This window comes from Mytilus edulis, chromosome 7 (genome assembly GCF_963676685.1).
Source record: "Mytilus edulis chromosome 7, xbMytEdul2.2, whole genome shotgun sequence".
In the NCBI taxonomy this organism is placed as follows: Eukaryota; Metazoa; Mollusca; class Bivalvia; order Mytilida; family Mytilidae; genus Mytilus; species Mytilus edulis.
In genome coordinates, this window is record NC_092350.1 from 85036015 (window position 1) to 85108103 (window position 72089).

The 72089-nt window shown below is 33.0% G+C and overlaps 1 protein-coding gene and 1 long non-coding RNA gene across 2 annotated transcripts; both read right to left on the bottom strand.

Moving 5' to 3' along the window:
• Positions 1–9876: 9876 nt before the first annotated feature.
• LOC139483465 (uncharacterized) lies at positions 9877–59615 on the bottom strand. Its single transcript, XM_071267486.1, has 17 exons — positions 59529–59615; positions 57881–57979; positions 57150–57251; positions 56161–56262; positions 40461–40550; positions 39010–39085; positions 34075–34317; positions 33199–33684; positions 30615–30721; positions 20097–20550; positions 18773–19545; positions 16465–16495; positions 15093–15364; positions 13828–13855; positions 12393–12719; positions 11317–11616; positions 9877–10213 (listed from the first exon to the last, which is right to left on the bottom strand). Exons 1-17 carry the CDS (start codon positions 59613–59615, stop codon positions 9879–9881), a joined length of 3912 nt encoding a protein of 1303 aa, XP_071123587.1. The 3' UTR covers positions 9877–9878.
• Positions 24248–25424, bottom strand: LOC139482421 (uncharacterized). Its single transcript, XR_011654858.1, has 2 exons — positions 25091–25424; positions 24248–24651 (listed from the first exon to the last, which is right to left on the bottom strand). It is a non-coding gene; the product is annotated as an uncharacterized lncRNA (long non-coding RNA).
• Positions 59616–72089: the final 12474 nt, after the last annotated feature.

A 72089-nucleotide genomic window follows, 5' to 3' on the forward strand; every position in this document is an offset into this window, starting at 1 on the left:
TTGCCTGGTGTCAGTGGGACAGACATCATAATAAATCGGACGATTATATTATTTGACGTCTGGTGTCATTGAAACAGACAGCATAATCAATTGGTGGATTTTATTGCATATTGTATGGTGTCATTGAGACACACATGTCCACCAATCGATGGATTGTATTACATTTTGTCTGGTGTCATTGAGACAGTCTTGGTAATCAATTGGGGGATTATATAAAACATATTGTCTGGTGTCTTTGAGACAAACAGCATAATCAATCAGAGGATTATAGTATGTGTTACCTCGTGTCATTAAGACATATATCATAATAAATCGGAGAACTATGTTATATGTTGTCTGGCGTTATTGAAACATACAGCATAATCAATCACAGGATTTTTTATAGGATATGTTGTGTCAGTAGGAGACGTCATTGAGACAGACATCAAGATCAATCGGTTTATTTTATTACATGTTGGTTGGTGCAATGTATCAAATGATGTAAATAAAGGCAACAGTAGTATACCGCTGTTCAAAACTCATAAATCCATGGACAAAAAACAAAATCGGGGTAACAAACTAAAACCGAGGGAAACGCATTAAATATAAGAGGAGAACAACGACATAACAACGAAACGTAACACACACAGAAACGGACCAAGCATCAGACAAAACACCACGAGAATAATAAATATAACATGAAAACCAAATACATGAATTTGGGATAGACAAGTACCGTGCCACGTCTTATCTCAATATCTCAAAAAAAAGAGAAAACACAAACGACTCAACGTTAAAATGCAACACACACAGAAACGAACAATAATATAACAATGGCCATCTTCCTGACTTGGTACATGACACTTTTAAAGGGGAATAAAAGTGGTGGGTTGAACCTGGTTTTGTGGCATGCCAAACCTCGCACTTTAATGGCAAAGTTAATTATAACATTGAAATGACAACATAATATTACAGGACTACAATACAAATTAATAGGAGAACATATTAGACAAAGAAAAACATGATTAATAGATAACAAAAAGCATCAGTTTAAAATTCAATACGCCAAAAACGCGCCTTGTCCACACAAGACTTACAAGTGACGCCCAGATATAAAAGATCGAAAGTGAAAAAAGTACAAAGTTGTACAGCACTGAAGATCAAAAGTTTAAAAGGTTTCGCCAAATACGGCATTGTTTTTATGCCCGGGATAAGAACATTCTTATTATATAGAACAATTCATGCTACTGCAAACAGTAAATTTTATCAAATGAATATGAAAGAGATATACATAAAGAAACTGAAGTATTAACTAACTACAGAAAACTAAACCCGAATACATAACGCCCAGATATAAAAGATCGAAAGTGAAAAAGTTACAAAGTTGTACAGCACTGAAGATCAAAAGTTGAAAAGGTTTTGCCAAATACGGCATTGTTTTTATGCCCGGGATAAGAACATCCTTATTATATGGAACAATTCATGCTATTGCAAACAGTAAATTTTAACAAATGAATATGAAAGAGATATACATAATAAACTGAAGTATTAACTAATTACAGAAAACTAAACCCGAATACATAATGCTATTAATGTAAAGCACAGAATAGACACACCCGAATCAGTCCAGGCGTCAACGTAATTAAAAAATTTGACGTCACATACGATGGCGAAAAGGCACAAACGTTATGCCACATTTGAATTTATGAAATTTAGAAACAGCATGACGTCACATATGGAAAACTATCAAATTGAGATAGAATTAGGATTGATTTAAGATTATATTAGAACTAAATACTGATAATTCATTTAAACAAAATGCATATTGCAATACTTATTAATAGCAATTAACTGTAATATATATATGTCCAGTTTGTTATGAATCCAACTTCAAACGTAAATAATCGTACAAAATTTAATATATTTAATAAAGGCGGTGATTAATTTTTCTATCCGTAACACCTAAATATAATAAAAAAACGTCAACACATTTGACAAAATCCGATGAGAATTACAAATATAACATTAAACATGTAAACTAAATACATGAATTTGGGATAAACAAGTACAGAAACACGTCTTATAGTAATGCGAATTCACATCAAGCAAAAAAGTCACAATCGGGAATAAGTCACGTTTGGTAATTAAAAGATTAGACGACATAATGACAAACCACAATCTACCATGTGATAAAAATGTCCTTAGCTAGTTTGGTTAAAGAGACATCATATGGATCCACCAATTCGTGATGGTGTCCATAAAATTTACGGAGTGTCAATTTTAATCTGTCCTGCTCATAATTTTGTTGGAGCAGTTTCTGCGTAAGGAGCACACTCCTGTATATGAAGTCCGTATAGTGTGAACAAGCACGTGAATAACGTATCAATTGTGATATGTAACCACCATACGAAGGGGCAGAGGGTATGTTACTGCTTAGAAATGGGAAATTGATAATTGGGAAGTTGAAATCGTCCCGTTTATCATAGATTTTCGTGTGAAGTCGTCCATCTACGTCAATATTGAGGAAAAGATCAAGGTATGAAGCAGTCCTTCTAGTATCAGTAGTATCCTTAATTTCAAGTTCACTGGGATATATGAGATGTAAGTATTGGCTGAAGTATGGGTTGTTCAATGATAAAACATCATCAATATATCGGAAAGTAAAATTAAAGAATTTCGCAAGGTGCTTTTTCTTTTTGTCTTTTAGAAGGTTCTGAATAAATTCTGCTTCATACGAATACAAAAACAAATCAGCCAGCAGGGGTGCACAATTAGTACCCATTGGAATACCGACTGTCTGTTGAAATATAAATCCTCCAAACTCAACAAATATATTGTCGATCAAAAAGTCCAGCATTTTAATAATATCATCTTCAGTATATTTTCTGGAAGATTCTTCACAAAATATGAATTATTGTATCCCAAAACAAGAAATTTGTATCTACGATTCCCATTTTTATAGAAAAAGCTCTGTTTTATGAGATGGTGAAGTCAATCTTTCAACTGAGCATGGGGAATAGTAGTATATAGCGTAGAAAAATCAAAAGTTTTTATGTTGCTGCAAAATTGCAAAGATTGTGATCGAAGGTTAAGCAGTAGATCTTTCGAATTTTTGAGAATCCACATCTGGTTAACACCACTGGTAGAATATATCTCCTCACAATATTTTTGAAGCCCATCTTTAACTGTAGAAAGAATAGTAGTCAATACTTTAGAAAGATGTTTAGTCGAACATTTTGAAGACCCAGCTATGTATCGTTCTTTATATGGAGTTTTGTGTAATTTAGGTATCCAGTATAATGAGGGCAAGTTTTCTTCGTTTTCTTTGATGTTGATACCAAAAGAAAGAAGGACAGATTTATGATTTTGTAAAATTTCATCCTTGGTAAATGATGTTAAAGAATATGTAGGATTACCAGTAGTTTTATCAATTCCAAGCTCTGTAGTGAGACATTGCAAATACTGTTTTTTACATATGAAGACAATATTATTGGAGGCTTTATCTGCCGGAACAACGACATATTTGTCATGCAAAGAGGATAAAGCATCCACAACCTCCGGATTCTTGAAAGGGTTAGAAACTCTAGTACTCATATTACATCTTAGTTTTTGTATGCGCCTCTGAATGCATGATCGAATAGCTTTGATCCATTCAGACAGAGTGTCAAGGTCGGGTTCGTCTGGTTCGCGCTTTATCCATTTTCTTGCATAGTCCTCAACTGCATCCATCAGTAACTTGAAATTCTTTTTCCAGTTGATGGGCTGGGGGATTCTATACTTTGGTCCCTTGGCTAGCAACTCTCTTAGTTGTTCATTGGTAACAATACCAAGGTCACCAGTAATAATATGACCAGCTGGACTATAATTGTATTGAGAAGATGCACATGAGCAATCCGGAGGCTTGGATTTTGTATCTTTGAGGTTAAAAGCCTCTAAAACTCTCTTGTGGTTGAAAATCTTTGATGCAATAGACTTGGTGTAAGTATAAGAAATAATAGGTGTAGCTTTATTTTTGAAGTAATCAGGTATAGTTTTTTGTACAGATTTTTGATGGAAAATATTGCCAATATGGTAAACTCTGAAACCTTCTAAACAATTTATATTTTATAATGTACATGTCAGTCTGGTATGCTTTTTTTTTTACCTTAACCTCATTTTTACGGTTCATTGCTCAACGTTAATTGTTTGTTTTTCTTATACTATTTGCAATAGGTCAACTTTATTTGGTATATAGAATGGTTGTAATGTGTATATGTCTGTCTTGAAATTATCATCTGACTATGACCTAATGTTCAGGATTCATTGGTCAATCTTATGTTTTCATGGTTGAGTGTGTCTCTTAGATACTATATGCAAAAGGTCAACAATATATTAAATATGTAATGATTTTAAGATGTAAATGTCTGTCTAGCAGCGTTTATTTGACCTTGGCCTTCGATTTGCAATATGTCAACTATATTTAGAGTAAAGTTGGTGAATGGAATGATTGGAAATTTCCAGTTGGGTTATCTGATCTTGTCCTTATTTTCATAGATCATGTTAAATTGATGTGATAGTTGAAGTAAGGCTATGTATTCAGGACTATCAACAAAATGTCAATGGTTACTAAAGAAGTCGAGACATTTCAGCATTTTTCATGCATTTATGTATCTTAAATATATATCAAATCAAAACATATCGAATATTTCCGTCAACAAATGTTTTAAACAACAAGGTAATTTTATATTTTTGTGAAATTCCTACTGAAATTAGCAAGAAGGGTTATTGTTATTTCTTTGTTCATGTTGTACAACAGTTCCTCATAAAATATCATTTTCGGGATTAAATGAAATTGAAAGATATGATTTAAGTATCGCAGTTGCTGTAAGTATATTTGCAGATGTGACTGACTAAAATTAAATATATTCTTTATATCTGTACTACCACTACACAAGTGTGGTTTGGTAGTTATATTATGCATGTATGTCAAAATAATGCATCCGTATTGTATTGGTGGTTCCGTTATAAAAAAAAACACGTTTAATAATTTCTTTGGTCCGAAAGCGCTTTCTGGATTAACCTTCATCAGGAACGCTCAAAGCCAAACATTTGAAATTCGAAGATGTATAAGTACCGAAACCGTTGAAGAGCTACATGTCAAAAATAGCTAAAATAAATAGCCAAATTCATCTAAAGCCAACTTTGCCTGAAAAAGTTGAAACCTAAGTGTCTTTATAAGAACAAAACTGTCAAAAAATCTTGTTTTATGAAATGGCAATATTTTCTTTATACAAACCGTTGACGTCATCGTCGGCCCAAAGCAATAACAGAACACCCAAAACATTGAATAATTAGACACGTTATTAAAAGACAATTTACAATTTATAATGGAAAATTCACAACGAAAAAATATCGGCGATTCACATTATCCGATGCCAATTGTTTTGGCAACTGTTGATCAAAGATACGGAAAGAGTTTGGCTGGTCCGTTGACACACTTGCTCTATGAATTCGTGAAGATTTACGTACACAACAGAAGCTGTATCGACGCTTGTCGTTCTTTCTCATTACTATGTTGAAGCAATCGTTCCGAAAGAAGCACACCGGTGTCCCTCTTTTACTGTAACCAATCATGTAAGATACGTTAACGCATTCGGATAATATAGATTTGTTTTTAACGTTGTTAATATATCTCTGTCAATAGCAAGAATACGTTTAACAATGACAATGTAAACAAGCACGAATGGATCCAATCAATTAAAGACCAAACAGCCTATTGTTTATGTACACCAACTAACGCAACTTGGTAGTGACATAAAAGTTCTATGACGTTGTTTCTACATGTAGCAATGAAAAAAAACGTCAAACTATAACGTCCTGCTTCGCGTTTTTTCATGGATTCCAATATGGTTTACGTCTACCAAGAAAAGATGTATTAAGCGCCGCGCTGATATCTTGAGGAAATTTGACACGAACGGACACAAACGAAACTACTATATATCATTGTATATTTAACCTTCGTTCTAATAAAAATAATAAAATATAAATTTTTGATCTCGAATTTTTGCATTAACTCCGATCTGCATCTCGTTTTTTTTTATCTTTCACATGCGTAGATTTTGTCTTATATTTGTGCCAATCGGCATTTCAATTTTTTATCTTTCACTTGCGTAGATTTTGTCTTTCGTTTTCGCCGATTGTGTACAGGTTTATTAGATAGACGAAAGTTATGTTAATGCCACATTTATGAACCAAAAACTTTAATTTATATATTATACTTTAAATATAATATTAATTTCCTTCTATCTTAAATATTCAGAAATAATGAATTCACAAACTGAATGCAATAATTTCTTTACGTTCGTCTTAATCGGCAAAAATAATAGTACCAAGAAATCCGCCCATGCTTTTGTGTATCCGTCTGTCAACAGTAGCGAATGAGTACGTTGCGGTAAACTTTTGAAATTGACGCGAAAAAAAAACCACACATGCATCTAGTCTGATATAGTCAAATTCTCTGTTAACCAAGGCCATCTTTTTTTTTTGCTAATGAGGAACAGAGAACAAAATCAGATTTTCATAACAAAAGCGGACTGGAATGCATTTAATCTCTTGTATTACTGGATAATAAAGTAGGTGAATATAGTTGTTATTCTTGGAAATTTAAATGTGGGTTTCAAACGTCCAATTTGTGATTATTTTTCAAATAAGGCGCCAGCAAGAAAAGTTGGTACTATGACGTCAGATGCAATGCTCTATAGAAAGACAACTCTTTTCTTCAAAAACGAACCAAAAAAAAACCCATGAAAATTGCTCATTACTTTTTTAAAAGGTCGGTGACATACACCTTTTTTGGCTTTATTTTAAAGAGTACACATGGCACCTTCCTTCTTGACATTTTAATGAAGAAATCATTTGATATTTTTTTTTTAATTCTGGAAACGTTTTTCATTTTTGGCTGGAATGAAATAAATCATTTTTTTAAAGATCAAAGCAACATGAGTCTTAAACCCTTGGATCTGTATTTGATGGATACAAATCTATTGTTTAACGTGAAACAAGAATTATGCTTGTAAGTTTGATATTAATAATGATTTTTTTTAGAGTTTAGATAGCAAGCAAATATTATGTTAATATTCGGGAAAACACGAAACTGAGGTTGCTATAGTGACAAAACTAATTCGGTGACCCCCAATTTTGTTCATCATATTTTGTTCCTCAAATCATGAAATATCTTTAATCAAAATTTGAAGGAAAAATCACTGGTAGAAATGAATAGGCTATTTGGTCTTTAACATATGTTAACATTTATATAGATATTAATTGAAAATCATCTGTATAAGTATGTGAATAGAACGCAGAAAATCACGACATTTTCGATACACTTTGCTAAAATTTGAATTCCTAGATATTGAATTCATTGATATACATGATATGAAAGCAAGCAAGTGGATGGGGTGTGGAACTGTGATTTTTAATAATGAAGGTAGGCCAAAGAAAGCCAATCTTTGGAGAAATACTTGTAAATGTCTATGCATGTGTCATGTTTGTAACTCCAACAGGGGAGACCTGTTATTTCTTGAAGCCGGGATATATCGTTACGTTGTCTTGTATGATCATTATTAAAAGTGAATTCATCAAAACCCCAGATCAATTCGATGATTGAAATCATACTGAAAAACATGATATATGTGAGTTACACACTTGCTAATGTTATTCCATGTGGGACATGTTTGTCAATTGTGTAATAGCTAAAGTACCACTTTTCAACCACCTCTGAAAAAACCTTTCTAAAATTGCAATTTAACCTTACATATAAAAGAGAGGTATTAAACCAAAGTTTATTTCATATCACTGTTCGAAACAACACTTCGACCTTTCTGCATTTGGTAGGCTTTATTTTGTGCTACATTGTACCCAGTCTGTGCAGATTATTGTTTATTTTTTTGTCGTCTTTGTTTTGCCCTGGCTCCGAGTTTATGAATGTGAATATGCCCTTTGTATCTTTTAGCTCTGTTTTTCTCGAAATCGATCATTTGCAAAGACACTTTTTGTTTGTCACTTTTGGCATTTTTGTTTTTATGGTGAACACAACAAATGACATATTGTTGACTGTTGTTCCCCCTATTTTTGACATTTTGATGTATTATGTTTGTTTGTTTTGTTCACACATTTTTATCAATATAATGGAATATTATACTACTGTCATACACATGATAGGTTTAGCTGGCTATAAATACAGGCTTAATATTTAATTCTACACAAGGCCATTCCTGTACCAAGTAAGTACATGAATATATGAAAATTAATGACAAGTAATAATATATGACAATTGTTTTTATTCTACATAAGGCCATTTCTGTACAATGTAAGTACATGAATATATGACAATTGTTTTTTATTCTACATAAGGCCATTCCTGTACAATGTAAGTACATGAATATATGACAATTGTTTTTTATTCTACATAAGGCCATTCCTGTACAATGTAAGTACATGAATATATGACAATTGTTGTTTATTCTACATAAGGCCATTCCTGTACAATGTAAGTACATGAATATATGACAATTGTTTTTTATTCTACATAAGGCCATTCCTGTACAATGTAAGTACATGAATATATGACAATTGTTGTTTATTCTACATAAGGCCATTTCTGTACAATGTAAGTACATGAATATATGACAATTGTTTTTTATTCTACATAAGGCCATTCCTGTACAATGTAAGTACATGAATATATGACAATTGTTTTTTATTCTACATAAGGCCATTCCTGTACAATGTAAGTACATGACTATATGACAATTGTTTTGATTCGGTTGATGTGTTTGACCTTTGAGTTCTGCCATTTGTTAAGAAAATCTCCGAATAAACTTTTTCTTTGAGTTTGGTGTTTTTGTTATTTTACATTTTCTTCTTTACTTTAGATGTACGAATACAATGCTTTTAGATAGGTTGGCCTGTTAGGTTCAAACTGTCGATGTTTTGTTTTTTGTTTGTTTTGTTTGGGGGGGGGGGGTCAATCGATCAAAACAAGAACATTTCTTAATTTATTTTTGTTCCATAAGAACTCGTCAAAAGTTTATACATATATAAACAAGAAAAAGACACTACTTAAACACACAAACAGTGATAAAATAACAACATCAAAAACACAATGTAAATCTTAATTTTATAAGAGATGAATAAACATGATCAAGTCACAAAATATGCTAAGGACTTTTATATACACATCTAAGATGATTGAATACAAGGAGAAATATATTATATGTGAAATTAATATTATGGGATTCATATAATTGTCGCAAAACCTTTTCGGACAAGATTATACAATATATAGACATTAACATGTTCATATTGAACCAATAGAAATATCTTATAAATGAACGAACGAATGAGTTCAGAAAAAATACAAACTGTACCAATTTTGATATTGGTGATGAAATGAACAGTTTTTTTTTTAAATAATTCAATTTCAATTTACAAACTCGACTTCTCTTTAATAAAACAAGATGTTCAAAACAGAAAAAAACAACTCATAAAACATTCCATTTGGCTAGAGATCAATAAATGTTTTTTGACGTTTAATTGCTTCTGTAACACTTTTAAATATTTGTGAACATAATATAAAACATTTACCACTGATCTGTTAGGATTAAAAATCCTGTTTCTGATGAATGAAAGATAAGAACATTACACAGATCAGATGCATTATGTCAGAAACACTAGTTGTGGAAAACCATGTTATATAGCAACAACTACATTTACATAATTAGAGCATATTGTTGCATTTTTGTTAAAAACTCTATTTATGAAGAGATATTTGTATTTACAAATGTACATTTAAAAGAAGTTGTTTGATAAACACCATGTACAACAAAAAAATCAAAAACAGTATGTATTCTTAAATTATTTTATTTATAGCATGTATGAAGAGTTGACATATCTCTACTTGTAACTGCTGTGTTTTCTATTTCATCTGCAAGATCTGCATACACGGAGTCTTTTCCTAAAGCTGTGAGAAATTCAATATATCCCTGTTCATGTTTACGAAACAATAATGTCATTAACGTTCTGTTCTTTTCCTGTGTGGTTTTACCAGTTTCAATCTTTTCCCCTTCATCAATTGACACCACCTCTCTTGATATTAGATGATCTACTATGTTCTTATGATGTATACTAGTGATAATCTTGAGGTAATTCTTCTGTAGACGAACTTTATACAACGGAATATTCCAGTCTGATAAACCTACAAAATATAAAAAGCTTTGTTTCTCAAAAGTGACTTAAAATATAAACAATAATCAGGCTTGGTGAATACTAGGACTATTTTACTACGGGGACTGGAAACTGATCGGTCTGTTGAGATTTTATTGTCCCAATAGCGGATTAGTGATTTTTTGTTTTGATTATGAGATGATCGTGTCACGTGGTTGATTAGATTCGTACATGTAAACAATTGATTTCAGCACATGAACATGTTAGCATGTGTATACCGTTACAATATTATATCAGCTGAAGCTGTGGATTTAAATTAAAAAAAATATATAATTATAGGAACAAACAATTTAAACCATATGAATTATTTAATTATTTTAATATATTTACTAGAAAGAAATGATTTTATATGGGGATGAACTAATAGTAGTAATGCAGATTTAAAAGTAGGAATTTCAAGTTAAGATCTTCAATATTTTAACATAATCATCAAAGTTCTTTTGAAAGTTAACTACTTTCTATCTTATTAAAAAAATATATAATATTAGTCAATTAGTGTAGTTGAAAACAAATATGGTCAAAATGGCGGCGCTTTACTTGATCGCTAAGGAAACAAAGTATGGAAGGTTGATATATCTTAATTAATCTTAATAAAAAACAAATACAATGTAGTGAGCAATTGAAATCTATCTCGACAATTTCAGTTCAAAATTAAACCCTATAATTACAGTAACCCGGGTCTCTTAAAATTTTCCAATAGCCTCATTGTTTTCTTATTTTCGTTGTTACACATACATGTCTTAAAAATACATCTAGCTTCACTTCTCTTTGATAAGAAATACTAAAAAACATGTTCATGTGTTTTTTCTGTTCATTATTTTTTCAAAATGTGTAGTACATGGGGATATCGATCTCGATTATTTATTTTATGGGGATTACACTGATGTTGATACTGGCGATTGTTCTGACCATGATGTGCCATTGACCTTATCAAAGATAGCTAACACAGTATGCTGTCCCGTTCATTCTCAAGTGACTTAAAATACCTCAAAGTAAGTTATAAAGTATGAACATTTATTGTTTTACCAATGAAGTAACCCTACCCTAAGCATGCAGAAATTATCAAGATTATACCTTCATTCTCAACGGGAACTAATGCTGCATTTTGGCTAATTTCTTGTGAATCGCATTTCAAATCATTTGCAAGCTCTTCATATCCATAGGTATTTAATCCATCAACAAGTACACCATACGCAGGTTCTCTCCTTTTAATCACAATATCAAGCAACGCTTTGTTCTGATCATCTTGTCCAGCATGTTGTTCAATACGGTGTCTGTCATCTATTGATAACACCAAATTGGCCATCATATGGTCTAAAATCTGGGTGATTTGTATGTCATGTATGATTTTGTTCTTGTTTTCTCTGATTCTATCTATAAATGAATATATCGGTTTATTAACAACAAAACAATAGTGGATCATCAAGTAAAGCAATGCTTACAATTATCCTACATTATTTTAATGCATCAACTGTTGTTGCCCGAAAAACAGGATTATTTATAAGAAAAAACGTCATTAAATGTATACAAATTTTAAATTCATTTCAGTGTCTTTCGAAATTTAAAGTAAGGTGTCTGCTCTGTGGTCGGTTTGTTGTCTTTTTCGCACATTCCTTATTTCCATTCTCATTAGTATTGCATGAGAGGAAAAACAAAACAAATGTCAGTATATTATATTGATGTCAAGCAGTTCAGAAAGAATCATCATGCAAAATATTCAGTATGGAATGGACGGATGACAAAAACACCCCTTCCAGTTCGTGTATCTTTCTGTTTTTTCTGCAGCAAGTGTTTTCCGAGCTGTCATCACTTGGCGTTTTTTAGCAAGTATTAGTTAAATAGTGAACAAGGTCTGGTTAAGCGTTTAAATAATATGTCAGACAAAAGCGGTAGAGGAGAGATGTGTGCTTAACCATATGATGAAGTACAATAGACACACTTTGTTTTATATATTTCCCTGATTGTATGTAATTTCATTCAACAAACATAACGTCAGTGGCATTGTATAATAAAACTATGTTAGCACTGATTATATATATTTCTGTTATGAATCTATGATATACATATTTCCTGTACTGAATACCTGGTTTAAATAATACCGCATGTAGTGGGTTTTTTTTCATTAACTCAGACCGTTCATAAAGTATTACCTGTAACAATTTCTACTGCTTTAAGTGTATTGGGATCAACCTCCTTTACAACCTCCTTTAAACACCTTACTCCTTTACCAATATTTACAAAAGCTTGCTCAAGTACCCGTATTGTAGGCTTCACTGTTCTGTCTTTCCTCCATGTAAACAACACTTCCTTATTCTGTGCTGTCAAATCACAATCATATTTCTCTTTGATACTCTCTATCTCTTCTACAGACAGTCCAAGTTCTATTCCTAGTTGAAATACTATCTTGCCAATCAGTGGTGTTAATCTATCTAAAATCTCATCTGATGGAATACAATCTAAAATATCGTCAGGAATACCTATGTAAAATAAAAAAAATAAGATAATCTACAGTGAATTTTCCAAAACTTAATCAAAGACTTGATAGTTAGTGCTACCCTGATTGTTTTTTGTACAGCAATGCAATATCAATATTAAAGTTAAATGTGTGTTATGTTGTGAGAACTTGATATAGTCATGATAGTGTTTTGGTCTTGCAGTCATGTTTGATGGTGGAGCAATTATGCTGCAAACATCAAGGAATACTCACTAGAAGTTTTGTTGAAATTGGTTCAATAGTTTGTCTTGTAGAAGTTTGTTTTAAAAATCGACGAAAACAGGATAGTGTATCAATAAACTGTTGACAGAGATAATCTTTCGCATAGTTTACGTCGCTTAATATTGCAATTATCAACATTTCCACTGAACTATCAAATTACAAAAAAATGCGAAAAATACATTGTTTCCCTAGTCAATGTCAACTGGTTTTTGATGATGAGAATTCAACAATTCTTAAACACGGATCCATGAACTGCACACCCTAGTCGCATATCTTAGATGATTTGTCAGATTGAACATACTTTTGACCCTTATATCATAGACTAGATATGGAAGTCATTTCAGATCAACTTAGGGAACTTCCACGTGTCTGATACATCTGAACCTTAACATTTTAAAAACAAAAATGTCTGTGTTCCCATTGTTTGGTGTCGACTAGATGCAGCTGATGTTTGAAAAGAAGAAGAAAATATATATTGCTGATTTCAGATGACAGACGTGAAAATGACACAAACTGCTAACAATTGCTCTCATCGGTTATAGGAAGGTATAAGAATATGAGAGGAGGACTACAAAATATGAGCATTTAATTATTGCACTAATATTACCTCTCTGATATGACTAAAACACAATAACGAAACAAATGACCAATGAACCACGGAAACGAGGTCAACTCAAACCAACCAGACTGGCATCAATTTATTACAGATATTCCATACACAACTGCTTAAAGTAGTTTAGAAACGGACCTAATCATGTTAACCTTGATCACTGATTCGTGAAATACAGTCGAAGGGGATATGTAGGTAAGCGAAACAGAAAGTATTAATATATTGTCATATACAGACCTCAATATATTACACTACTTACTAGATTTAACTTGTTTTATCCGCCTTACCTGCAAATATAATAATATCAAAGTAGAGGTTTTTAAGAGTTTGTGTTGCCAACCTGTATCTACTGTAGTTTTTAGAAATCAGGTAAAATAAGGTTATACTCATAATGTATAGTATTACATATTATAGATTATAAGATGTTAGATTTTATTAGATATTTAAGATTATAACCAAACAAAAAACGTAAAATGTACTTAAGAGTACTTATCCACGGACAGCAACCCAACAACGGCTTATTTGAAAATTTCAGGGTAGATAAATATAATCCTGATGAACATGTCTACCCGATGTCAGATGTGTTGTAAAGGTTTTTTAGTTTTAAAGATATAAACCAAACACTGCATTTCGCCTCAGTGTTCTATATACTTGGTGTTTAATTATCTACCAACTTTGTTATGATATATCAAGAACTAGGTAGATTGCCTCTCATTTTCGCAAGAAAATGTAAGATTTTCAAATACTGGTTTAAATTGCTAAATACTTCAAACTGTATACTGAAAAATTGTTATAACTACTTATATAGTGAATTAGAGAGATGTCCAAATAATAAGTGCAACTGGTTGTATTTTATGAAGAATGAACTTTTTCTTATTGGTTTAGGTGATGTATGGTATAGCCAAAACCTGTGACCTGCCTGATGTATGTTTTGCTGTCATAAAGCAATGTTTGTACGATTGTCTAAAACAAGAACTTGATGTTCAGTTGCATATTTCTTCAATATGTTGTAATAACAAAAACATGTTTGATAATTTTTGTCTGCAATTTTATTAAGCAAACCAACTCCAAATGTTTTTAAAAAATGTATAACAAAAATAAGATTAAGTAGCCAAAACGTATCTATATATCTTTGTTGAGTTATGTGTACTATTGTGTGTCTGTTTGTCTTTCTAATTTTATTTTCGATTTATGAGTTTGACTGTCCCTCTGGTATCTGTCGACCTTCTTTTGAGACCATCCATTATTATTTGTGATGTAGACACTAAATATGTACATCATGTATATATAAGGTTTTGGTATTTTCAAATGCATTTTTTTATGTCAAGGTCAGATGAATACTGCAAGACTGAAATGTAAACCTTAAACCATACGATATGCAAAATTTAGTTTTATGTTAAGAGATGAATACAATTGTACAAGTCCATATGACTTACAACTGACCATACGGTATGTCAAAAAGTTATATATACGATATAAAAAAGATAAATACAATTGCATCAGTCCATTGCAGTAATTACTTACCACACATAGTTTATGTGTTGTTATTTCCATTTCCCTCAATCCATTGTCTAAGTCTCCAAAACTGATTTCATTATTCTCTTTTAAATGCATAAGTGTCATAAATTTGACAATCTGTATGTTTCCTTGGTAATTGTCTTCCATGTCATTCCATACCATTTCTTCCATTTCAAGATGGAGAGCCAAATCGTGTAGCATGCGTGTCTCACAATTAACAGACAGCCGGAACAATTCTTTGTCACTTGGAATCTGAGATAATGCATCTTCACTCAAACCTAAGATTAAATCAAAAACACATATGCTTTGTAAAGAATAACTTTAATACACTGAGATCAGTTGAAATAACTATTCAACATTGATAGTTATTGGGTACGCAATATTAGCACCAAATGCAGGAACCTAATCATAATTACTTCGAACGTATGTTCACAAAATACACAAACAAGTGCTATCTCAAATATAGCACATACTTTAATCTATTGACATCCATCATAGACAATTTACTAATAAGACATATAGGATACATTGTAGTAATTTAAAGCAATTAATCTAAACTAAACTTGCAAAAAAGAGGGACGTAAGATACTAGAGGGACAGTCAAACTCATAGATTGAAAATGAAGTGACCAACTCTATGGCTAAAATAAAAAAGACAAACAGACAAATATTAGTACAAAAGAGTAAACTTAAATAACTAAAGACTAAGCAACATGAACTTCACCAAATCATATACTTTAAATGTAAGGTTCCAGTACATGTATTTTAAGTATTTGTTAACTCAAAAGGTAAAAATGTATTGCTTTTCCACTCACTCACCCGATGTTCAAATATTGTGTAATCGTTATCAGCACGAAAGCACACCAGTAGCAAGGTTTATGACAAGAAATATGAAGTACATGTATTTAAAGTAGCTGTTAACTCAAAAGGTAAAAATGTATTGCTTTTCCACTGATGTTCAAATATTGTGTAATCGTTATCAGCACGAAATCACACCAATAGCAAGGTATATGACATGAAATATGAAGTACATGTATTTAAAGTAGCTGTTAACTCAAAAGGTAAAAATGTATTGCTTGTCCACTGATGTTCAAATATTTGTAATCGTTATCAGCACGAAAGCACACCAATAGCAAGGTTTATGACATCAAATATGAAGTACATGTATTTTACTTAGTTGTTAACTCAAAAGGTAAAAATGTATTGCTTTTCCACTGATGTTCAAATATTGTGTAATCGTTATCAGCACGAAAGCACACCAGTAGCAAGGTTTATGACATCAAATATGAAATTGGATATTTTCATACTAGTAAGTTAAATGTTAAATGTTAAACCTTGTCAATAACCTGCTATTGCAGAGAGATAATTGATACATTTACCTGGACAATTAGCATCACACTGCTTTTGTTCCTGCAAAATAGAAAATAACTTTACAAGTATTTGTATAACTCCTGTAAGCAACCTACTTGCTCATCGGTCCACAAAAACACATTTGATTTTGTAAAATGTGTGAAACTAATGACACAAACACATATAATAGAAACAAGTGAAACTGCGAGCTACTGCTCACTGATGATACTCCGCCGCAAGTGGATAATATTAATAGTGTAAAAATATGCAAGTGTTCGGTAAACAGGAAGTTGTCGAGTGATGAATCTGAAAACGCATCACAATGTATAGCTGACTTATATAAATCCTGAAACCAAATTTCAGAAATCCTTATTGTAGTTCCTGAGAAAAATGTGACGAAAATTTTCAACTTGGCTATCATGTGTAAAATCATACAAGTGTTCGGTAAACAGGAAGTTGTCAAGTGATCAATCTGAAAACGCATCACACGGTATAGCTGACTTAGATAAACCCTGAAACCAAATTTCAGAAATCCAAATGTATTGTAGTATCTGAGAAAAATTCGACGAAAAATATTCATGGGACAGACGGACTGACTGACGGACTGACGGAAGGACAGACAGAGGTAAAACAGTATACTCCCCTTTTTTAAAGCGGGGTATACATATACAATAATTGGCAAATGCTTATAGTTACTACAAGCAAAGTCAAGTAAATATTATCAATATCAATCTGCTCATCTACCTTACACAAAAAGGTTAAACAAAGAGGTGTCATATCAACATTATCATCCTTTGTCCCTCTGTCTGATACATTTTATGTTTAGTTACTATCATACCAACATCAGCAAGTTGGTACAGATATAAATTTGTCTCTGAATGTATGAACATTTTTAGGCCAACTAAAATTAATTAGTAGATTTTCATCCAAATTTTTGAAAAAAATGGGGCGGGTGGGAAGATTTTATTTTTTAAATTTTATTTCATATGAAACTCTTGTCACAAGTTCTGCATACCGCGGGGTATGTGCTAGTGGAAAACAAGCTTGTATAATGTATATACATGCTGTATAAGGAATCCGATACTATTTTTTAAACTCTTAAATAAAGATCCATGATTGGTAACCACTGTTACATGTATACATGTAATTGCCGCTTTAGAAACCTATTTATAGTATACATCAAAGAGAAGAGAAATGCTCTCTTCAGTTGGACTAGACCTACACCAAATTTATTTTGATTTCTAAGCAATGGTTTGTACTCCACATAAAATCAATAAAATGTATTGGTAAAATTGTATGCAACCCAAGTATTATGAGTACAAAATAAAATGTAAACTCAGTGTGGAAAGTAATTATGATGTAAAACATGAACTTAACCAAAAATTAGCTGTTGTTTAATGACTATATTGATGGTATTGGGACAGTTACAGAGGGTGTTTGCTGTTTATCAACAAAAACAATAGCCATGGGTAAATATAAGTGAATTAAAATGCGTGTTTGTCGACTTTTTTTTCTCAATATACGGTCATAAATCAAACGAATTCGTGCTTGTGTCAATTTCTTTAATCCAGTCATGTTTCTTGTACCAATTTGTTCTACGATTCTTGCGCTTTGGATATCATTCACAGTCCAAATTTCCTGACACAAAGTTATCGTAAATAACTAAATATTAAAGGAAGAAAAAACACGGTTTTCGATTCACTTGTGACTACCGCAATTTGTGTTAAATGACAAGGCGTTTTACTCGTTACTCGAATATTTCATGCCCTTCTCGTTATCAATCTCTATTATCGGTAGATGATGTTGTCATCATAGAGCAGCAGAATATGTCGACTCAATCATTTGAGTCGTTAGTTTACTCGAAGAAACACAAAAACGAAATTTGAAACCGGAAGTGTTGAATGAAACGAAATTATCGATGGTTCCCGGTAACGGACATGAACAAAATCCGGAAATCGTATTTTTGTTTAATAAAAAAAATCGGGGCGGGACAATTTCAGAGGGGCGGGCGGGGATATAAATTTAGCAATTAATTTTAATTGGCCTTACATAACAACTTCAAAGAGCTTGGTATGAGCATATAGTTTGCTATTTGTTGAAGGCCTTTGGTGCTGAATTTTACGTCATTTGGTTTATGATGAAGAATTTTCACGTTGAAAATCATATACCATATCTTATTTTTTTATATAGAGTTGAAAAATTAAATGTCTAACGAACATGTATAATGCAAATATAATACCAATGTTCTGCAATAAGAGAACTTGGCGCTTATGCGGAGGCTTAGACATACAATTCTAAATATCTCTCATAGATGTACCAATAAAAGTATATAGATACCCTTTGCTTGTTCCAAATTCTCCAGTTAGTTTTAATGTTTTCACCGTGTTCACAAAAACATTCCGCAGCTTCTGAAACCATCTTGTGTTCTGATGTGAAACAGTTTAGTTTCGAGCAGGAATACTCGGTGTGGAAGGGTAACTTGCTGCTGGCTTTACAATGGATGGAGGACTGATAAAATTCGGAGATTCTCTCTAAAGTAACAAACAAACAATCCCGGACACTGCTGGCTATATCAGGTATTATCAGCCCCTTGGAGCGCTTGTGGACTAGGTACAGTAAGATGGAGTTACCTTCTACACAGATAACGATATCATGCTCTTTATCAAATGATAACCCAACAAACCCAGAAAACATAAGTTTCCTTCCACGGTATTGTTTTAATGTCCACATACTGAGACATGCGCATATAAGACGGTTTGGTAAGGCTGGAGGTATGATGGTTCCTTTGAAAACAAAGGCCAAACTAAGTGTCCTCTCTGGTGTACATTCTTTTGTCAAGAAATCTGTATCATTTCTTTGGGTAAGCATACATGGTACAAAGAAGTGTTCTACTGGTAGCTGACTTCCTGTTTTTGTATCATATCTACGCTGTTCAGATACGATATCAAGATGTATCAGCATATCAAATACAAACTCTTTAAATGGTAAAATCTGACAAAATTCTTTTTGTTCCCAAATCTGGTAGAGGTCTTCTTTTTGTATCATTCCATTTTTTGACATCTTTTTGAAGGTTTTTCTTGTTTTACCTTCTTTTGGCCAGAATTCAACATCTATGAAAATGAAAACAAAAAAAAATCTTATGACTTGAAATCAAAGATAAAATATACTTATATGAAAAGGTAATATAAATGAAAGTTTTAATGCTCACCTAGGTCAGGACATGAAACAAAATTATCTTAATACTTCAATAAAATACCTATTTTAGCAGTAATTAAACTTTTTTTATAAAAGGCATTCGATGAACAAAATAGAATCCTTTCTCATTTGGAAGAACATTAACCCATTACATATTTTCTATATTTTGAAAACAGTTTTTAATTTTGCAATCATTTTTTACAAAACATCCATTCTCTCCAGAGGATATAAACATAATAAAATAATTAGCTACAATTTAACAAGTAGTGACGCTATGAATACCCAAAGAAAAGATTAATTTTGACTAATTGTATGATAAAAAGTTCTTACAAAGTTTAAAAGATTAGTGAAAGGCACCGTTTAACAGTCTTCAGTGCTCTGGAAAATTGTTTGTAATCAATATTTTGGTATATTGGTTTTTACCAGCCATATCATCACTAGCTACTCACTTAAAATATATACACACCTGTAATGAAAGATCTCATAACTTCCACCATAAGAAGGGGACTGATGATAACATTATCTCTCAGTTGTGGAGTATCAAAATAAACAATCTTCCCTACAGAATGCTGAAAATGTAGGAAATCAGTCAGCTGTTCAGCAGACAGGACAGACACCTCGCTGATGGCATTTAATTCTTTAACTTCAGCCAATGACATAATTTGTTTTCCCTCTGCCACTAATTCGGCGATCTCGAGCTCTAGTGGAACACAAGCATTGGGCATTCTTTCACCCCAACATGGGTGGTTGAATGTAAGTTCTGTAATTTTTTTCTTCAGAACTTCTATTTCTGGGTCATCTTGATTTTTTGCATTGACAAATATTAGAGGTCTAAGGACCAGATGATGTTGTCCCTCGTGGTCTTTAAACAACTCCACTATTCCACTATAAAGCTCTTCACGTCGTGTCTCAACATTCTCCTATGAAAACATAAAAAGGTTGCCAAATAAATTAAAGACCCTTAGTGAGCGCACTCACATACACCACGTCCCCACATTGTCATTGGAGGAATAAAATAAGTGTAAGAAAAAAAAAGTTGTATAAAAACAAGAGGCTCTCAAGAGCCTGAATCGCTCACCTTAATTTTTTTGGTTAAATCTCTCATCAATGATTATTTTGCCTTTTCAATTTATTTAAATGTTCTTTGAATCGTCCTATTTTCTTCAAAAGCAAAAAAAAAAAATCATTTTCTCCTATGTTCTATTTTAGCCATAGGAGCTATGTTTCTTGACATACAAGGAAATAAAATATAAAATTTATACTAGATACTCTGAAACTCATTTAGCCTAAGTTTGGCTGAAATTGATACAGCAGTTTCAAGGGAGAAGATTTTTTTAAAGTAAGTCAACCTGATGAACAAATAGTGAAAAAAGTCTTTAAAGGGAAATAAATCCTTAAGGGGTCAATTGACAATTTTGGTCAAATTGCCTTATTTGTAGATCTTACTTTGCTAAACATTTTTACTATTAATAGTTTATCTGTATCTATAATAATATTCAAGATAATAACCAAAAACTGCAAAATTTCTTTAAAATCATCAATTCAGGGGCATTATACCTGAAAAACCAGTTACCCAATTGGGCTGAAAATTTCAGGACAGGTAGACTTTGACCTGATAAATACTTTAACTTCTTTGTCTTATTTGCTCTAAATGCTGGAGTTTTTGAGATATAAGCTAAAAACTGCATTTTACCCTGTGTTCTATTTTTAGCCATGACGGCCATTAAAGGACAATAACCCCTTAAGGGGTCAATTGACAATTTTGGTCATTTAACTTATTTGTAGATCTTACTTTGCTGATCATTTTTGCTGTTTACAGTTTATCTTTATCTATAATAATATTCAAGATAATGACCAACCAGATGCTCCGCAGGGCGCAGCTTTATACGACCGCAGAGGTTGAACCCTGAACGGTTGGGGCAAGTATGGACACAACATTCAAGCTGGATTCAGCTCTAAATTTGGATTGTGATTAAATAGTTGACACAGCATAGGTTTCTGACACAGAATGAATGTGGTCTAATGAACTTAAAAAAATTGTTTTACCTTTGAGCAATTCACTATGCTGTTGAATATTAATCCTCTCAAAAAAATGTTTGAAGAAATTTCCTTTTTATTTATGAAATCTGAAATGACAAAAATTGACCCCCCAATTTTTTTTTCACATCCCCCTTTCCCTTATTTCAAAACTGATCTCAATTCAAATTTCTAATGAAGTTTGCAACAATAACTACTCATTTAAATACATCATAAAATATTAAAATGTAAAAAAAGTGCTTGTTATCACTGAATGGTAAAGATTGTTTTAATCTATCAGTTGGTAGTAAAAGTGAATATACATTGTATATTGTATAAAACAATGATTTAAGTTGATTCAACTACTATTCTGGACAAAGAAAGATAACTCCAATTGAAATCCAATTGGAATTTCTTGCTATTGCACAATATTGTGCAATTAGATATTTCTTGCTATTATGCAATACTGTGCAATTGAAAATATTTGCTATTGCACAATACTGTGCAATTGAAAATATTTGCTATTGCACAATACTGTGCAATTGAAGATTTCTTGCTATTGCACAATACTGTGCAATTGAAGATTTCTTGCTATTGCTGAATACTGTGCAATTGAAAATTTCTTGCTATTGCACAATACTTAATATAATAATTTTGGATCCTGATTTGGACCAACTTGAAAACTGGGCCCATAATCAAAAATCTAAGTACTTGTTTAGATTCAGCATATCAAAGAGGCCCGCCCAAGAATTCAATTTTTGTTAATTTCAAACTTAGTTTAATTTTGGACCCTTTGGACTTTAATGTAGACCAATTTTAAAACGGGACCAAAAATTAAGAATCTACCTACATACACAGTTAGATTTGGCATATCAAAGAACCCCAAGGATTCAATTTTTGATGAAATCAAACAAAGTTTAATTTTGGACCCCGATTTGGACCAACTTGAAAACTGGGCCAATAATAAATCAAAGCGCGAAAGCGCTGTAAAGGCAGTTAATTACAGGTTGTGTGTATTTCTAGTCCAGTTATATCATTATCTTCCATAGAACAGAGGTGGTTTGTAGTATTTAAGATTTAGAGTTCTCTTGTAACTAGTTCACCTATATCTATAGTCTACTGTTTACAGTATATTTTCTGTACCTCGCCATGAAATGCATTTTTAAGAATAAGAACTTTTCCTTTTTAATATAAATAAAACTATTGTTAATTATTGATTATATACACATATTCATTTACTCCTATCCTATGAAAAATAATTCGCAAAGATTGACTAGTCTCCGTACTGTGTTTATTGCTAGAACATCAAGTACTAGTAACATAAAAGTAAATGTACATAATAACATGTCAACTCTTTTGAAGACAGAACTTTTTTTAAATTCTCCCTCCAAGCAAAATTATTTTTCAGTATAAACATGATAAAGTTATCTACCGGTATTAATGACCTAGAAACTCTCAAGAGCCTGTGTCGCTCACCTTGGACGGTCTATGTGCATATTAAACACAAAGGACACATATAAAATGACAAAATTGTGTTTTTGGTGATGGGGATGTGTTTGTAGATCTTTCTTTACTGAATATTCTTGGTGCTACAATTATCTTTATCTATAATAAACATGGCCCAGTATTTACAGTTGGAAATATTTTTAAAAAATTAACAAAAAATACAAAAATTTATGAAAATTGTTAAAAATTGACTATAAAGGGCAATAACTCTTTAAGGGGTCAACTTAAAATTTTGGTCATATTGACTTATTTGTAGATCTTACTTTGCAGAACAATATTGCTGTTTACAGTTTATCTCTATCTATAATAATATTTAAGATAATAACCAAACTCTGCAAAATTTCCTTCAAATTACTAATTTGGGGACAGCAATCCATCAACGGGTTGTCAGATTTGTCTGAAAATTCCTGGGCAGATAGATCTTCACTGAAGAGACAATTTCACCCATGACAGATTTGCTCTAAATGCTTTGGTTTCAGAGTTATAAGCCAAAATCTACATTTGACCTGTATGTTCTATTTTTGGCCATAGTGGCCATCTCGGTTGGTTGACCGGATCAAACCACACATTTTTTAAATTAGATACCACAATGATGATTTTGGCTAAGTTTGGTTAAATTTGGCACAGTAGTTTTAGATAAGATTTTTTGTAAAAGTTTATGGATGACGAAACCAAGTGATGAGTCAGGTCAGGTGAGCTAAAAAGGAGTTTTTAATCAAGGTAGCAATGACATCTGGTGGCCATAATAGCTGTCTCATTAGCATTTTAACCACTTCCCATATTTGCTTTTAAGACAATACAAGAATATTATTCAATGCAAAAACAAAACTTACTTGTAAATATGAAATTCTCTTTACAGTATGAGTTTTTCTCATTGTTGGAGATTGTACAGTAGTACAGTCCTGTAACTGCTTATACCCATTTCTTATTCCCTTTAGTTTGATAAACTCACAGAATATCATATATTTACATTGTGCCACATCTCCTTATGTTTATATGCATTACAATAACATGAACAATTGTAATTCAAATCTATATATCAAAGCAAAATGAATTTCACTACTTTCATTCATGCATCCTTTGGCAAAATACAAGTTCTAAAATGACACAATATATGTTTATTTATATAAAAATAAAATTTAGTTTTCGAATCTTAACAGGTATAAAAAATGCACAGCTGTGTCATGATTTGTGAAATCTGTGCTGAAAGGTGTTTGAGTAATTCCATCTGTGAACCTCAACATTAGCTCGTCAGTTGGTGGTGGACAGTTATAAATCTTTCCTGCAGGATGAATGTCTGTTCAGGAAAACCAATTTCACAAATCAAAACTTTCCTTTAGATTTCTCCTACAATATTCATCCAGTTTAGTTCTTTTGGTTGAACGGGACACCGTCCTGATTTTTAATTTTGTAAACCATTCATTCTCTTGCTTACAAATGGTGCATGAAAATAGGATGGGAATGGCAGTAGACAAGTCTCTTTAAAGTGGGTTTGTGCCCTGAAAAAAGTTTTATAACATTAGCTTTTTTGAAACTTGTGAAAGACTTGTGCAACACACATACCTAAATAACTATAACATAGGTGTAGAGCATCATTCATGTCAATGTTTTGTTCCTGTTTACATTGTCATTGATATTTTTCAAGAAAGCCCGAGGCATAGCTCATGAATTTTTGTCATTACAACCTAAATTAACATAATTGCTGCTAAAATAATTATCAGTATAATATATCTCTTGTAGAAAAAAACATACAATTGTAGTATTAACCAAAAAATGTCAAACAGATGATATTGAATCGTAATCCCAAAAGTTATGACGTCTTGAATTCACCCCCCTTTTTATTTCAAAACGATAATTGCGGTTGCAAACACTTTGGTTTACTTGCATGGCGATTATATAAATAACAGTATATATTTCTTAAAGAAAATAAAGTTTTACCATGAATAGTTTCCTGAACGTAGTCGTTTTCAGTCAACTGGTCAAATGTGCCTTGCAAACAACAGCTGATTGATATGGGATCGCACGTGGCAATCTACGTTTGAGCCATGGCGTTGATTCAACTTTTCCTTCTTATTAAGTCATTTAGAAATGCAAGTCCTCCTCTTAAATGACACTCAGGTACACACCAACAAGGACTAGACATCATTAATTGTGTGGTTGTTTTGCAGTGTAAAAACGGAAGTTAAGGACGGAACTGACTGGTCTCACTAATAAGAGACAAGAAGAATTTTAGAGACAAACAGCGACAAGAAGATTAATTTAGTGACGAAGCAACAATAACTAACAAGGGACACGCGAATCGTAATTCTCGCACGAGGCTTTTCTCATTTGATGTGATAGGGTGAAGCTACACCTATCAAATATGTTCCTATGAAAAAGAAGAATTTCACTGTTAAGAAGGAAATGATATTGCATGGTTTTGTTTCAATAAATTCTTTAAAAGGAAATTGGAAATTTTTTGTTTTGATGGCCAATTTTTAGCGTGTGCATAAAACATATTTTTTTTTTATTTAATAAAAACAGAGACATTGTATTATATGTCTCTGATAAAAACTAGACAATCCCTTTCTTCTTAATAATTTTTTTTTTTCTATCAATATACAGTAATATAAAAAATGTTTTATAACCGCCCCTATAATAAAAAATAATGCATGTTTTTTTTTAATATCTATTGCGAATAAGTTGTTGCAATGACATTTTTTTATTTATGTATAGTCACTATATAGTCTTCTTGACGCTTCTTCTTGTTAAATTAATTATATTGTCGCTTCTTATCGCTATTTTAATTTTATTGACGCTTCTTATCACTTTTTGACGCTTCTTGTCTTTAATTAGTGGAACCCTATTCAGGAACGATAATTTCATATTTTACATAACTGAGACCCAAATAACGATAACGTCATATGGCTTCACGTACTTAAATACTTTAAATTGTATATAATGCAATATAATTCACGGTCAGTCGACTTTTAATTGTAATATCATGTTATATCAACGAGTGAAATGATTTTAAAATATCTTTAGATCACAAATAATACTCGAAATTGAACGGACCTCTTTCCACACGGAATTCGAATAATGCTAGTTTGTAATCAAATTGACTGCTTATAATGCAAAAGACACATTAATAAACAGATTTTTAAAACGAACAATACACACTGATCGTTTCTTTATTTCCCAATGTAAATGAAAGGAACAAAAACCATTTAATAACACAAAAAGTAGAGGAGAAATTTAAACATTTCCGGATCTATTTCTTGCAAAATGACCCCCAGCAAAGATCTGCGTAAGGAAAGATGAACCTCATGACTTAAAAGTCTGGCCTAAAAGCACTGCCTTTAAAAATCTAAGTACATTTTTAGATTCAGCATATCAAGGAACCCCAAGGATTCAATTTTTGTTAAAATCAAACTAAGTTTAATTTTGGACCCTTTGGACCTTAATGTAGACCAATTTGAAAACGGGACCAAAAATTAAGAATCTACATACACAGCTAGATTCGGCATATCAAAGAACCCCAATTATTCAATTTTTGATGAAATCAAACAAAGTTTAATTTCGGACCCTTTGGGCCCTTTATTCCTAAACTGTTGGGACCAAAACTCTCAAAATTAATACCAACCTTCCTTTTATGGTCATAAACCTTGTGTTTAAATTTCAGATTTCTATTTACTTATACTAAAGTTATGGTGTGAAAACTAAGAAAAATGCTTATTTGGGTCCCTTTTTGGCCCCTAATTCCTAAACTGTTGGGACCTAAACTCCCAAAATCAATACCAACCTTCCTTTTGTGGTCATAAATATTGTGTTTAAATTTTATTGATTTCTATTTACTTAAACTAAAGTTATTGTGTGAAAACCAAGAATAATGCTTATTAAGGCCCTTTTTCGGCCCCTAATTCCTAAACTGTTGGAACCAACACTCCCAAAATCAATCCCAACCTTTCTTTTGTGGTCATAAACCTTGTGTCAAAATTTCATAGATTTCTATTAACTTAAACTAAAGTTATAGTGCGAAAACCAAGAAAATGCTTATTTGGGCCCTTTTTGGCCCCTAATTCCTAAACTGTTGGAACCAACACTCCCAAAATCAATCCCAACCTTTCTTTTGTGGTCATGAACCATGTGTCAAAATTTCATAGATTTCTGTTAACTTAAACTAAAGTTATAGTGCGAAAACCAAGAAAATGCTTATTTGGGCCCTTTTTGGCCCCTAATTCCTAAACTGTTGGGACCAAAACTCCCAAAATTAATCCCAACCTTCCCTTTTGTGGTCATAAACCTTGTGTTAAAATTTCATAGATTTCTATTCATTTTTACTAAAGTTAGAGTGCGAAAACTAAAAGTATTTGGACGACGACGACAATGACGCAGACGACGACGCCAACGTGATAGGAATATACGACGAAAATTTTTTCAAATTTTGCGGTCGAATAAAAACTGCAAAATTTCCTTAAAATTACCAATTAAGTGGCAGCAACCCAACAATGGGTTGCTTGATTCATCTGAAAAATTCAGGGCTGATAGATCTTGACCTAATGCACATTTTTACCCGAGGTCAGATTTGCTCTAAATGCTTTCGTTTTTGAGATATAAGCCAAAAACTGCATTTGACCCCTATGTTCTATTTTTAGCAATGGCGACCATGTTTGTTGATGGATCAAAACTTCGGATACAATTTATAAACTACATACCCTAAGGAACATTCAGTTAAAGTTTGGAAGTATTTGGCCTAGTAGTTTCAGAGGAGAAGATTCTTGAAATATTTTACGACGACAGAAGACGACGACGACAACAGACGACGACGACGACGACGACGACAGACGACGGACGACGACAGACGCCAAGTGATGGCATAAGCTCACTTGGCCCTTTCGGGCCAGGTGAGCTAAAAAGGGAATCATAATTTCCTGTCAATATGCGCATCTACACAGTATGTCCTTATTATCTACAAGTTTCATGAAATTCTGTTGGGTGGTTTCAGAGGAACTGCGATGACAAACTGTTGCAGAAGTACATTGAAGCAAATAAGTTCAAAGGGGCGTAACTCCTAGAAAAAAAATGAATCGTAATTTCCCGTCGATATGCACATCTACATAGTATGTTCTTATTATCTACAAAGTTTCATGAAATTCTGTTATGTGGTTTCAGAGGAGTTGCAATGACAAACTGTTGCAGTAGTACATTGAAGCCAATAAGTTCAAAGGGGCGTAACTTCTAAAAAATTGAATAGTAATTTCCTGTCGATATGCACAACTAGATAGTATGTCCTTATTATCTAAAAAGGTTTAATGAAATTCTGTTGTGTGGTTTGAGAGAAGTTGCGATGACAAGAAACAGGACTGATGGATGGACGGATGGTCGGATGGACAGACAGACAGATGGGCCAAAAACATTATACCCTCTGCAACTTTGTTGCATGGGGTATAATAAACTTGAGGCTGTAAAAAGGTTGCATCGCACATCATTATCTAAAAGCATCTTCAATGGGTGTATATTCCAACTACAATTATATAATTAGATTGATCTCAAATTTTCAGAGTAGACATTTCTACTGTTACAGGTCAATTTACAACTTTAGCCTAGCTCTTATACTTTTAAAGATATTTCCGAAACTATTAAGGATGTTCGCTTGTCATGTTTTGGATTGTTTGTCAGATTTACGGAATCTTGTGATTTTATCCATTCGAATGCCTTAAACAAATTCGCCAATTGACCCCCATTTTTCTTTATATGGATATGGATAAGCCATCTGTTAAAGTCTTATACAATTTTAATTATATTTTAAATGTTTTTAAGAACTTAAACTTGTCAATGATAAAGCTTTGATCAGTCAAGAGAGACCATTTTCCCGCCAAAATGTCAATGGCTATTATATAAAAAAACAAGCACATTGACCTATATATTTGTTTGCTCTTTTTGGTTCCTTTATTAATCCCCTACATTCCAAGGGGAATACAGTGATATTAAGGTGTTTAGAATATTTTTAGAAGATGTTTTTTGTTATTCACAAGTGTACTACCTACATAGTTAAGAAACACTTGTAAACAAATATATTTTAATAAATCTGCAATAAATCTAAAACAGTTCAAACTATTAAAAGCCAAATAGCCAGTAATTTCAGTATTTTCGTGAAAAAAAAAAAATATTGTTTGATATAAATTTGCAGTTATAAATAAATGGGGAATGTGTCCAAGGTACACACATGATGCCAATGCTAAAAGGGCACAGAACTCAAGAACTGTATAAGAGACACTTCCCAAATGTGTACTTGATCTGAGTATTTTGCTAGTAAGGATTGTGCATACTGTTCGTAATATTTAAATTTGGTTGAGGCAATTTAAAGTTAGAGAACAGAAACAAAAAAATCAATATTTCTAAAAAGGCATAACTTTAGTACAGCAAAAGTATAGCCTACAAAATTCAAACTTGATTTATGTTTTTTGGTCTTAAGCATTGTATAGAGTAAGAGAACAGAAACTATTTTTTATAGATTTTTTTCCATTTGCTAAGGAGCATAACGCTATAACAGTAAAAGTGACACAATCAAAATCCAAGTTTGATCTGTGTTTTGTGGTAACAACCATTTTGTATATTTAGTTATCAAAGGTACCAGGATTATAATTTAGTAAGCCAGACGCGCGTTTTGTCTACATAAGACTCATCAGCGACGCTCATATCAAAAGTTATAAAGCTAAACAAATACAAAGTTGAAGAGCAATGAGGATCCAAAATTCCAAAATATGGCTAAGGTAATCTACGTATAAGTTTCATGATATTTGGTTGAGGCAAACTAATGTTAAAGAACAGAAACAAAAAGATCAACATTTTTTTCCATTTTTAAAAGGCATATCTCTGAAACTGCGAAAGTGTAACCTACAAAATTCAAACTTGATTTATCAGTTTTGGTAATAAGCATTGTGTATAAGCTTCATAACATTTGATTGAGGCAAATTAAAGTTAGAGGACGGGAACCAATGTTGGGACTTACGGGCATATTAAAGTACATAGGACAAGGGTAAAACTTAATGCCCCCTCCCCTACAGCAGGTGCATACAAAGTTTAACTTAATAAATGACAGTTTCTCATTGACAACATATGTGTTTAAATAAAATTGACTGTTAAACTGAGCAATTGTTTGAGGTCAATAGACCATGACTGAGAGTGGCAGGATCAAATAATCTCCATGGAAATGAGATGTATCAAATTTAATATTGATACAACTGCATATCAAATTTCTGTGTGTAGGCCCTCTAATATGATCTTTATGTATTACCCACAAATCAATGGGGGTCTTGTTCTTTCATAAGTGTAGTTTTACACAAAGTTTGGTCAATTTAAGACATATGGGCATGACATCATTATGTAAGCATAAGAGCTCTTATGAGGCTAATTGTACACATTATTGAAGTATTCAAATGACAATAACTAACTCATATATAGCTAACATAAGTTCACTTACCGGTGATACTTTATCCTTGTGAGTGGCAACAAACAAGATCTTTGGAATGCCTGCATATACAACCTTGCAGTAGGTCAGGATGGAATTGACCCAATATTGCAAGAATACTACAAAATAAAATTCAAATATGTCATAAAACAAGTACAAAAAAGTCTTGTTCATAGTTGTGATCCTACACTTTTAAGTTTTTCATTGTCTTTTGTCTTGTTAACCCGTTTTAAAAAAAGGCTGAATTATTTGTCAACCTCATACATTGTTACAGTTGATAAACATTTTCCTTTAAATTGGATTCTCTGTCAAAAAGTGACACCTGTTTCAGTGTATGTTTATTCTATATTGTTGTATCTGTTCTTCAGACTATTTCATTAACACATAGTTTAAGCAAGGCATATCAAACAAAATGTAACAATGCTTAAGACCTGCATACAATTAAAACGTATACAAACTAATATTTCACACCGCCAAAATAATGGCCAGTTCAAGTTGCGGTCCTGTGTTAGAGTATATGGAACGGCCCTTGGATACAAAACACTTCCAGCCATACAAAAATTTAAACTTGGTAAATAGTATTGTCTTACTGTGGATTCATTTATTTTCATGGGTATCAATTTTCGTGGATAGAGAAACAAAGATGTTTCGTAGTACACTTAAATTCGTATATCGCTGAATAAAAAGAAATCAGATATTGTATTCGTGATATTCTGTTTGATTGAGGAGGTCATATAACCTCCTTGGTTTGATAAAATAAACTCTGAAAAGGTTTTGAATTGTCAAAATTCTTGTTTGGTCATTCTAAGTGATAGTGTTCATTGAAAACTTGAATAACAATCATGGACAGAGACAACTAATAATTTGTTTTTCTTACAATTTGTAAATTTTTGTAATTTAGTTCTTTTTTTTATTTCAATATTACCTTTTTTTCTCATATTAGTTCAACAGAAAACCAGGTGCTCCGCAGGGCGCAGCTTTATACGACCCCAGTGGTTGAACCCTGGAAAGTTGGGGCAAATTTGGTCACAATATTCAAGCTTGATTCTGTCTGAATTTGGATTGTGATCAAATTTTTGACATTATAAAGGTTTTTGTCACAAAATTAATGTGGTCAAAGATCTAACAAATCTATTGCACAATACTGTGCAATTGAAGATTTCTTCTTGAAACTTTTCAAAATTCAAAATTTGAAAAATTTTGAAAAAATAGGAGGCCTTCAAAAAATGGTAAAAAAAAATCCCCCCCCCCCCAACTTTTTGAAACCCCCTTGGAGCAATAACCCTTATACTTAATCCCATGCTTTCCATTGCAGTATTGAACCATGTAGTACAATTTCAGAGAGATCCATACCCTTAAACACAAGTTATTGTCATGATTGTTTGGAAACTAGAAACATGCTTCTTTTTGGCCTTTTTTTGCCTCTAATTCCTACATATTTTGGGCAATTAACCCAAAACTTAATCCCAGCCTCCCCTTTGTTATATGGTACATTGTGGTACAATTTCAGAGAGATCCATACAATTACACATAAGTTATTGCCTTGAAACTAGAAAAATGCTTGTTTTGACCCCTTGTTGGCCCTTAATTCCTAAACTTTGGCCCCATAACCCCTAAAGTGAATCCAAACCTTTTACTTGTGGTTTTAAGCATTGCGGTATAATTTCAGACAATTGAAATACTTCTACACAAGTTATTATCCTGAAACTAAAAAAATGCTTGTTTTGGGCCCCTTTTGGGCCCCTAATTCCTAATTGGTTGGGACCATCATCCCCAAAATTAATCCCAACCTTCCTTTTGTGGTATTGAACCTTCTGAAAAAATTTCATGAAGATCTCTTCACTTAAACTAAAGTTATTATCCGGAAACCAATGTGTCTTCGGACGACGACGCAGACGATACAGACGACGACATCATACCATTATTTTTTGGGTCGTATAAAAAGTACTTTTACAAAAATGTATGCTTATTTTAAAGGCAGATTGTGAGCGAAAATGAATGGTGACCCCATTTTTTTATTTGATTTTTCTAGTAAAGTATAAGATGAAGTTCATTTATAGAAAAATATAGCGAAATCCTATATTAAGCAAATAAATTGATTTAGACCCATGAGCCCCCTTAAACAGTTTTAATCAATTTTAATTTGTAATTCATCACTGATGTTATATTTTTTTTATTATTGAATTGATCAAGATACCTTTATCTTCTTTCAATAAAACACGCGTTAATTTGCAATGTTTAGCGCTAGTCAACACTATAAGAGAACTGCACAATATAACCGGAAATAAACATCCGACTCCAAACACATTTCAATTGATAATTTTTTGTTGAATTCTTAAATTCATGGTTAGCTATGACCCCACGAAAGCCACAAAAATTGGTAAATCACGGATAAGAATGAATCCACAGTACCTCATATCAATGCTGCAAAATGCGAAACATATTGAGGTTAATATTGCAGTTGGTGACAAGTGACAATGTAAATAAATTACGTAAACATTTAGGTTTGCTTAAATATTTAGAAAAGATATCACCTTGCTGTTATAAAAATGTATCCTGTTTGCATTATCTGTGTTGTAATTAACATGCATATTACCTGCTGGCGTTGGCGTCATGTGCTGCCCTGGAAAACACATCACATCAGGGACCTGTTCATGCAAATCTTTGCTCCCATCAAATACTACAAGAAACAACGCTCGAAATGTCATGAAGGTCTGATGTGTTGTTAGATAAACATATTGTCCACCAAAATCCCAGAAGATAAGACGTCCAACTTTCATCTTATACTTCCCACTTTTGAGGACTTTTTCCATTTTGCTTCTTATTTCCTCTTTAGTCATTCTTGTTCTCATTTTCTTTCCGATCTGTTTTACTGTGAGAGTCACATTGGAGGATTTCTTAGCTGGTAGAGATTGTGCTGCTGTCGACTTTTCTGAGGGCATAGAGGACAGTGTAGCTTTGGCATAACCAGTTGGACTTGTATGTGAAGCCTGATTAAACTTTTCAGTGAGTTCACTCTCCTCTTCTTTGAGAGAGGTCATTAACACTTTGTTGTACACAACATCCAGGGCGTTATAAGAGTCTGAAATTAAATTTAATACATCAGGCAAATCAAATCCAAAACAGCTACAGGCTGTCAAAACCAAGTGAAGAATACAAGAAAAATCATAATTAAGATCAAAATTCAATCTTATCAAGTGTAACATTCACATAATGCTATAAATGTATTTTAAAGAGAGTCATGTTTTAACTGATGTATTGATGCCATTATTGATTATCGAAAATAAATGTCAAATTATTCCATAATTTTAACATTAAAATTCAATTTGAATTAACTTGGTGCCTGAATAGAACTCACAAAACATATGGCTACAATGTAATGTGATTAAAATCAGTGCTATAGCATGTCTGCTGATAGGGAGGTCCACACAACAGCATGTGGTAAGATATTTCTACTTGTGTGTTTTCTCACCTTGATCAATTAGAATCCATTCTTTCGTCTCAATGTCGAGGCCACAGCGACCTTCTACGAGAGAAATGCCGTCAGTCGGCTGTCGACCATCTAGTACAATATCACCAGCTAACAGCTTCACAAGAGTAGACTTCCCAACGGAAAACTGGCCGGTTACCATGCATCTCATATCAAATGATTCATAGCTGCCCTTGCCTAATAAACGATTTAACATGGCAGACTGTTGCCCTTTTCCGATGGGATCTGAAAAAAAAAGTTTGAAAGTTTAAATTTCATCATGTTTGTGAAAAAAATGTATTCATACACACACTCAAAGATAATTTCTCCACTTTTTGTCTCTGACACTGGACAATGTTTCAATAAATTTATCTTAAATAATACTATTAGACAAGGATATATGTTTCTTATGATGCTGGAGATGTGTTATTTACAGCAATGACTTCTGACATATTTCCTATAAAGTCACAGTGGTCTTTAAATATCCTTAATTAGAAGTTTGCTGCCAACGCTCTCTCTGTCATTAAAATAATAAATGAGTATATTAATGTTTTGATCCGTCAAAGTGTCGATATGTCAATGTGTTGATTTATCAGTCTATAAATGTTTTGATATGTCCATGTGTTAATGTATATGTTTGTTAATGTGTTGATATGTCAGTGTGTTAATGCCTTGATGTTTGAATCTGTTAATGTGTTGATATGTCAGTGTGTTAATGCCTTGATGTTTGAATCTGTTAATGTGTTGATATGTCAGTGTGTTAATGCCTTGGTGTTTGAATCTGTGAATGTGTTGATGTCAGTTAACTGCTAGTAGTCTGTTGTTATTTATGTATTATTGTCATTTTGTTTATATTCTTTGGTTACATCTTTTGACATCAGACTCGGACTTCTCTTGAACTGAATTTTAATGTGCGTATTGTTATGCGTTTACTTTTCTACATTGGTTAGAGGTATATGGGAGGGTTGAGATCTCACAAACATGTTTAACCCCGCCGCATTTTTGCGCCTGTCCCAAGTCAGCAGCCTCAGGCCTTTGTTAGTCTTGTATTATTTTAAATTTAGTTTCTTGTGTACAATTTGGAAATAAGTGTGGCGTTCATTATCACTGAACTAGTATATATTTGTTTAGGGGCCAGCTGAAGGACGCCTCCGGGTGCTGGAATTTCTCGCTACATTGAAACCTGTTGGTGACCTTCTGCTGTTGTTTTTTTATTGGTCGGGTTGTTGTCTCTTTGACACATTCCCCATTTCCATTCTCAATTTTATTTTTATGATATGTCGGTGTGTTAATGCCTTGATGTTTGAATCTGTTAATGTGTTGATCTGTCAGTGTGTTGATATGTCATTGTGTTAATGTTCAAGTCTTGTAATATGTTGATATTAGTGTGCCAATGTACTATTGTGTAGATCTGTCATAGTGTCGATATTTCAATGCATTGAGTTTTGAGTCTGTTAATGTATAGAACTGTAATTTATAGATCGGTTAATGTATAGATCTGTTAATGTATAGAGCTGTTAATGTATAGATCTGTTAATGTATAGATCTGTTAATGTGTCAATATTTCAATGCATTGAGTTTTGAGTCTGTTAATGTATAGAACTGTTAATGTATAGATCTGTTAATGTGTAATTATTTCAATGTGTTTATGTATGAGTCTGGTAATATGTGGATCTTTCAGTGTGTCGATGTATGAGTGAAAATGTTGACTTGTCAGTGTGTCGATGTGTCAATGTGTTGATGTTTGAGTCTGTAAATGTGTCTATATGTCAATCTGTGAATGGTTGAGGCTGTTAATGTGTTGATCTGTTGGTGTGTTGATACGTCATGTGTTGATGTATGAATCTGTTATTGTGTTGATCTGTCAATGTGTTGATATGTCAACTTGTTGATGTTTGAGTCTGTTAATGTGTTGATTTGTCAGTGTGTCAATATGTTATTCTAATGCAATTTGTATGTAACAATTTTTTTCATTGGCTAAAAGTTGCCGTCAAATCTACAGTTGACCATGCGTAACTAAGGAGGGACAACCATTTTGAAATGATTGAATCAACAAATGTTCGATTACTACTATATAATCCAAAATAAAACAACATCTACCTCGAATTCGTCATTATAAACTTTTTTATCCGATTTTGAAACGTACAGGTAACGTAATAACCTTCAGTTTGTAATTTTTCATTTGTATGACGTCACGTTTACCCATGACGTCTTTGCGCCAAAATCATTCATGAAGTTTCGCGTTTTTTTTTTATTTGTCAAATTTAGACATTTTTCAAAGTTTTATCGTATTATTTCTTTTTGAAATGCATTAGAATCTGAATAACAGTACTGTAGTTGAAGAGTTGCCACCGTCAATTTTGATTTAACGGTCGCAAATCTCTGTTTTACTGTCTCTGCTACGCGTCGCCAGTAAAACTGCATTTGCGACCGTCAAATCTTCAATTGACGGTGGCAACTCTTCAACTACAGTACTGTTATTCCTAAAATGTGTTGATGTTTATCTGTCAGTGTTTCAATATGTCAATAAGTTAAATCTATATGTCTATGTGTTGATGTATGAGACTGTTAATGTGTTAATCTGGCAGTGTTATGATGTAGAAGTCTGTTAATGTGTTGATCTGTCAGTGTGATGATGTATAAGTCTGTTAATGTGTTGATCTGTCAGTGTTATGATGTATAAGTCTGTTAATATGTTGATCTGTCAGTGTGATGATGTAGAAGTATGATAATGTGTTGATCTGTCAGTGTGATGATGTGTAAGTCTGTTAATGGGTTGATCTGTCAGTGTGATGATGTGTAAGTCTGTTAATGTGTTGATCTGTCAGTGTTATGATGTAGAAGTCTGTTAATGTGTTGATCTGTCAGTGTTATGATGTAGAAGTATGTTAATGTTTTGATCTGTCAGTGTTATGATGTAGAAGTATGATAATGTGTTGATCTGTCAGTGTGATTATGTAGAAATCTGTTAATATGTTGATCTGTCAGTGTTATGATGTATAAGTCTGTTAATATGTTGATCTGTCAGTGTTATGATGTAGAAGTATGTTAATGTGTTGATCTGTCAGTGTTATGATGTAGAAGTCTGTTAATGTGTTGATCTGTCAGTGTGATGATGTAGAAGTCTGTTAATTTGTTGATCTGTCAGTGTGATGATGTAGAAGTCTGTTAATGTGTTGATCTGTCAGTGTTATGATGTAGAAGTCTGTTAATGTGTTGATTTGTCAGTGTTATGATGTTTCAGTCTATTAATGTGTTAATCTGTCAGTGTTATGATGTAGAAGTCTGTTAATGTGTTGATCTGTCAGTGTTATGATGTTTCAGTCTATTAATGTGTTAATCTGTCAGTGTTATGATGTATAAGTCTGTTAATGTGTTGATCTGTCAGTGTTATGATGTTTCAGTCTATTAATGTGTTAATCTGTCAGTGTTATGATGTATAAGTCTGTTAATGTGTAAATCTGTCAGTGTGATGATGTAGAAGTCTGTTAATGTGTTGATGTGTCAGTGATATGATGTTTCAGTCTATTAATGTGTTAATCTGTATGTGTTAAAATATGTCAATGTGTTGATATATGAATCTGTTAATGTGTTAAAATGTCAATTTGACGATATGTTTATGTGTTGATGAATCCATCTGTTAATGTGTTGATGTATGAGCCTGTTTATGTGTCGATCTGTCAGTGTGTCGATATGTCAATGTGTTGATGTATAAATCTGGTAATGTGTTGCCTTTAACAACTGATTTTTATAGTTCGTTCTTATGTTGTACTGTAACACAACTTTCCAAGGTTAGGGGAGGTTTGGGACCCCGCTTACATGTTTAACCCCGCCATATGCTGTATGTATATGCCTGTCCAAAGTCAGAATCCTGTAATTCAGTGGTTGTCGTTTGTTGATGTGTTACATATTTGTTTTTCGTTCATTTTTTTGTACATAATTTAGGCTGTTAGTTTTCTCGTTTGAATTGAATTACATTTGTCCCTTCAGGGCCTTTTATAGCTGACTATGCGGTATGGGCTTTGCTTATTGTTGAAGGTTGTACAGTGATCTATAGTTGTTAATTTCTGTGTCATTTGGTCTCTTAGGAAGAGTTGTTTTATTGGCAATCATACCACATCTTGTTTTTTATATGATCTGTCAGTGTGTCAACATGGCAATGTTTCAATGTATGAGTATGCTTTTGTGTAGATCTCTCAATGTGTCAATGTGTAAAAAGCTTTAGAATTGTCAATGTATCAATATGTCAGTTTGTTAATGTGTCAACTAGTCATTGTGTCGATATGTTTATGTGTCAATGTTTGAATTTGATACCTCAATTTTGATATGCGGATCTGCCAATGTGTCAATTGATTAATATGTCCATTTGTCAACTGGTCAATGTGTTTATCCGTCTATGTGTCAATGTCTTTATATGTCAAAAACTACTTATTCTGTAAAATCCAGTTGAGCCGATGGCTGGATTTGGTTGTCAACTGAACAGGTTGAGAATGTTATATAAATCGGGTGAGAATGAATTTAAGGTTATTGTGATCTGTAATCAACAGGTTGAGGAAAGAACCGGCCCCACCCTCAGATAAATATTCCACAGTCCCTAAATCGGATGAGAATGAGAGAAGTTTATGTTAAGGTTAATATGATCTGTAATCAATCAATCTTCATCAAAAGCCTACTTTACTTTTCCTATTAATGTTTTTTTTAACATTATACAGGTTATATGCAGATATCAAGGTTTCCATATATTAGAAATGAGTAACTATACATCATTCATGTCATTCCAGCCAGTATATATAATAATTAACATAGACAATTGCCTTGTGTGATGAACCAGTAGGAATGATAGTACCGCCATTGTTAGCAGACATCAAGGTCTCCGTAATTAGAAACAAGTAATTATTATTTCAGCCAGTATCTGAATAATTAATATTAGATGATTACCTCCAACTACTGGTGATGCAGGTTCCTGTAAATGGGTGTCAGGAGTTACTTCAGGGGATGTCTTTGACATGGCAGTCTAAAAAAGAAAAACATGTAACAAACTAGTAGAGTGACCTTTCATTGTTAATTTCTGGGTCACTTGGTCTCTTGTGAAGAGTTGTCTCATTGCCAATCGATACCACATCTTATATATATCCTAAACTCCTATTTTTGCCACTGACAATAAAGATTGTAAGAACAATTTCAAACTTGCCCATAATTTGCACATAATGTTTGGAAATGCACAAGATCAAGAAATACACACGTCAGACAAATTATTCTGACAACCAGTCTTTATGGAGAAAGAGGGAATAAAAGACCACAGACATGGTTGTGTTATGGCGATTGGAATCATCAATCTGAATAACTAAAATAAGGGACAACAAATAAAATTTTACTTAAATTTTGTAATATTCTTTCTTTTTCAAATAATTTAGGTTTATGTTTATTTATTTATTTTGATTTCTTTCAGAAGCAGCTATTGCCAAGTTAAAAACAGTAGTTTTATCAACCATTATCATAATGGAGAAACTACATAATTTCTTAAAGTATGTGTTACTATATTTGTTTTTATTTCTCCCATTGTTTAATTGCAAAAAAAAGGACAAATTCTGGTGTTAGGCTGTTTTCTGATTTTTGTGATACCATGTTTATTTCTTTAAAGGTGTCAGATCACTAATTCGAAATCCCTGTCAGAGCCTGTCTATTCCAACAGTTTTTTCAACATTTACAGCTTTATAATGTTTTTAACTTCATAGAAAGCAGGTGTTACTCTTAGTATACTGAATCGTACATGTATAATCTTTCTACCTGCCAATTATAATTCATGTGTAATGTCTTGTAGTAAAATACCAATAACAGAAGGTAACTACTAAACATACTTAACGTTACTGAGTTTACTCATTTCATAGAGGTTTTATCTATGTAGGTGGCTTTGTCTACCTGCTACATACTGAAAGCTTTAAAATATATACACAGGTTGACAGCATACTAAACATTTTGTTAAGATGTGCTTTCTGTTTTAGTATATGATTATTACATATTTGCATAAACATGTAAATCAACTTTTCCGCACAGAGATGCACATTATGTATACATAAAAGGAGATGATGTGATGTATATATATACCTAGGAGATAGCCAGCTGATGACACAAAAAATAAGAGACATCCAACAGATGAGACACTGATTTCAAACATTTGTCTTTCGCATATGCCAACATCTATATTAGGCAACAAGCTTGGAATTGTTAACTTACCGGGTACATTGTTAACTGACAACAAATACTACAATTACATTAAAAACAACAGGCAACCGTTTTATTGTAACTTCAATGTACCAAGTCTGTTGTGTCTCTAACAATCTGTCAACATGTTTGTAAATATCTCTTATTAATTAAGACATAATATTTACCTTTAGGAAGTCCATCACTTCTTTCTTCTTCCTTTTTATCTCTTCAGAATCATCGCTCTCTATTGTTACCATATCATAAGGAGTCTCACCCTGAAATACAATCAAAAACTCTTTTATCAATCATACAAATATACACCTTCTTTAAATAATAGGCAATTGTTGTACTAATTTTACCTATACAATACTTAAATCCAGTCAACCTAAACCAACAACAAATATGAAGTGACATAATAAAGAGATACATGAACAATATTTGAGATTTTACTGTTTAAGAGCATGAATAATCTAGACATCATTGAGAAGGGAGCCATCTCTGTGGGCCCCGCTGAAATAATGTATGGTAAACAAATTGTATCTTTACCATAGGACATGGAGTTGTCAACTGAAACCAAAGTTTTTAACCTTGACTTTTGACACACCCTCTGGTGTTGGTTAATATACATGTCAAGTATAAACTTTGAAATCATAACGGTTCTCAAGATATAGAGTGGACACGATCTTTACCATAGGACATGGGGTTGTCAACTGAAACTAAAGTTTTTGACCTTGAACTTTGACCTAGGAATTTGTACATACATTATGACACACCCTCTGGTGTTGGTTAATATACATGTCAAGTATAAACTTTAAAAAGATAACGGTTCATAGATATAGAGTAGACACAATTTGTTACGGACGGACGAACGGAAAGACAGACGGACAGACGAACGGACAGACTGATCACTATAGGGCGTCCACCAATTCTTATTATATGTGTAGAATTAATGTATTCCTGTATATTTACATTTTCTTTTTCTGTTTTCCTATATTGTACTCGTTATTTAGATTTTGAAAATATTGTAAGCGGAACAGAAATTATTCATTGTTATTATATAATTTAAATCGATGCATCTTATATTTTCGGTAAAAAAAAACATTTACAATTATACCGACATTTAAAAGAGTCTGTAATTAAAAAAAAAATTTTGTTAAATAATATAAAATGCTCCGCTGGGCGCAGCTTTATACGACCGCAGAGGTCCAACCCTGAACAGTTAGGGCAAGTATGGACACAAAATTCAAGCTTGATACAGCACTGAATTTGGATTGTGATTAAATATTTGACACAGCATAGGTTTCTGACACAGAATGAATGTGGTCTAAGAACTTAAAAAAAATTAATTTACCTATTCAAACCATATCATTATTATTTGCTTTTAATATATAAATCAAAAATAACCAATTAAAAATGGAAAATTTTAAAGAAAAAAAATGAAAAAAAAATCCCCCCTCAAATTCTTTCAACCCCCTTATGATTCATCACCCCAAACTCAATCCCAACCTTCCCTTTGAGGTATGGTACCTTGCAGTACAATTTCAGAGCGATCCGTACACTTGAACACAAGTTATTTTCTGGAAACTAGAAAAATGCTTGTTTTTTGGCCCCTTTTTGGCCCCAAATTCCTTAACCTTTAGAGCAATTACCTCCAAACTCAAACCCAGCTTTCCCTTTGTGATATGGAACCTTGCAGTACAATTTCATAAAGATCCATGCACTTACACACAAGTTATTGTCGTGAAACAAGAACTAGAGGCTCTCAAGAGCCTGTATCGCTCACCTGTTACTGTATTTACTGATGTCGGCCATCTTGGGTGGTAGGCGGGGTCATTAGACACTTTTTTTTAAATAGATACCCTAGTTATGATTGTGGCCAAGTTTGATTAAATTTGGCCCATAGTTTTAGAAAAGAAGATTTTTGTACAAGTTACAAAAATGACGAAAAGTTGTTCAATATTGACTATAAAGGGCAATAACTCATTATGGGGTCCTCTAACAATTTTAATAATGTTAACTTATTTGTAGATCTTACTTTGCTGAACATTATTGCTGTTTACAGTTTATCTCTATCTATAATAGTATTCAAGATAATAACCAAAAACTGCAAAATTTCCTTAAAATTACCAATTTTAGGGCAGCAACCCAACAACAGGTTGTCGGATTCATCTGAAAATTTGTGAGGGTATAGATCTTATTCTGATGGACATTTAACATGTTTAAATCTTGAAAGATTTGCCCTAAATGTCTTAGTTTTAAAGATATAAAGCAAAAACTGCATTTCACCACTATGTTCTAATTTCAGCCATGTCGGCCATTTTGTTTGGTAAGCAGGGTCATCGGACAGATTATTTAAACTATATACCACAAAAATAATTGTGGCCAAGTTTGGTTAAATTTGACCAAGTAGTTTCAGAGAAGAAAATTTTTGTACAAGTTACAAACAGTTACGAAAAGTTGTTAAAAATTGACTATAAAGGGCAATTACTCCTTAAGGGGTTGACTGACAATTTTGGTCATTTGACTTATTTGTAGGTCTTACTTTCCTGAACATTATTGCTTTTTACAGTTTATCTCTATTTATAACAGTATTCAAGATAATAACCAAAAACCTACAAAATTTCCTTAAAATAACCAATTCAGGGGCAGCAACCCAACAACAGGTTGTCCGATTCGTCTAAAAATTTCAGGGCAGATAGATCTTGACGCTGGATGCTTGTTTTTTGCCCCTTTTTTTGCCCCTAATTCCTAAAATTTGGAGGCAATAACCCCCAAAATCAATCCCAGCATTTCCTTTGTGATATGGAACCTTGTGGTACAATGTCAGAGAGATCCATACACTAACACACAAGTTATGTCTGGAAGTTACAAAAATGCTTATGTTTGGCCCCTTTTTAGCCTCTAATTCCTTAACTGTTGGTACCATAACCCTCATAATCAATCCCAACCTTCCTTTGTGATATTGAACCTTATGGTGAAATTTCATAGAGATCCATTCACTTTAACTAAAGTCAGAGCGCGACAACCAATATGTCTTCGGACGACAACGATGACGACGCCAACGTCATACCAATATATGACCGCAAAATTTTGCGATCGTATAAAAATTGATATAGATAATGTTGACATTTGTTGAATTCATTGAGTAAACAGTTTAGTCTTGCTAAAAGTTGTAAATAAAGTAACAGCTCAAGAACTTTTCAAACTATGTAAATTGTAATACCGGTCAATGGTGCAAAACGTGCATTAATTGTGGAAAAGCAGTGAATATCAAACGAAAATTGAAGCGTGGTTACTATTGTGTTACGGAATTATCGTGCTGTCTGGACGTACAAGAATTCTTGCAATAAATGAACATAGATTATGGAAAATATAAGATAAATTTCAGTCTGTGATAATGATGGTGGGTTTAACGACCTTGACTGGCTATTTAACCCTCACACGGTCGGTCCTGGCTTACGCCTTTTGATGCACTTAAATAACTTACTTTTACGTTTGTGACATTTGATATAATTATACAGACCAAAAGTTGACAAACATTTTAAAACAAGAATAGAAATTAAACATTTCCGCAAAGTTGCTGTAATTTTAATGAACTATAATTTAGCGGTAATCACTAAAAACTTATTTGATTGGCTGATCTAAATAAAATATTTCATCCAGGTGTTGAAGTCCGCGTTGCATATTCAAATGAATTTCATTGGTCGAAACGTTTGCAAACTTTCAATCAAGGTGTTCTCATTGAAGTCCGCGTTCATGTTTCAATAGGATACTCAATATTGTAAAATTCAAACAGAGTTTCTCTACGAAGTCCACGTTAACAAAAAGAATTTAGAAAAATAACACTTTTCTGATTCTTCCCACACAACAAAACTGTCTTTTTCGAAAAGCATAATTGCTTTCTACTGATGAACAATACTAATATCAGTGGCGGATTTACCGGGAGCACAGGGGGGGCACGTGTTTTATACAAACTTTACAAATACATTGTTTAGTGCCAAGAATGTTAGTATCGATATATGGCATATGTCTTCTTAACAAAATTCTAACATTACCATTTCTTGTGATTTTTTATTTTCAAAATTGTATTCTTTTGACTTTATTCAAAAATAAAAATTTTGTTCATGCAAGATTTGTTTTAAGACTGAATGTCATATTTTCTTTTCCCTCCAATTTTCAAAGGAAACTAACAAATGCTATGTTAAAAAAAAACCTCCCCTCCCCCCTTTTCCACAAAAAGTGGATTGGGTTGGCATTGTCTAATATATAATCATCAATGAAATGCCATTTTATTTTTATAAGACATACAATTTGAGAACATAATCTGGGACTAAAACACTTATCCATTAGTCCAAGCATACAATAATATATGATGGTATATTTTTCCTGTTTCAATTACCATGTACATGAACATGTATGAGGCTATGATTGCGCCACCATTTATGAGGATATGAATGGGTTTACTGAAAAGAAAATAATGGGATAAAAAATAAATAACAGAATAAAGAGGTGATGAAATATAAAAAATGTATTGATTGATTGTTGGTTGCTTCACGGCAAGTGGCAAATATGTCATGCATGTTAAGGACGAATATAATAGAGACCAATTGGCAGAAGAATAAAGAATAGAGTGAAATGGCAAAAAATTCAAAGATACTATAGAAACTGACACCTCTTCCCCCACCACCATTACACTCGCATACATACATCTCTAAATATATATTTAATTTTGGTTTCATGGTTAACTTAGCAAAATTTGCAAAGTCTATAGACCATGACTATAATCTCCATGGAAATGAGATATGCCAATGCTTACACAACTGCATACCAAATATCATTCACCTACCACTAGTGGTTCCCCATATATTGACTTAATCAAAAACTAATACATGTCAACTATGAAAAGTTTCAAAGTCAATAGACCTTGACTGAGGGGGCGGGGCCAAATAATCTATATGGTAATGAGATGTGCCAATGCTAATACAACTGTATACCAAATATCATAGACCTACCACTAGTGGTTCACCATGAACTAGACCTAATCACAAACTAATACATTGTTGACGCCGCCGTCGCACCGCCGCCGCCGCAAGAAACAGCATACCTATGTCTCGCTTTTTGCTTCCATCAAGGCGAGATAAAAAGCCTGTTGTATTTGTCACAAATATATGGTTGATTTTTAATGTATACTTACATGTATATGACAATAAAGACTTATTCCATCCCCCCATTCCCCCTTAGAAAAAAATAAAATCGTACGTTAACTACATGTTTTAGACTGAAAAAGCTAGAAAGGGGATGAAATTACTTTGTAAATATATTGGGGTAAATTTTAAAGTAAAGAAGTGATTTGGTACAGAAGAAAAGGTAAACAATTAGTATTTCTGAATTCGACGATATCAAACAAAATCCAAAGTTGCCACGGTCCATGTCCTGAGTTAAGGTTAATACAATATTCTATAATTTTGATAATATGCCCCAAAAGCAGAACAACACAGGGATGATCCAGGATTTTTGAAGGGGACGTAATTCCCTAAAAGTAAAAATATACAGTCGAGCGATGCGAATTAAAATTTTTTAAATAATTTCATGCAAAAAAATAGACATATATATATGAGCCAGTCCATGCAAAAAGGTACAAAAACGAAATTCTAAAACGTGTGCATAACTATTGGTAGCAGACTTCCCGTATGAGAAAATTAGGAGGATTCCGCTTAAAAATAGCAGGAACCCAGGCGGAATCCAAACCTAAAATTCAAACTAAATTAGTATTATCCCAACTCAAATCGGTCCATTTTATTCATTAGGAATGAATTTCTACTTGAAATACCAAGTACTTGTTGTTAGCCTGTTTACCTGGACACATGTCTTATTACACAATAAGTACGGATATGGTAAATTCTGTATAATGTATCTCTGGACTGGGGTGTTTAAGATATTTTAATCTGACAACACGAATGCTTAGTTGTTAATTTCTGTGTCATTTGGTCTCTTGACGAGAGATCATACCACATCTCCTTATTTTTATATGTGTTTTTAGATTTACTTGTGTTTTATGCCCAAACAATGCAAAAGCAGAATGCAGAATCTTTAAAATGTGCTGCCTTAGATCGAGTCTATATCTGGAGACTGATTTTACCTACTATTTGGGTGTTTGACTAAGAAGCATTTTAATAAACAAATTGTGGCTTATTTCATATTTATAATACAGTTAAGATTCAAGGCCATATTTTGCTAAATACGAAGATTAATTACTCTTAGTAAAAATTGCGAGAAGATGTTTCATAATTTGTATACAAGAAAAGTTAAGTAAAGACTCTCTTTAAGTTATGTCCGGTAAATATCTTTTTGATAAAATGATGCAACTGGATGCACCCTTAAATACAAAATAATAACCATAAATAGCAGGTATGCGTGAATCAGATAGTAGCATAAAAACAAGAGTGCACATGCTGAAATGTCTCGCCTTCTTTACTAACCATTGATATTATGTTGATAGTCCCAAATGAAAGCTTTACTACAACTATTACATAAACTTAACATGATCCAAGAAAATGAAGTCAAGGTCATATAAACCAAACAAGAAATACATGAACACCTTACAATCATTCAATACACTAAATATAGTTGACCTATTGCTTATAGTTACTAAGAAACAGACTTAACCACAAAAACTAAACATTGACCAATGAATCGTGAAAATGAGGTCAAGGTCAGATGAACCATGCCAGGCAGACATGAATAGCTTACAATCCTTCCATACAACAAATAAAGTTGACCTATTGCTTATAATTTTAGAAAAAAAGACCGAGACACATAAACTTAACACTGAGCAATGAACCGTGAAAATGAGGTCAAGGTCAAATAAAACCTGTGAGACTGACATGTACTTCATAAAATATGTCCATACACCAAATATAGTTGACTTACTGCATATAGTATTAGAAAAAATACCAAAACTCAAAAACTTAACTTAGACCACTGAACCATGAAAATGAGGTCAAAGTTAGATGACACCTGCCAGTTGGACATGTACACCTTACAATCATTCCATACACCAAATATAGTAGACATATTGCATAAAGTATAAGAAAAACGGACCAAAACACAAAAACTTAACTATAACCACTGAACTATGAAAATGAGGCCAAGGTCAGAAGACAAAAGAGGGACAAAAGATACCAAAGGGACAGTCAAACTCATCAATCTAAAACAAACTGACAACGTATAATTGGTTTAATAGCTTCCTTGTGAGCAGTAACCCTCTATCAAGAAAATCATGATAGGAAATGCAAGCACGGGAATATTGTTGGACATGATACAATCCTTCTATACACCAAATATACTAGACCTATTGCTTATAGTATCTGAGATATGATCTTGACCACTAAAACTTAACCTTGTTTACTGATCCCTGAAATGAGGTCGAGGTCAAAGGAAAACTGTCTGACGGGCATGAGGACGTTGCAAGGTACGCACATACCAACTATAGTTATTGTATTACTCATAATAAGAGAGAAATTAACATTACAAAAAATCTCTATTTTTTTTCAAGTAGTCACTGAACCATGAAAATGAGGTCAAGGACAATGGACATGTCACAGACAGAAACTTCGTAACATAAGGCATCTATATACAAAGTATGAAGCATCAAGGTCTTCCATCGTCTAAAATATAAAGCTTTTAAGAAGTTAGCTAACACCGCCGCCAGATTACTATCCCTATATCGAGCTTTCTGCAACAAAAGTCGCAGGCTCAACAATAAGGAGATGTGGTATGATTGCCAATCAGACAACTATTCACCAAAGTTCATATGATTTAAATGTAAGCAATTATAGGCAATCGTACGACCTTTAACAATGAGAATAAAATGCCTCGCTGAGCGCAGCCTTATACGACCACAGTGGTCGAACCCTCAACAGTTGGGGCAAATTTGGACACAATATTCAAGCTTGATACTATCTGAATTTGGATTGTGATCAAATTTTTGACATAATATAGGTTTCTGACACAAAATAAATGTGGTTAAAGATTTTACAAATCTAATGCACAATACTGTGCAATTGAAGATTTCTTCTTGAAACTTTTCAAAGATTTGAAATTTTGAAAATTTTGAAAAAAAATATGAACCCTTTAAAAAAAAAATGGAAACCCCACTTCCCCCCAAACTTTTTGAATCCTCCTTTTAGCATTAACCATCAAACTTAATTGCAGCCTTTCCTTTGAAGTATGGAACGTTTTAGTACAATTTTAGAGAGATCCATACACTTAATCACAAGTTACTGTCTGGAAATTAGAAAAATGCTTTTTTTTTAACTATAAAAGCCCATTTAAATACATTTGTACATCATAAACATGATAAAAGTATTAAAATAGAAAATGACATCATAGTTATGGCTAAAATTAACAAGAGTGAATACACTGAAATGTCTCGCCTTCTTTACTAATCATTGATATTATGTTGATAGTCCTAAATGTAAAACTTTAATACAACTGTCACATAAACTTAACATTAACCAAGAAAACTAAACATTGACAGATGAACCATGCAAATGAGGTCAAGGTTTGAATAACCATGCCAGACAGACATGTACAGCCAACAATTCTTCTATACAACACATAAAGTTGACCTATTGCTTATAGTTGAAGATAAACAGACCAAAACACAAAAAAATAACACTGAGCAATGAACCGTGAAAATGAGGTCAAGGTCAAATAAAACCTGTACGACTGACATATAGATCATAAAATAATTCCATACACCTAATATAGTTGACCTATTGCATCTAGTAATAGAAAAAAAAGTCCAAAATTCAAAAACTTAACTTTGACCACTGAACCATGAAAATGAAGTCAAGGTCAGATGACACCTGCCAGCTAGACATGTACACCTTACAATTATTCCATACACCAAATATAGTAGACCTATTGCATACAGTATAAGAAAAACAGTCCAAAACACAAAAGCTTAACTATTACCACTGAACCATGAAACCATAAATACAGAGTATGAAGCATCCAAGTCTTCTACCTTCTAAAACATAAAGCTTTTAAGAAGTTAGCTAAATCCACCGTAGCCGCCGCCGCATCACTATCCCTAAGTCAAACTTTCTGCAACAACAGTTGTAGGCTCGACAAAAAACTTCATCAGCAACAATTAAAGGGAAAATTCACGATTTTTTACTTATGGTTTAAATATGTTCATTATGACATAATATATATATTCACAAAGTTTTATCGCTATATGTGCAGTAATAAAGGAGAAATTCAATATTTAATGAAAAAATATTAACTTCTTCCTGTAGGTCGTGACGTTTTCTCCTGGTTTTTGCATGCCGGGATTTAAAAAACAATCATTAAAAGTCTTGGTTTTTAATCATATTTTAACGTAATCGTAAGCGCGCCGATGACTTATGCTTTATCTAATAACCATCCGATAATAAGAAGATAAAACGCACATACATTCAATTGTACATATTCATGAGATAAATTTTCTATGTTAAACGTATATATTCGAATTATTTTTGTAGACAACACAAACAGTTATAAATTGATTTTTAATTAATGTATTTTCGGACTGATAAGGTGAAAAAAGTAAAGTACAATAATCTGTAAAGACCATATGTTGGTGTACTCTTATTGACCTTTTACTATCTCTGCTATGACTTGGTTGATACGATGTGTGTATTCACGGTTCTGTAGCAATACTCGTAGATGGCTTGTTGAAAGGTAAATTGTTATTTGCACTTCGGTATTTAACCACGCCTCTCGGGCACACCTTGCCAGGTGTGACTGTCTATTCGGATCAGTGAATTATAAGACACGAGGAGCATCCAATACACATATTTAAAATATATATTCAAGTTGGTGACAAATAAAAATTGATCGCCGTGGAATTATTTAATTATGTTTGGTGCTATTATTTATTTGAATTCAAATAAGTTAATTTACTAAGAAATACACAATTTTTGGTTAAAGACGGGAAACTTAATTCATATGTCCGATTGAAATGATTTACACCTTTTGTCCTTGATTGATGTCTAATAAAAAGGAGAACTTAGAAATTATAAATAGCTTTACCAAAGTATTTTTATTTGTCTTTATTAGGCAAATAAATGAATGAGAACACTTAGATTTAGACTTTTTAAAAGCCACGTACAAATTAATAACTGGAACTCACTGAAGATAACTCTACCGAAGCGGAATATAATATGAACGAATAAAGAAAAAATACTTTTGTACTTGAGAAGTCTTAAAACATTGACAGCAAATTTAAGGTCTTCTTGGAATGGAATCGAAAAATTACGAATAGATATTCTTTATCAAGTGTGAAAAACGTCAACCAAATTTAATCATAATCGGGGACATCCTTATTAAAGTAGTCTTCGTCTCACAACGTATAATACTTAATAACTATTTGACCAAAGATGTTTAAAAACAAAAGACAACGAATTTAATGTCATCTTTCCCTATTTTTGAATGTAATTATAAGTCTGTTCAACTGGCAAGAATTCCCCTAAAGCGGACAAATATCTGACAAGCAGTTTATTCTTTAAATTTGCTGTCATTGAATATCAAGAAAGAAAATAAATCCCGAAAATGATTTGAAACTTTAATACTCAATAGCTTTCCTAGAAAATATTCACATCCCTCGGGGATTATTAGTGTACGTCCAGTTACATATTTCGGAACAGTTGTGGTGATGACGAATTTCTTTCTTTATTCGAGAACAATCTAATTGATATATAAATCTGTGATTTTACTATGTTCATAACTTCGATGAACCAAAGCAAGTTATAGATCGACCTGTATTTAAATCAAATTGGTCCTGTTCTTCTTCTTCTTTTGGTATATAATAGTCTATCGAATTGGATGATTACATACTGTTGGTATACGTGGACTAGTCTATTTACAAAACTTTTACCCCAATTTGCACAAAATGTATGTTTCTTTCTTATGTTCAATGTATACATGTATATATTTTAAATTGCGCTGTAGTTCTGTAACTTTCTATCCGGGCGTATAAACGAATCGTCGACAAGTGGGCACATTTTTTTAATCAACATTTCTGGAATGATCCAACTTTGTCCTTTACTATTGACAACGAGTAAATATTACATTGTCCCAGAGACATATAATACAATTATATGTCTCTGATTTTCCCCAAATTAACCCTTGGAAAAAATACGTATATTTGTATATCTTCAATTTTATTTTATTTATTTTTTGGTATCATTTTTTTTTTTTTTATAAATAATATTCTTTACACCAGAAATTTTATTTATAAACAAGCGTATGAGTTAAGTAATGACTAGTATATTATATCACTTTCGGACATGCAAGACAGAGATGTATATTATACAAGCACCTGCTAGTTCAAAATGGAAAGCTATAAGTAATCGGCCGTGTACACTGATCAATACCTACAGAAGTGAAACGATGCATGAACTTGCAGGCCCGACAGGAAATCGCTTGAATACCTGGTCGTGTCACCTTACACCCCTCACAATACCTTTGGGAGTAATACCTTAAGCCATGCGGGTGATCAGTGGAGCGAAGATCCTAATTTAATTATATTACTTTAAAGAATTATGAACGAATTAGATTTTCGAAAACAATTTTCACGGAACTCTTATTTATGATTTGAACTTTGACTTTTTAACTAATTCCAATATTAACAGTTTAAAAATAACAGACTATATGGTTATTAAAAATATAAGAACATTTTCCGAATCAAGTTAGTTAGTCAGATAAAACAACCGTACGATTGACAAGATATCGACACGTAATTACGACAACATCGGTTACTGTAGTCTTGTTTCTTTATGGTTTATAGACATATCGTGATTTTTATTTGGACAAGATAACAAAATGGCGGAACGCAAAGAACTGATACTCAAAATTTAAAATCGATGGTGATCTCTTATCTAGCGGAATAAAACTTTAATATTTATAAATTTGAGCATTTTTATACAGATTGGACATAATATGAATTTTTGATTTTTTTGCGAAGTTTCCCTTTAATAGTAATATCAAAAAATAAATTTCTTTCATCAGCATTTAAAAGAAACTTCTAAAAATAAATTGACAGCTAGGACTTTGCAACCACAAAAACCCTTTTAAATACATCAGTATTAACAGTATTAAAATAGAAAATGACATCATGATCATGCCTAAAATTAAAAAGCCTCCATGAGCAACATTAAATAGTAATATCTAAAAATAAAATTCCTTCACATACATAATCATGATAATCATGGCTAAAATAAATTATTTTTTAATATGAAAATGACATCATGATCATGCCTAAAATTAAAAAGCCTCCATCAGCAACATTAAATAGTAATATCTAAAAATAAAATTCCTTCACATACATAATCATGATAATCATGACTAAAATGAATTATTTTTTAATATGAAAATGACATCATGATCATGCCTAAAATTAAAAAGCCTCCATCAGCAACATTAAATAGTAATATCTAAAAATAAAATTCCTTCACATACATAATCATGATAATCATGGCTAAAATAATTTTTTTTTAATATGAAAATGACATCATGATCATGCCTAAAATTAAAAAGCCTCCATCAGCAACATTAAATAGTAATATCTAAAAATAAAATTCCTTCACATACATAATCATGATAATCATGGCTAAAATAAATTATTTTTTAAAACAGAAAATGACATCATGATCATGCCTAAAATTAAAAAGCCTCCATCAGCAACATTAAATAGTAATATCTAAAAATAAAATTCCTTCACATACATAATCATGATAATCATGGCTAAAATAAATTATTTTTTAAAATAGAAAATGACATCATGATCATGCCTAAAATTAAAAAGCCTCCATCAGCAACATTAAATAGTAATATCTAAAAATAAAATCCCTTCACATACATAATCATGATAATCATGGCTAAAATAAATTATTTTTTAAAATAGAAAATGACATCATGATCATGCCTAAAATTAAAAAGCCTCCATCAGCAACATTAAATAGTAATATCTAAAAATAAAATTCCTTCACATCCAAAATCATGGCTATAATTAAATAACCTTTATTAAACATTTTAAGAATAGTAACTTCTAACAGTGGCAGATTTACCGGGGGGGCACAGGGGGCACGTGCCCCCCCCCCCCCCCAGTTCAGGTCAACAAATTTTTTTTCTAACATAATTTTATTGTTACTGAAACTTCTTATCTAGTGCGGAAATTGTCACAGCTTGATTAGACTTCTTAAAGTGGCCGTTAATTAATATCAGCGTCCCCATGCGTGATTTATGACAACTTATCGGTGGGTGTGTAAATATTGACACCTGTGTGTAATGTCTTTATGAAAAAGCTTTTATGTAAAATACATTTACATGTTGATTGGAATAGTACAAATTTGTATTGGCTTATAATACAATACCGATTAAGATCGATTACCAGGTGAAACTTCTGATCTGTGTATTTGAAGAATAGGTACAAACATTTCCTGTAAATGTACGTTTTTTTCCAAAACTTTGTTTTTGTGAATTTATTCAGCAACAAATTAAACTGTTTATTTTTTGATAACTTAGAAGATATGTTTTTTAAACGGAATGTCATATTTCATTCCCCTCTTATTTTCAAGGGAAATCAACAATTTGTTTTACTCCCCCTCCCCTTTCCCCTAATGCCTTCCCCCGTCCAGGAAAAATTAACTGACGTTTCCTATTAAATAATCATCAATAAAATGCTATTTGATTTTCTTTAAAATTAAGTTTGTAACAGAATCTAGGACTTACACATTTCTCTAAAAGCCGAAGCATGCAGTTATATTGTTTTTATTGTTCTTGTTTCAATTACCATGTACATGTATGAGGCTATGCAAAAGGTCACCATTTATGAAGATATGAAGGTGTTTTGCAGATATTAGAATAATGTGCAAAAAAGTAAGTCTGGAAGCGAGGCCAAAACATATAGATAAAAGAATATAGAGGTGATGAAATATAAAGAAAATAGTGTTTGATTGTTGCATGGTTGTTAAACGTCCAGTGGCAAATATTTGATGCATGTTTAGGTTGAATATAATAAAGATCAATTGGCAGTAAAGTGAAAAAGTAAAAAAAACTTAAAACATATCGAAATACAGAAACGATGATCTGACCCCCCCCCCCAAAAAAAAAACAAAAAAAAAACAAAAAAAACAACAAACAAAACAAACCTAGCACCCACTCACACTCGCACATATTTATATATATATATTTATATTAAAAAAAAAATTGTTCATGGTGCCCCCCCCCCAGACATCGAGGTCCTGGATCCGCCCCTGTCTAAAATAAAATTGACAGCTAATCACCTAAAGACAATACATTTCTTAAGCAGTGTAAGGGAGGTAATTTGATAATATGTGTTTGAATTACCTCCATACACTGCTTTCAAATTATGTTTTGTACTTAAGTAATTGTCCATTAACCTGGAAACCTTTGTTTTCTCCCTTGTTTGCCCCTAATTCCTAAACAGTTTGAGCCATAACCCCCCAAAGCAAATTCTTACCATCCCTTTGTGATATGGTAACCTGTGGTATAATTTCAAAGAGATCCTTACATCATTTCACAAGTTATTGTCTGGAAACTAGAAAAATGCTTGTATGGGCCCCATTTTGGCCTCTAATTCCTGAACTGTTAGGACCATAACCCCCAAAATCAATCCCAACCTTCCTTTTGTGGTCATTAACCTTATGGTAAAATTTAATAGAAATCCATACACTTAAACAAAAGTTATTGTCCGGTAACCCATGTGTCTTCGGGCGACGATAACAAAAGACGACGTGATACCAATATACGACCGCAACATTTTTACAGTCGTATAAAAACCCATACCGTCGAGTCGACTATAAAAGATCCTGACATGAAACAACTTGAATTGAGAAAACTAAGGAACCCAATTTAGTACAAAAATTTTTTCGAAAAACCAATATGACAGATACGACCAAGCAACAAAACTGTATACAGGTTTACCACTTAGCTTATGGAAAAGAGGGGGTGGGATATGTTTTATTTTCTATTTGTTTTGTTATTTCTATCGCGGAAAAGTGATTATTTTTTTTAACAACTTTACTTGAATCGAATGAAAAATGAAAAAAGATTGTCTTTTGAATAGAAATACATTTTATTAAAAGATAATCAGGATATAATTATATACCCTCCGCAACCGACTCTCGCGTGAGTTACGTTAATGTTATTCAATAGAATGTAAGATTATCTTATTATTTGCTCATTTGATAGAGTAAAAGGTATACATAAATTTTAAAAAATTAAGAACTGACACGAAGACGAATATAAATACATGTAGGTCACAGTATGATTTCCTATTCAGTGTGTATCGTTCTGAACATGCATGAAATATTTGCCACTGGACGTTAAGCAAGCAACAAAAAATCCATCAACCTATTCAATTTGACTCAATTAGATTTTCAAAATCTTACACACGAATATGTTAAATCTGGATTTATTTTATGAAAGTCTACATTAAAATTCATCACATGTATATGAAAATGTTTCTTTATCATGTTTATTGTAGCGATAAATCAACAAAATTTCACGTTATTTGTTTCTAAAATTAAACTGCAGGACTACAATGAAAGTTTCTTTTACACCTAATATCGATTGATCTTTAAAAAAACAAATTTCCAAATCGGCATCAAAAAACTATAAGACGAATAAAGTTGTGAAGTAAATCATAGACTGTATGTTTATCAAGGAAAATAATGACCTTACACAGGTAATTATTGTATGCCTTGGAACATTATATCATTGAAACATGATATCGTCCAGGTTGATTCTGAAAAAGAATGACCTGACGTTCTGAAAGAAAATAACTCCATATAGGTATATAAAACTGAATGTTACCTTTTTTGTTTTCACCCAAGGACTGCATTCTTGATCTATCAACCATTTTGTTGTATTAATCCGTCCATACTGAGCAGCACAATGTAAAGCTGTTCGGCCAATCTATATCAATATAAAAATATAAACATGTTAATGGTGTGTGATAATAAATCAAGAGAGGAGTCAAACAATTTATCAAAATGTAAGAAATATAACATCTGGTAAAACAATATTCAATTATATTTGTAAACTGATAAATGGTAGATTAAGATATATAAACTAAATATATATTTTCTGATTCAGTTCTACAAAACATGAAAACATAATAGCAAACTCTATTTAATATAAGTCTAACAAGTATTTGTTGTCCATTTAACATGTTTGATTAACAACATGATTTTATGTTGATTCAGTAGAATAATCAAAGTTGAAAAAAAAATAATATTTCAAGAAACATTGAAACGAGTTATATTTTCTGATTCAGTGCGAAGAGACAAGAAAAATGAGACCCCACTTTTTATTATTCTGTCAAGTATTAGGTCTCCATTTAACCCGTCTGATTAACAATGAATCAGTAGAATGATCGAAGTTGAAAAAAATACTTTTTTCAAGAAACATTAAAATGACTTATATTTTCTAATTCAGTACGACAAGACATAAAAAATAAGACCCCACTTTATATAATTCTGTCAAGTATTTGTTATTTTTAAAAGATGTTTTACATTAGATCTGTAGAATTAACATTATCTGACTAAAGATGTTAACACAACTTGTTCTCATCAACTTCTCATTAAAATCAGATGTTAACAAAATAATTTTTTGTCAGGAAACAAAATAAAACCTTTACTATCTGATTCAGTTCTGTGTTACGAATAAAATGAGACCCCACTTTATATAATTCTAACAAATATTTGTTGTCCATTAAACCTGTCTGATTAACAACATGATTTTGTGTAGATTCTGTATTAAGTGATGTTTGGTAAGAGTAAGGTTATTATATCTATCATTACCCTGGTGTCTGCGGCCTCTAACTGACTGCCCTGACTGACCAGGTACATCACTACCTCCAGGTGTCCTCCCTCAGCCGCCCACATTAATGGTGTCTTTCCATACTGTAATATCAACATATAACAGACATCAAAACTTGTGTCATAAACTGGACAATGTTGTGTAATAAATATAAACAAAATATATATCACATGAATCAGTGGTCAAAACTGAATAAAATGACCAGTCACACTTGTATTTATATTCTACATAAACAACAAATAAACAACATGTTTTATTGTGAGATGTCAGAACTTCCATCAGAACTGTCAGGTTAAAAAAAAAAAAAATTCAAGAAACATTGAAACAAGTTATATTTTCTGATTCAGTACGAAGAGACAAGAAAAATGAGACCCCACTTTATATAATTCTATCAAGTATTTGTTATTTTTAAAAGATGTTTTACATTAGATCTGTAGAATTAACATTATCTGACTAAAGATGTAAACACAACTTGTTCTCATCAACTTCTCATTAAAATCAGATGTTAACAAAATAATTTTTCGTCAGGAAACAAAATAAAACCTTTACTATCTGATTCAGTTCTGTGTTACAAATAAAATGAGACCCCACTTTATATAATTCTAACAAATATTTGTTGTCCATTAAATCTGTCTGATTAACAACATGATTTTGTGTAGATTCTGTATAAAGTGATGTTTTGTCAGAGTAAGGTGATTATATCTATCATTACCCTGGATGTGGCCTCTAGCTGACTGCCCTGACTAACGAGGTACGTCACTACCTCAAGACGTCCTCTCTCAGCCGCAAACATTAATGGTGTCTGTCCCAACTGTAATATCAACATATAACAGACATCAAAACTTGTGTCATAAACTGGACAATGTTGTGTAATAAATATTAACAAAATATATATCACATGAATCAGTGGTCAAAACTGATTAAAATGACCAGTCACACTTGTATTTATATTCTACATAAACAACAAATAAACAACATGATTTATTGTGAGATGTCAGGACTTCCATCAGAACTGTCAGGTTGAAAAAAATTTTTTATCAAGAAACATAAACAATATTTATATCAATGGACTCAGCTGGACAAGACAATTAAAATGAGACCCCACTTTATATAATTCTAACAAATATTTGTTGTCCATTAAATCTGTCTGATTAACGATGATTAACAATGATCAAAGTAAAAAAAAAAAAAACTTTTTTTCCAGAAACATAAAAACGAGTTATATTTTCTGATTCAGTACGAAGAGACAAGAAAAACAAGACCCCACTTTATATAATTCTTACAAATATTTGTTATTTTCAAAAGATATTTTACATTAGATTTGTAGAATTAACATAATCTGACTAAAGATGTTAACACAACTCGTTCTCATCAACTTCTCATTAAAATCAAATGTTAACAAAATAATTTTTCGTCAGGAAACAAAATAAAACCTTTACTATTTGATTCAGTTCTGTGTTACGAATAAAATGAGACCCCACTTTATATAATTCTGTTAAGTTTTTGTTGTTTGTTTTTTTTTTTTAAATCTGTCTGATTTTAAAACAATGATGATCAAAGTTAAAAAAAAATAATTTCAATAAAAATAAAAACAAATTATATTTTCTGATTCAGAATAATGAGACAGGAAAAATGAGACCCCACTTTATATAATTCTAACAAATATTTGTTGTCCATTAAACCTGTCTGATTAACAGTATTTTGTGTTGATTCAGAATAATGATCAAAGCTTAAAAAGTATTCAGTTGTATTATTTACATGTAAAATGTTTGTGTGATGTATAACAGTTGCTTCATTTCATATGTGCTGTTGCTTATTATGGTAATATAGCAATGGTGTATGCTGTGTTTGAGCTGGCATGTCAGTTAACTGCTAGTAGTCTGTTGTTATTTATGTATTATTGTCATTTTGTTTATTTTCTTTGGTTACATCTTCTGACATCAGACTCAGATTTCTCTTGAACTGAATTTTAATGTCGTATTGTTATGCGTTTACTTTTCTACATTGGCTAGAGGTATAGGGGGAGGGTTGAGATCTCACAAACATGTTTAACCCCGCCGCATTTTTGCGCCTGTCCCAAGTCAGGAGCCTCTGGCCTTTGTTAGTTTTGTATCATTTTAATTTTAGTTTCTTGTGTACAATTTGGAAATTAGTATGGCGTTCATTATCACTGAACTAGTATATATTTTTTTAGGGGCCAGTTGAAGGACGCCTCCGGGTGCGGGAATTTCTCGCTACATTGAAGACCTGTTGGTGACCTTCTGCTGTTGTTTTTTTCTATGGTCGGGTTGTTGTCTCTTTGGCACATTCCCGGTTTCTATTCTCAATTTTATTGTGTTTGTATTTTTTGTTTGCATTGCCTGTAAATGTGATATGTCACTTGTTTGTGAGCATTGTAAGAGTGTCATTGCTATGTCACATGTTGGTGTTGAGTATGTGTACGTCATATTGGTGTTGAGTATAAGAGTGCCATTGCTATGTCACATGTCGGTGTTGAGTATATGAGTGTCATTGCTATGTCACATTTTGGTGTTATGTATACAAGTGTCATTGCTATGTCACATTTTGGTGTTGAGTATAAGAGTGTCATGGCTAGGTCATATTTTTGTGTTGAGTATATGAGTGTCATGGCTAGGTCATATGTTTGTTTTGAGTATATGAGTGTCATGGCTAGGTCATATGTTTGTGTTGAGTATATGAGTGTCATGGCTAGGTCATATGTTTGTGTTGAGTATATGAGTGTCATGGCTAGGTCATATGTTTGTGTTGAGTAAGTCTTTCATTGCTAGGTCACATGATGATGTTGAGTATAAGATTGTTTTGCCTAAGTCACATGTTGGTGTTGAGTATAAGAGAGTCATTGCTATTTCAGATGCTGGTGTTCAGTCTAAGAATATCATGGCTATGCCACATATTTGTGTTGAGTTAAAGAGTGTCACAGCTTTGCCACCTGTTTGTGGTGAGTTAAAGCATGTCATTGCAATGTCACATGTTTGGTGTTGAGTATAATAGTGTCATTGCTATGTCACATGTTGGTGCTGACTATACTAGTGTCATTGCTATGTCACATGTTGGTGTTGAGTATAAGAGTGTCATTGCTATGTCACATTTTGGTGTTGAGTAAAAAGAGTGTCAGTTATATTTGTCACATGTTGGTGTTGAGTACAAGAGTGTCATGGCTAGGTCACTTGATGGTGTTGAGTAAAGAGTGTCAAAGCTTTGTCATATTATTGTGTTGAGATTAAGTGTGATTGTTATGTCACATAATGGACCTGATATGGACTGTCACTGCTATGATAGAAACAATTGTTTTGAAGTGGTTACTTTACAATCATTTTAGCTACACACTTGTTTAAAGCATAGTGTTACGTCTAAACTGGGTTTTTTAATGATGATCCAGGAAACAATACTGTTTGAAAAAATATATTCATAAACAAGAATGTGTCCATAGTACACGGATGCCCCACTCGCACTATCATTTTCTATGTTTAGTGGACCCTGAAATAGGGGTAAAAACTATAATTTGGCATTTAAATTAGAAAGATCATATCATAGGAACCATGCATGTATACTAAGTTTCAAGTTGATTGGACTTCAACTTCATCAAAAACTACCTTGACCCAAAACTTTAACCTGAAATTTGCACTATCATTTTCTATGTTCAGTGAACCGTGAAATTGGGGTTAAAACTATAGTTTGGCATTTAAATTAGAAAGATCATATCATAGGACACATGTGTACTAAGTTTCAAGCTGATTGGACTTCAACTTCATCAAAAAATACCTTGACCAAAAACTTTAACCTAAAATTTGCACTATCATTTTCTATGTTCAGTGAACCGTGAAATTGGTGTTAAAACTATAGTTTGGCATTAAAATTAGAAAGATCATATCAAAGGACACATGTGTACTAAGTTTCAAGCTGATTGGACTTCAACTTCATCAAAAACTACCTTGACCAAAAACTTTAACCTGAAATTTGCACTATCATTTTCTATGTTCAGTGAACTGTGAAATTGGGGTTAAAACTCTAATTTGGCATTAAAATCAGAAAGATCATATCATAGGACACATGTGTACTAAGTTTCAAGCTGATTGGACTTCAACTTCATCAAAAACTACCTTGACCAAAAACTTTAACCTGAACGAACGAACGAACAGACAGAAGGACGGACGCAGAGACCAGAAAACATAATGCCCCTCTACTATTGTAGGTGGGGTATAAAAAGAAAATTATCTGATTTTAGTCTTTTTCCTTCGAATAGAATTTATTGGATATAAATCCTGTGTTCCCAGAAGTCTAAATGGATGATTTCATGATCTATATTGTACAAGAGTAGTAGATGAATTTTATGATCAGGTGTCACCTGTCATGTTCAGTACAGGAGTGGTAAATATATGTTGTATGATCAGGTGTCACCTGTCATGTTCAGTACAGGAGTGGTAAATGAATGTTATATGATGTGGTGTCAAATGTCATGTTCAGTACAGGAGTGGTAGATGACTGTTGTATGATCAGGTGTCACATGTCATGTTCAGTACAGGAGTAGTATATGCATGTTTTATGATCAGGTGCCACATGTAAGGTTCAGTATAGAAATGACAAATGAATGTTGTATGATCAGGTGTCACATGTCATGTTCAGTACAGGAGTAGTAGATGAATGTTGTATTATCAGGTGTCACATGTCATGTTCAGTACAGGAGTGGTTAACGAGTACAGTATGATCAGGTGTCGCATAACATGTTCAATACAGGAGTGGTTAACGAATACAGTATGATCAGGTGTCGCATAACATGTTCAATACAGGAGTGGTTAACGAATACAGTATGATCAGGTGTCGCATGTCATGTTCAATACAGGAGTGGTAAATGAATGTTGTATGATCAGGTGTCACATGTCATGTTCTGTACAGGAATGGTGAATGCATATTGCTTGATCAGGTGTCACATGTCATGTTCAGTACAGGAGTAGTAGATGAATGTTGTATGATCAGGTGTCACATGTCATGTTCAGTACAGGAGTAATAGATGAATGTTGTATGATCAGGTGTCACATGTCATGTTCAGTACAGGAGTAGTAGATGAATGTTGTATGATCAGGTGTGACATGTCATGTTTAGTACAGGAGTAGTAGATGAATGTTGTATGATCAGGTGTCACATGTCATGTTCAGTACAGGAGTAATAGATGAATGTTGTATGATCAGGTGTCACATGTCATGTTCAGTACAGGAGTGGTAAATGAATGTTGTATGATCAGGTGTCACATGTCATGTTCTGTACAGGAATGGTGAATGCATATTGCTTGATCAGGTGTCACATGTCATGTTCAGTACAGGAGTAATAGATGACTGTTGTATGATCAGGTGTCACATGTCATGTTCAATACAGGAGTAATAGATGAATGTTGTATGATCAGGTGTCACATGTCATGTTCAATACAGGAGTGGTAAATGAATGTTGTATGATCAGGTGTCACATGTCATGTTCTGTACAGGAATTGTGAATGCATATTGCTTGATCAGGTGTCACATGTCATGTTCAGTACAGGAGTAATAGATGAATGTTGTATGATCAGGTGTCACATGTCATGTTCAATACAGGAGTGGTAAATGAATGTTGTATGATCAGGTGTCACATGTCATGTTCTGTACAGGAATGGTGAATGCATATTGCTTGATCAGGTGTCACATGTCATGTTCAGTACAGGAGTAGTAGATGAATGTTGTATGATCAGGTGTCACATGTCATGTTCAGTACAGGAGTAATAGATGAATGTTGTATGATCAGGTGTCACATGTCATGTTCAGTACAGGAGTAATAGATGAATGTTGTATGATCAGGTGTCACATGTCATGTTCAGTACAGGAGTAGTAGATGAATGTTGTATGATCAGGTGTCACATGTCATGTTCAGTACAGGAGTAATAGATGAATGTTGTATGATCAGGTGTCACATGTCATGTTCAGTACAGGAGTAGTAGATGAATGTTGTATGATCAGGTGTGACATGTCATGTTCAGTACAGGAGTAGTAGATGAATGTTGTATGATCAGGTGTCACATGTCATGTTCCGTACAGTAGTAGATGAATGTTGTATGATCAGGTGGCACATGTCATGTTCAGTACAGGAGTAGTAGATGAATGTTGTATGATCAGGTGTCACATGTCATGTTCAGTACAGGAGTAGTAGATGAATGTTGTATGATCAGGTGTTACATGTCATGTTTAGTACAGGAATGGTAAATGAATGTTGTATGATCAGGTGTCACATGTCATGTTCAGTACAGGAGTGGTTAATGAATGTTGTATGATCAGGTGTCACATGTCATGTTCAGTTCAGGAGTGGTAAATGAATGTTGTATGATCAGGTGTCACATGTCATGTTCAGTACAGGAGTAGTAGATGAATGTTGTATGATCAGGTGTCACATGTCATGTTCAGTACAGGCGTGGTAAATTAATGTTTTATGATCAGGTGTCACATGTCATGTTCAGTACAGGAGTGGTAAATTAATGTTTTATGATCAGGTGTCACATGTCATGTTCAGTACAGGAGTGGTAAATTAATGTTTTATGATCAGGTGTCACATGTCATGTTCAGTACAGGAGTGGTAAATTAATGTTTTATGATCAGGTGTCACATGTCATGTTCAGTACAGGAGTGGTAAATTAATGTTGTATGATCAGGTGTCACATGTCATGTTCAGTACAGGAGTGGTTAATGAATGTTGTATGATCAGGTGTCACATGTCATGTTCAGTTCAGGAGTGGTAAATGAATGTTGTATGATCAGGTGTCACATGTCATGTTCAGTACAGGAGTAGTAGATGAATGTTGTATGATCAGGTGTCACATGTCATGTTCAGTACAGGAGTGGTAAATTAATGTTTTATGATCAGGTGTCACATGTCATGTTCAGTACAGGAGTGGTAAATTAATGTTTTATGATCAGGTGTCACATGTTGGGGATTTGATGGTCGCAAATTAAGTTTACTGGCGACGCGTTAGCGGAGACAGTAAACGGGTATTTGCGACCATCAAATCCCAAATTGATGCCGTCGGAGCTTAAAATACAATATTGTTATCTCCATTCTAATGAAACTGACAGAAAACAACGTTAAAACATGTATTTAAAATCTGTCATATGCCGTCTGCGCTTGCGCGTACGTCCCATAGCATCAATTGTCAATTGATGCCATGTAAGAAAGTGACGTTATCCAATCAAAATGAACGTTACAAACGTTGTTGCATTAGAATTGGTATTCTATCCACAATTTGATAGGTGTGGTATACATCAATGATTTGTTAATACATTTCTAATATTTTGTGTAAAAACAGGAGTTACTTTACTATTGTTGTGTAACATATTTCTTACTACAGAATTAATAATAAATGACTAATATTCTAAAAACAACTGTTTGAAGGGTTTTACATTAGTATTTTTTTGGGGCCCTTTATAGCTTGTTGTTCGGTGTGAGCAAAGGCTCTGTGTTGAAGACTGTATCTTGACCTATAATGGTTTACTTTTATAAATTGTGACCTAGATGGAGAGTTGTCTCATTGGCACTCATACCCCATCTTCCTATATCTATTGATTTATCTGGTTCATCTTGTGTGTACTGTAAGTAAATACCTTTAAATGTTTCAAATATTTCTACATCACTTACTCTTTTATATTCCAAATTAGCTCCATTTTGTAAAGATAATTCCACATCTTTAAGATTTCCATCCTCAGCAGCTCTACAAAGTTTCTGTAAGTAAAACAAAGCTTAAGCATTTCTCTCCTGCACATAATAATGTATGATAAATGTATTAATTCAAATTAAGTAAGTAAGTTAGTATATTGGTAATTATAGTGACATGTGTGTTACAATGAACATATTTTAATTCACAAATTCACAAACTACTTTTTATAGTTTGATTTATTCTACTTATTATGTCCACTTTTATAGTTTACTTTTCAAATGCAGTGACAACAACTGATCAAGACAGTAAAATTGCTGTTTGTAATTTCAGAGTTTTTGGAGAAAACACAAAAACTGTTGACGCTGTATAATGTATCAGGTTTACTCCTTGAAATTTTGTCCATTACAATTCTTGTAACTCTTGTCATTTTGATTTTCTTTTATTTTCCCTCTATGAATCTCGCTGACCATCATCCCTTACAGCCTCTATTATGACAAGAACTACCTATTGTATTTATTGTGAACTTGTTCTCGTCCTGAATATGCATGAAATATTTGCCACTGGACGTTAAGCAACCAACAATCAAGCAATCCCTCTATGAATACAATGAACTACACACATGTAGCTTTCTGTACAGTTTAAAGACAAAAATAGGTCACATGACTATCGAAATTTAAGAAGAAAATCTTACCCAATCTACATGTACCATTATATCCTGCAAAAAAAGAAAAAAACACATTTTTAAATATATATATTAGTTTATAATTCTAATATTTTAACCATTGATTTAGGTCATAATTTTTCTTCACTATGTAAAGGTTAATGTATCCATCATCTGCAAAGAAGTAAAGGGTTGACAAGGCATACCGACATCAGTTTACTAAAGACAGTTGATTTTATTATCTCCCCTTTAACATGTAAACTTTAGTTTACCATAAACATTATCTGTCCAGTTGTTACAACAACAAGGTACATGGACATATAGACAGTATATTGAAGTTAGTTGATTTGATTATCTCCCCTTTAACATGTTAGACCACCAGACACAATATCTGTCCAGCTGTTTCACTGCCAAAGTACATGGTCATATAGACAGTATATTGAAGTAAGTTAATTTGATTATCTCCCCTTTAACATGTTAGACCACCAGAAATAATATCTGTCCAGCTGTTACACTGACAAGGTACATAGTCAAACGGACAGTATATAGAAGTAAATTTATTTGATTATCTCCCCTTTAACATGTTAGACCATCACAAACATATCTGTCCAGCTGTTGCACTGACAAGGCACATGGACATACAGACAGTATATTGAAGTAAGTTGATTTGATTATCTCCCCTTGAACATGTTAGACCACCAGAAACAATATCTGTCCAACTGTTACACAGACAAGGCACATGGTCAAATGGACAGTATATAGAAATGATTAATTTTGGATGTAACGTGTCTTCTGATTGGCTGATGTTATTTTGTTATGAGCCCATATACATAATTTAGTCATGTGACCCTGAGGTCATCAACGTTTTTTCATGGTTTTCTACGGCTTAAAATGGAATTTAGAATTAAATTATAAGAAATGACTGTGATATTTTTTCTGTCTATTTAATATAACATAAAAAATGTGGTGTACACTGTTAAATAACCTGCTACGCACGTTATTCAGTGTGCACCAAATTTTTAATGTTATTTCTTCATGGACAGAAAAAATATTACAGTCATTCCTTAATAAAATTAATTTGATTATCTCCCCTCTAACATGTTAGACCAGAACCAATATATCTGTCTAGCTGTTAGTCACTGACAAGGCACACAGACAGTAAATGGACAGTATATTGATGAAAGTTAATTTGATTATCTCCCCTTTAGCAAGTTTGATCACCGGAAATAATGTCTGTTTAGCTGTTGCAATGACAATGTTTTTATTCTTTGGCTCATGCCATCAAAGCTAATAAGATTTTGTATATTACTTATAAAAAGACTTGATGTAGTGAATGTCCAAAAAGAGACACTTACACCTATACATCAGAAATATATATATACCGAGTATGATTAAATACCCAAAGTCCAAAACAGAAGTCTGTTGGTTCTAGTCCTGAAACTGTTAACAACTACAAATTATCCTTCATAAAACTCCATTTCTAACTTCAGCTTATTTCAAAGGGTGTCATCATGGCGTTAATACCAGCTGCCACAGGTCAATAACAATCTGCAAATAAACGTTAACATCAAATTTAAATCATGTAAAAATAATAGATATCGTCATATGATGCTGGATATAAGCCAATCAAATTAAATCAGTTTTTGTATTACGTTTTTCGTATCTTACTCCTTGCAGTGTGATAAGATATATCTCTTAAATAGATAACAGGTCACAACTATAAGAAAATCATTTTTAGTTGATATTTCTTCTATTCCTTATAATGTTGAGCGATTGGTTGAAAAAATGATAATGCTACGGATTGCACATATCATTCAGCAAATTAAATTCTTATAAATGATAATCAGCACTGTTGTTGCAGTGATCTGGAAGGTTTTATCACTATGGGCCCAGGGCCTCTCAAAAATAAATTCAATGGGCCATTTTAAAAAATAATGGGCCATGTTGTCAAATAAGTGGGCCATTTGAATTGACTTCTGTAAAAAATAAAAAGTATCATTATTTTTTGGCAAAGAGGTGTTGGTACATGTACTTACCTATATGATTTTAAATAATATCATGGATATTGTTCCTGTGATTCTGATTTTTCAATGAATATACAATAACTTCTTCCAAAACGGAAAATATTAAAGATAACCTGTATTTACAAGACTTGCAATTTTTAAATACTGTTGCCTTGGCTTGTTCATGTTCATGGTTGGGTTTTTTTTAACATTAAATTTGGGTCTTCGTCGATACCATACTTATTCCAGTATTAGAGGACATTTCAGGCACTTCCTCTGCAATTCTTGTATTATTATTATAACTTCATCAGGATGACAAGATTAACAGTAGAGAGTACCATTAACTGATAGAAGAAAACAATAATTCACTGAAGTCATGTTAACAAAATGTCAAAACGAGCCAAAGACCAAAAAATGATAAGGACAATTAAGCACCTTTTATGGAGACAAAAACTATATTCATAAAAAGGCTTCGGGGGTTTTCAATCGAAATAATAGCAAGCTAAACTAAATTAATAGATTATTTTTAGAGTTAAATCTCCTCTGTAATAGCCAAATTTCAAAAATTTAAAGTTGTTTATAAAAAATTATATCATGAATGATGGTTAATTACGTTTTTTGGGTTATCAGTTAGACCGCATGGTTCTATTATTACCATAGGAAAACACTAGCCTGGCATCCGGTCCAATCTAGCTGCGTGTCGTAATACTGACAAGATTAGCCAGGACCCCAGGCTAAGGAAAACACCCGAGACGTTAAACCGCATGGTTCTATTTCCATAGGAAAACACCCGAGACGTCCTAAAAAAATTTAGGTGCTCCTATGATTGGAGGAACATTATACAGTTGTGTACACACACATGGCGGCACGGAACACGATCGGAAATCCATTTGACGATATCTAAACATTTCGAAATGATGTGAAAAATATCGTGCGCCACGTGGGCACTTACATTTGTCACTCTATGCGCCATTTCTGGTCAATATGCGCTATAGGCGAAGGGCGCACGTCCTTCCCGATCACTGTTGTTGTATGGGAATTGTAATCAGGTACTTAGTTATCTAGTTAATCCTGCATAATGACGATTACAGATGCTTGATGAACTAGAATACAGGCGATCCCCCTTTATCTGGTAAATGACATTATAAAGGCACAAAACGAACTTTAATAGAACTAGAATACAGGCGATCCCCTTTATCTGGTAAATGACATCACAAAGGCACAAAACGAACGTTAATAGAACTAGAATATAGGCGATCCCCTTTAAATATCTGGTAAATGACATCACAAAGGCACAAAACGAACTTTAATAGAACTAGAATATAGGCAATCTCCTTTAAATATCTGGTAAATGACATCACAAAGGCACAAAACGAACTTTAATAGAACTAGAATACAGGTGATCCCCTTTATCAGGTAAATGACATCACAAAGGCACAAAACGAACTTTAATAGAACTAGAATACAGGCGATCCCCTTTAAATATCTGGTAAATGACATCACAAAGGCACAAAACGAACTTTAATAGAAACAGATTACAGGCGATCCCCCTCTAATTGGTAAATGACATCACAAAGGCACAAAACGAACTTTAATAGAACTAGAATACAGGCGATCCCCTCTATCTGGTAAATGACATCACAAAGGCACAAAACGAACTTTAATAGAACTAGAATACAGGCGACCCCCCTCTATCTGGTAAATGACATCACAAAGGCACAAAACGAACTTTAATAGAACTAGAATACAGGTGATCCCCTCTATCTGATAAATGACATCACAAATGCACAAAACGAACTTTAATAGAATTAGAATACAGGTGATCCCCTCTATCTGGTAAATGACATCACAAAGGCACAAAACGAACTTTAATAGAACTAGAATACAGGCGATCCCCTTTATCTGGTAAATGACATCACAAAGGCACAAAACGAACTTTAATAGAACTAGAATACAGGTGATTCCCTCTATCTGGTAAATGACATCACAAAGGCACAAAACGAACTTTAATAGAACTAGAATGCAGGTGATCCCCTCTATCTGGTAAATGACATCACAAAGGCACAAAACGAACTTTAATAGAACTAGAATACAGGCGATCCCCTTAATCTGGTAAATGACATCACAAAGACACAAAACGACTTTAATAGAACTAGAATACAGGCGATTCCCTTTATCTGGTAAATGACATCACAAAGGCACAAAACGAACTTTAATAGAACTAGAATACAGGTGATCCCCTCTATCTGGTAAATGACATCACAAAGGCACAAAACGAACTTTAATAGAACTAGAATACAGGTGATCCCCTCTATCTGGTAAATGACATCACAAAGGCACAAAACGAACTTTAATAGAACTAGACATCACAAAGGCACAAAACGAACTTTAATAGAACTAGAATACAGGTGATCCCCTCTATCTGGTAAATGACATCACAAAGGCACAAAACGAACTTTAATAGAACTAGAATACAGGTGATCCCCTCTATCTGGTAAATGACATCACAAAGGCACAAAACGAACTTTAATAGAACTAGAATACAGGTGATCCCCTCTATCTGGTAAATGACATCACAAAGGCACAAAACGAACTTTAATAGAACTAGAATACAGGTGATCCCCTTTATCTGGTAAATGACATCACAAAGGCACAAAACGAACTTTAATAGAACTAGAATACAGGCGATTCCCTTTATCTGGTAAATGACATCACAAAGGCACAAAACAATAGAACTAGAATACAGGCGACCCCCCTCTATCTGGTAAATGACATCACAAAGGCACAAAACGAACTTTAATAGAACTAGAATACAGGCGATCCCCTTTATCTGGTAAATGACATCACAAAGGCACAAAACGGACTTTAATAGAACTAGAATACAGGCGATCCCCTTTATCTGGTAAATGACGTCACAAAGGCACAAAACGAACTTTAATAGAACTAGAATATAGGCGATCCCCTCTATTTAGTAAATGACATCATAGAGGCACAAAACGAACTTTTTTAGAACTAGAATACAGGCGATCCCCTCTATCTGGTAAATGACATCACAAAGGCACAAAACGAACTTTAATAGAACTACAATACAGGTGATCCCATCTATCTTGTAAATGACATCACAAAGGCACAAAACGAACTTTAATAGAACTAGAATACAGGCGATCCCCTCTATCTGGTAGATGACATCACAAAGGCACAAAATGAACTTTAATAGAACTAGAATACAGGTGATCCCCTCTATCTGGTAAATGACATCACAAAGGCACAAAACGAACTTTAATAGAACTAGAATACAGGCGATCCCCTTTATCTGGTAAATGACATCACAAAGGCACAAAACGAACTTTAATAGAACTAGAATACAGGCGATCCCCTTTATCTGGTAAATGACATCACAAAGGCACAAAACGAACTTTAATAGAACTAAAATACAGGCGACCCCCTCTATCTGGTAAATGACATCACAAAGCCACAAAACGAACTTTAATAGAACTAGAATACAGGTGATCCCCTCTATCTGGTAAATGACATCACAAAGGCACAAAACGAACTTTAATAGAACTACAATACAGGTGATCCCATCTATCTGGTAAATGACATCACAAAGGCACAAAACGAACTTTAATAGAACTAGAATACAGGCGATCCCCTCTATCTGGTAGATGACATCACAAAGGCACAAAATGAACTTTAATAGAACTAGAATACAGGTGATCCCCTCTATCTGGTAAATGACATCACAAAGGCACAAAACGAACTTTAATAGAACTAGAATACAGGCGATCCCCTTTATCTGGTAAATGACATCACAAAGGCACAAAACGAACTTTAATAGAACTAGAATACAGGCGATCCCCTTTATCTGGTAAATGACATCACAAAGGCACAAAACGAACTTTAATAGAACTAAAATACAGGCGACCCCCTCTATCTGGTAAATGACATCACAAAGGCACAAAACGAACTTTAATAGAACTAGAATACAGGTGATCCCCTCTATCTGGTAAATGACATCACAAAGGCACAAAACGAACTTTAATAGAACTAGAATACAGGCGATCCCCTTTATCTGGTAAATGACATCACAAAGGCACAAAACGAACTTTAATAGAACTAGAATACAGGTGATCCCCTCTAATTGGTAAATGACATCACAAAGGCACAAAACGAACTTTAATATAACTAGAATACAGGCGATCCCCTCTATCTGGTAAATGACATCACAAAGGCACAAAACGAACTTTAATAGAACAAGAATACAGGTGATCCCCTCTATCTGGTAAATGACATCACAAATGCACAAAACGAACTTTAATAGAACTAGAATACAGGTGATCCCCTTGATCTGGTAAATGACATCACAAAGGCACAAAACGAACTTTAATAGAACTAGAATACAGGCGATCCCCTTTATCTGGTAAATGACATCACAAAGGCACAAAACAATAGAACTAGAATACAGGCGACCCCCCTCTATCTGGTAAATGACATCACAAAGGCACAAAACGAACTTTAATAGAACTAGAATACAGGCGATCCCCTTTATCTGGTAAATGACATCACAAAG

What these genes read in the sequence shown, in the direction of transcription:
- LOC139483465 (XM_071267486.1), bottom strand. Translation starts at nt 59,615, where the DNA reads ATGACGTACACATACTCAACACCAACATGTGACATAGCAATGACACTC. An exon ending in ACAAGGATAAAGTATCACCG is followed by an intron (nt 20,551 to 30,614) that starts GTAAGTGAACTT and finishes ATGTTTTCATAG; the next exon opens with GAGAATGTTGAGACACGACG. An exon ending in AGCAGTAGAAATTGTTACAG is followed by an intron (nt 11,617 to 12,392) that starts GTAATACTTTAT and finishes ATTCATTTATAG; the next exon opens with ATAGAATCAGAGAAAACAAG.